Source organism: Solanum dulcamara, chromosome 9 (assembly GCF_947179165.1).
Source record: "Solanum dulcamara chromosome 9, daSolDulc1.2, whole genome shotgun sequence".
NCBI lineage: Eukaryota > Viridiplantae > Streptophyta > Magnoliopsida > Solanales > Solanaceae > Solanum > Solanum dulcamara.
The window spans coordinates 22,069,675-22,141,763 of NC_077245.1; positions in this window are offsets into that span (position 1 = coordinate 22,069,675).

The window sequence follows — 72,089 nt, forward strand, 5'->3', positions numbered from 1 at the left end:
AAATTGGCCTAGACCATTATCTCCTTCAGACATTAGGAGCTTCTTAGGTCTAGCCGGGTACTATAGACGGTTCGTCAAAGGCTTTTCTTCCATCTCATCTCCTATGACAAAATTGACCCAAAAGAAATCTAAATTCATATGGACAGATGAGTGTGAGAAGAGTTTCCAGACCTTAAAAGATCGACTTACCTCTGCTCCTATTTTGACTCTCCCAGAAGGATTAGAAGGGTTTGTAGTTTATTGTGATGCTTCAAAGATTGGTTTAGGTTGTGTCTTAATGCAAAAAGGCAAGGTAATAGCCTATGCTTCTAGGCAATTAAAGATGCATGAGCGCAACTACCCTACCCATGACCTTGAATTGGCGGCTGTTGTTTTTGCTCTGAAGATTTGGAGACATTACCTCTATGGGGTGCATGTGGATGTCTATACTGATCATAAGAGTATTCAATATGTGTTTACCCAAAAAGACCTTAATCTAAGGCAAATGAGGTGGCTAGAACTCCTTAAGGACTATGACATGAGTGTGCACTATCATCCGGGTAAAGCCAATGTGGTTGCTGATGCACTTAGTAGAATATCTATGGGGAGTGTGGCCCATGTGGATGAAAGGAAGAGGGAGTTGGTGAAAGATGTTCACCGATTGGCTAGATTAGGGGTGAAGTTGGGTAGTACTAATGATGGGGGTATGGTTGTTCAAAATAGTTCTGAATCCTCTTTGGTGGTGGATATTAAATCAAAGCAAGATCTTGATCCAAAGTTTATCGAGTTAAAGAAGTTGGTAAAGGAAAAGAAGATAGAAGTCTTTTCCCAAGGGGGAGATGGGGTTCTATACTACCAAGGTTGGATATGTGTTCCAGATGTTGATGGACTAAGGAGTTTGATCTTGATGGAGGCTCATAATTCTAGATACTCCATTCATCCCGGTTCAACAAAAATGTACCGAGACTTAAAGGAGTTGTATTGGTGGGGTGGCATGAAGAAGGACATAGCAAGGTTTGTGTCTGAATGTACAAATTGTCAACAAGTGAAGGCCGAACATCAAAGACCGGGTGGCCTAGCCCAAGACATTGAAATCCCAACTTGGAAATGGGAAAATGTGAATATGGATTTTGTAGTGGGTTTGCCTCATACCCGGAAACGTCATGACTCGATTTGGGTAATTATTGATAGAATGACTAAGTCAGCTCACTTCTTACCCGTTAAAACTTCCTATAGTGCCGAAGACTATGCGAAGTTGTATATTCAGGAGTTGGTGAGGTTGCATGGTGTGCCATTATCCATTATTTCGGATCGTGGTACCCAATTCACTTCTCACTTCTGGAGATCATTTCAAAAAGGCCTCAGTACTAAGGTAAAGTTGAGCACAGCATTCCTTCCTCAAACGGATGGGCAAGCCGAAAGGACGATTCAAACACTAGAGGATATGTTAAGGGCTTGTGTGTTGGAGTTTAAAGGGAATTGGGATGATCATCTACCTCTCATCGAGTTTGCCTATAATAATAGTTACCACTCAAGTATTGAGATGGCACCGTTTGAGGCTTTGTATGGGAGACGATGTAGATCACTGGTAGGTTGGTTCGAAGTAGGTGAGATGATTTTGTTGGGCCCCGATTTGGTACTTGATGCTTTAGAGAAGGTGAAGATCATTAGAGAAAGGTTGAAGACAGCTCAAAGTCGTCAAAAGTCCTATTCTGACACTAGAAGAAGGGATCTTGAGTTTAATATGGATGATTGGGTGTATCTGAAGGTTTCACCCATGAAAGGTATGGTTCGATTTGGTAAGAAAGGGAAATTGAGCCCTAGATATGTAGGGCCTTATAGAATTGTGAGACGTGTTGGTAAGGTTGCATATGAGTTGGAATTACCATTGGAAATGACCATGGTTCATCCGGTGTTTCACGTGTCTATGTTGAAAAAACATGTGGGTGATTCTAGTTCCATTGTACCTATGGCAGTAGTGAATATTGAAGAAAACTTGACCTATGAAGAAGTTCCTGTGGAAATTTTGGACCGGCAAGTTAAGAGATTGAAGAACAAAGAAATTGCATCTGTTAAAGTCCTTTGGAGGAATCAACAAATAGAAAGTGCAACATGGGAAGCGGAAGCGGATATGATTAAGAGATACCCTCATCTTTTCCCCTCTACCCAAACCTAAGGTATTAAGTTGTCCTTGCTCAATTACTTGAAATCCTTACATCTCAACTTTTCTTGTCATATGCTTGCAAAATTATGAAATATTTTTTTTAACGATATTTTAAATTACACTGTTGCATTAATGATAGGTTGTTTGTTAATACTCTAATCTACTCAAGCTAACCCTCACTCCTTGATGGAGCAGATTCGGGCACAGCAATTTGAGGACCCATAGTTGAATGAAATTGGTGATAAAGTACTCAGTAGGGAAGCTAGGAAGGATACCTTAGATACAGAGGGCATCTTGAGGATTGAGGGTTATATCTTTGTAATATCCCCTAAAAACGTTGTATACGATGTTTCAATTTTTGCCTAAAAATGATATAGCCTCTGTATTTTGGTCATAACGTTTCATATAAATATCCAAATTGAGTGATTCAAATTTCTGAGTAACCACAAGATCATTACCTACAACTTTTATGAAGATCATATTTTAAGATTCGGAGGTTAAGTAGGTCAAATAAATTAATCTTCGTAAGGTAGGATGCTGTTATGGAAATGAGTGTTTATAGAAGAAACATCATATCTCACTGTAGGTTTATCCAAATTGGTTGATTCTTGAACGATATGAAACTAGACCTCCATATCTACAATTCTTATGAAGACACCAAATCCTAATAAGGAATTTATCTTATTCAAACGCAGCTCCCAAAAAGAGTATTCTGTCAAAGATAACTCATTTCACCTACCATAGAAAGATCTAGATACATTTGACATCACTCATGACATAAATTTTCCTCCATTTAACATCATCCATGACATCAATATATTCCACTAAATTTTCAGATTTTTATTTATAATTATTTTATTTATTGTTAGGTCATCTTTCCCACCTATAAATACCCACCTTATTTCCTCATTTTATTCATCAAGCTTTCTCAAGCAAATCTTCTCTCTATACACATTCTCAAATATAGTTTTAGTTCTTAGTAGTGAAGAAATACTATTCCGGTGATTCATATATTCCGGGTAGTACACAAAACGTTCCGGCAAGGAGAGAAGCTAGGACTCAAGAGTGTTCATTAAGTCTTCCGGTACCAACTAAAGCTTCGGTTTCCAGGTATGTAAGGTTTCAATGAGAGTATTCCTTCCACTCTCATGTCTAAATTATTTTGATTATATGATAAATTATGTTTATTTTCTTTAAGCTTTACTCTAAGTTATGTGGGTGTTTATCCATGGGTTCTTCAACCCATTTAGTCCAAAAACTCTTTCAATTAAATATCTTGATTTCAAGCAATATTTTCTTATGGTAAATTCTTATTTTTACTTAATAGTATGAATTATGGTTAAACTAATGATTATTGCTCTATTTTGATGCAACATAATTTCATATATATGAATTGATGGTTTACAAGTAATTTCTTTATTTATCTTTTTAAAGGCTCTTGAAATTCATGGTGGGTTGTTTAAAGCATGATTTTTAATTAATGGATTTCAAAGTATTTATGTATATTTATTTACATACATATTTGCAAGTTGAAGTAATTTGAACCCACCTAGTTTTACTATGTTTTTAATAAAGTTTGACTTGAAAGCTTTGACTCCAAATAAATGTTTATGAAAGCAATATCCATGATCAAAAAGGGAGTCTTATGAAATGAAAGAATGATGAAATGATATGAATGATGGATTCTTTATGCAATTAGGACAATTCTTGCATATTTAATTATCAAATGTTTTAATGAGCTATTCTACCGAATATGATGTTTGAATTCTCAAGTTATATGCTATGAATATTTTGAAGTATTAAACTATTCCGTGGGATTGACTTAGCACCGAATGAGGCATTGAGGTGGGATTCGGTAAGGGAATCCTAGTAGCAACCCCTTGTCTCATTAACTATGTGCCAACATAGGAGCTCTTGTAGGCTTAGGCTAATGGATCCATAAATAGCCCTTAAAGTTAAAGTTAAAGAAATGAATAAAGTTGACGGAGTTCTACCTGACAAGTAGTCTCCCCGGCCAACGTAGGGGGTTATGTTGGATTCCATGTAATAGCTCGCATGGTCTTAAATGTCGGTTATGGTTAGCTTCCCACAAAATGAATGTTTTAAAGGATATCCATATGATTTATTATGCATGTATTACATTATGTTCCATATTATATAAATGTTATAATATTTTCTCAATGTTCATGCATCCTTACATACTTAGTACATTCAAAGTACTAACGCATGCTCTTTTGCCTACATGATATCACCATGTAGGGATCGGTGCTCCTCCTCGTTCTCCTCCACATGGCTAGTTGATATTCCATTGAAGACTACTTTTGGTGAGTTCCCATGTTCTGGGAACAATACTCCTTTGTCTTTCTAGCTTATGATATGTTAAGATATTTTATTATGGCATTTCTTCTATTATGATTGAGGGTGAGCTGGAACTTGTCTTAGCCCCATTAAATCTAATAGTTAGAGGTATTGTTGGACATATGTAAGTTGAAGATTTATTATTATGATTTCCGCTTGTCTATTTATCATCATTACCTATGAAAAGTTAAAAGAATGCTAAGGGGCTTGTTTGAGGTACTTTCGGGTTCCTCATTCGCCATGTCACGTCTAGGCCCTAGGCTTGGGTCGTGACAATCTTTATCCCTCAGTTTGGAGATCTAGTTAGGTTTATCCTCGAGAAGGCCCATTATTCCAGATGTTCCATTCATCCCGGTGTGGCAAAGATGTATTTCAACTTATAGAAGCATTAATAGTGGTGTGGGATGAAGCGAGATATTGCATCTTTTGTGTCTAGGTGCTTGAACTGTCAGTAGGGTAAGTTCGAGCATCAGAGGTTAGGTGGTTTGACAACGACTACCCATTCCAGAGTGGAAGTGGGAGTGGATAGATATGTACTTTGTAGTGAGTTTACCACGTACCTCCTGAGGTTTTGATTCTATTTGGGTCATCATAGATCAATTGACCAAGTTGGCTCACTTCTTACCGGTCCAAACTACCTAACTTCACAGAAGTTAGCTCATATTTACATCTGAAAGGTGGTCCGATTGCATGGGGTACCAGTATCTATCATTTCAGACTGTGGTACTTAGTTCACTTTACATTTTTGGGGATATACACCAAAGGAGTTGGGTAACCGAGTCGAGCTCAGCACAGCTTTCCACCTCCAGACCGATGGCTAATCAGAGAGGACTATTCAGGTCTTAGAGGATATGGTACGGGCTTGTGTTATTGATTTTGGAAGTTAGTGGGATCAGTCTTTGGCTTTGTCATAGTTTGCATATAATAATAGCTACCATTCGAGCATTGAGATATAACCTTTTGAGGCATTGTATGGTAGGAGATGTCATTCCCTAGTAAGTTGGTTTAATACTTTTGAGGTTAGGCCTTGGGGCATCGATTTGTTACGTGACTCGATGGATAAGTTCGTATGATCCAAGAGAGCCTCCGTACTACCTAGAGTAGGCAGAAGAGTTATGTTAATCTGAGGGTTTAGCCTTTGGATTTTGTGGTTGAAGACTGACTATTCTTATGAGTATCACCCATGAAGGATGCGATAAGATTCGGGAGGAGGGGTAAGCTTATCCCCAGGTTTATCAGCTTTTTTGAGATTTTGAGATGGGTAGGGGAGGTAACTTATGAGTTAGCCTTTTCCCCAGCACTTTCAGGTGTTCACCCTGTGTTCTATGTTTCTATACTTCAGCGGTACATTCTAGATAAGTCGCATGTGCTTCAGTGGGATTCAGTCCAGTTTGACAAGTCCTTAGCCTTTGAGAAGGAGCCTGTGACTATTTTGGATAGACAGGTTAGGAAGTTGAGGTCTAAGGAGATTCCATTTTTGAAAGTCTAGTGGAGGCATTGTCCGATTGAGGAGGCTACTTGGGAGACCGAGCAGGACATGCGGACTCCTTATCCTCACCTTTTTGAGCCACCAGGTACCTTTCATCCTTGACTTTTGGGGACGAAAGTCCTTTTAGTAGTGGATGTTGTAATGACCTCCAAGGTCATTTTTATACTTTTGTGTGCTTTTACCATTTTACCCCTTTTCGTAGCTTTTTTATAGCTCATATGTGATGTTGGGGTAGCTGACATGTCTTCCAAGGCATTTAGTCGAGTTTTGAGGCGGTTTGGCCATTTTTAAGGCTTAAGGTTTTAAAGAGTTGACTTTAGTCGACATCTAAAGATTCAAGCGTCGTATGAGAATTTTGATGGTTTCATCAACTCTAGAAGGCCCATTTTGGTCTAGAAGGAAGGGTGGTCTGGGTTTTGGAGTCTTCGTTTTAAGTTTAGGTGGTTTTGTCGTTTTAACTTTAAATTTTGGCCAAGGATTGACATCAGTCAATATTTTGAGTAAACGCGCTCCAATGAAAATTTTGTCAGCGCGGTTAGCTTTGAAACGTCAAGTTTGGTGTAGAACGACCTTTGGTTCAGGTCCCAAGATGATCGGAATGAGTTTTTAGCCGTTTGTGCATTTCTAGTGTTTTCTTTGAAATATTTAACTAAGGTTGTTCCGTCGAAAAATCTTGTAAGTTTTGCGTAAATTTCATTCTTTCTTACATTTTTGAACTATTCTAGGGCTTGAATTTGGTGGGATTGTTTGAGCTCTTTCAATACTCGGAATGTGCCTATTTTTAGGGCACAAGTTTCTTGAGTTTTTGGGGCCTTTTGACGGAGTTAGTTTTTTGATTTCGTGGGTGAGTCTCAATATCGAATTTTGACCAAATTTTTGTTCCATTCGTAATTATAGCAATATGGGTATTATTGACCTTGTTTTGATGAGTTCTTCGATAATTTGATAGAGTGACATTCTTTAGAGGCGACCCGGAAAGGAAAGACTCAAGTTTAGCTATCCGGGTGCGGTTTCAGCTCTTGTTAGACTTGTGTTGGTTGGAATTGGTATACGCTAGATGGTAACATGTGATTAGGTTGGTGATTTAGGTGGTGATATCCTATTTAGCAATTTGGAATCAATGATCACAATTGGGACTAGTTTGGGTTTTGCCATGGAGCCTTAGTCTAGTGATATTGTGGCATGCTTGCACCACTTAGAATACTTGGAATTCGCTTCTAGGTGATTTGGACTTAGGCTACTGTGGTTTGACTTGTTTGGTTTTGTTTGTAACTTGTTATGAATTTTGGCTTATGCTTGTATGTTGATTGCCTCTGATATTGATATGTCGGGCCCGAGGACGTGCTTTTGGTACATCAGAGTTTCAAGTTAGTAATTTGATTTCCTTGATGAAATTTGTATTTGGCTCAAAGGGTATATGATTTTGAAATACTATTTGTACTGATTTGTCTCCCCGGTGTTAAAAATCCTTTTTAAAGAAAGAACAAAATAATGAGATTAATATTTTTGATTGATGAATAAGGGTAAGGTTTTTATTAAAGAAATACTGACGATATTTTACTTATGACATTTCATATTGAAAAGCTCGAGGTGTGAATTCCGGGTGGCCCACGAACACATATTTTGGGTTATTATTACTAATACTATTGTTATTGAGAAGCTCGAGACGTGAATTCCGGGTGGCCTATTGATACATATTTGGGTTACTATTATTATTATTATTATTGAGAAGCTCGAGGTGTGAATTTTAGGTGCCCCATGATCCTTTTTGAGGGAGTATTGACCTATATCTATTATTTTATATCGATGCATTTCTATGGTATTTTGTGGGTTGAGATTATTAATATGACTACTTGTTTGGTTGGAAGTTACTAGTTTACCGTATGATTCTCCCTGTACCACTATTTTCAGTAACTGTAGTTTTATGCTTCTCTCTTATTATTAGTGGTATCATCGTGCTGCTTAATATATATTTATTTTTTGTGAGCTCGATGGGCTTATGATTCCTATTGAGTACCCCGTGTTTGGTACTCATACTGCACTTCTACATCTTTTTGATGTAGCTCCCAGTTCAAGCCACCCCAGTGCACGCCTGATTATCCTTAGCGGTGCCAGATTCGGATTGTGGAGAGCTCTCGATGTTAAGAGATTTGCTACTTTCCCTCTTTTGTACTGACTTATATTTGTACTTTTGGATAGTCATATCTGTACTGTATATTTACTCATTGTCAGCTTATGTACTTAGTATCTCCTGTATAGGTGAGACCAAGTCCGCAATTTGGTCTAGTGTAAGTTCATCATTTGTTTTGGTCACTATCGAAGATTTTGTATATTTTGTATCGTATTTACACATCTATATCCTGACCTGACTTTTCTTTTGTTATATTCCTTTTTGCTTCCTCTTTCTTATGTTACTAATTATTTAATTATATTGAGATTTGACTTCTGTTTGACTTGGCTTTGGCTTGTCTACTCGGGGTTTATAATATGCACCATCATGCCTGGATTTGGGTCGTTACAGAGTGGTATTAGAGCTTAAGTTCACGGTCTCACTATTACAGGAGCAAGTATCTAGTAGAGTCCCCCGGATCTGTACGATGACGTCTATATCTAATCTTCGAGAATCTATAGGACATTATTAGGAATTAATTCACTATTCTTGTTTATGATCGTGCGCTAATGATGATGAACACCGCTAAATTCTAATTGCTTCACTTTTTATCAGATGGAGAAGATAAGATCAACTATGGGTAGATGAGGGCCCCCTATGCCTATAGATAAAGCCCCATCTCGAGGTAGAGGTCGAGTCGACATTGAGGCCGGGGCAGAGCTCAAGCCACAACACCAATATTGGAGCCAGATATAGAGGTTGAGCAGTTCGAGCATCAACCGATGGAGGGGGATCCAGCCCAGTCCCCCACCCGAATTCGTGGCCACACCACTATTACAGGATACTCTGGCTCGGATCCTCAGCTTCAGGGAGGAGATGTCTCAAGCAGGGACACTGCCTAGCACTTCAGCTGGACCTCAGGTCCGAGAGGAGGCATAGACTTCAATCCAGGCCGGGACACAGTATGATTAGACCATAGTTATATATCCCACTACTACCTCTCCTTATCTGGTGTTTCACCCTGTTCCTACGGTTGTTCAGCACATGGTAGCTAGGCCATTTATGACCGCAGGGGAGCAGAAGATGTTAGGGAGGTTAATTAGATTGGGCTCTCCTAGGTTCTCAAGTGCCGCAGGCGAGGATGCCCAGGAGTTTTTAGTTAGGTTCGAGGAGAAGTTGCATAACCTCGGATTGGTGGAGTCCCACAGGGTTGATTACACTGCTTTCCAGCTGGATGGACCAGTGAAGCATTGATGGAGGTCCTATAGTAGTTGCAGACCCGTGGGATCGCCACCGATAACATAGACCCAGTTCTCCGAGGCTTTCTTAGACAAGTATATACCCCGCAATTTGAGAGAGAGACTAAGGGATGCGTTCACAGCACTGGTGCAGGGATCGATGACGGTCATAGAGTATGAGTCTCGGTTCTATGACCTCTCTCGAAAGGCTACCATGATCATGCCGACAAAGGAGGAATGGGTACGCTAGTTTGTTAGAGGGTTATCTATTCTTTTGGGGTAGGCTATACAGTAGATGGTTGCATCAGGCTGTTCGTTCTTACATATAGTAGATTATACCCATACTGCCCATACTATTGAGGCTATATGTCGTGAGGACTACGGAGGCAGAGACAAGAGGCCTCGCCACCAAGGCATTTTTAGTGGACGTTAGGCACACGGTAGGGGTTCTTTTGGTAGAGGCCATCCACAGAAGTATCTACCTAGTAGATTGGTTCAGGCAGCCTTACAACTTACCGATGGTGGATCAGCAAGTGCTGGCAGTCAGGGCAGTTAGGCTTCGGGTAAGACTTCTCAGGGTCAAACTTCTGGGTATTCAGGCCATGATGGCCATTCAGGTTCAACTGATTCATCACATGGGGGTTCATGAAAAGGATCATGCTATGAGCGTGGTGTGATAGGTCACTATGCTAGGGAGTTCCCTACTATTAGCCACCGCAAATGCCAGATGCAGCAGAGTCAGCAGGTTCAAGCCTCCAGGGCCCAGTTCAACAGCCCAAAGAAAGTGTGCAAGTGTTAGAGGTGAGTCTTAGGGTATTAGGGGTGGTTTCCAGGAAGGCTGGACAGGTGGTGGAGGTGGACACAGTCACATGTATGCTTTTTTGGGTAGGCTAGAGGAGGAGACATGTCACGACCCAAGCCTAGGGCCTAGACGTGACATGGCGAATGAGAAACTCGAAAGTACCTCAATTAGGCCTCTTAGCATTCTTTTAGCCTTTCATAGGTAATGATGATAAATAAACAAGCGGAAATCATAATAGTAAATCTTCAACTTACATATGTCCAACAATACCTCTAACTATTAGATTTAACGAGGCTAAGACAAGTCCCTAGCTCACCCTCAACCATAATAGAAGAAATGTCATAGTAAAATATCTTAACATATCATAAACTAGAAAGATAAAGGAGTATTGTTCCCGGAATATGGGAACTCACCAAAAGTAGTCTTCAATGGAATATCAACTAGCCATGTGGAGGAGAACGAGGAGGAGCACCGATCCCTACATAGTGATATCATGTAGGCAAAAGAGTATGCGTTAGTACTTTGAATGTACTAAGTATGTAAGGATGCATGAACATTGAGGAAACATTAAAACATTTATGTAATATGGAACATAATTTAATGTATGCATAATGAATCATATATATATCCTTTAAAACATTCATTTTGTGGAAAATTAACCATAACCGACATTTAAGACCATGCAAGCTATTACATGGAATCCAACATAACCCCCTACGTTGGCCGGGGAGACTACTTGCCGAGTAGAACTCCGTCAACTTCATTCATTTCTTTAACTTTAACTTTAAGGGCTATTTATGGATCCATTAGCCTAAGCCTACAAGGGCTCCTATGTTGGCACATAGTTAATGAGACAAGGGGTTGCTACTAGAATTCCCTTGCCGAATCCCACCTCAATGCCTCATTCGGTGCTAAGTCAATCCCACGAAATAGTTTAATACTTCAAAATATTCATAGCATATAACTTGAGAATTCAAACATCATATTCGGTAGAATAGCTCATTAAAACATTTGATAATTCAAATATGCAAGAATTGTCCTTATTGCATAAAGAATCCACCATTCATATCATTTCATCATTCTTTCATTTCATAAGACTCCCTTTTTGATAATAGATATTGCTTTCATATACATTTATTTGGAGTCAAAGCTTTCAAGTCAAACTTTATTAAAAATATAGTAAAACTAGGTGGGTTCAAATCACTTCAACTTGCAAATATGTATGTAAATAAATATACATAAATACTTTGAAATCCATTAATTAAAAATCATGCTTTAAACAACCCACCATGAATTTCAAGAACCTTTAAATAGATAAATAAAAGAATTACTTGTAAACCATCAATTCATACATATGAAATTATGTTGCATCAAAATAGAGCAATAATCATTAGTTTAATCATAATTCATACTATTAAGTAAAATTAAGAATTAACATAAGAAAATATTACTTGAAATCAAGATATTTAATTGAAAGAGTTTTTGGACTACATGGGTTGAAGAACCCATGGATAAACACCCACATAACTTAGAGTAAAGCTTAAAGAAAATAAACATAATTTATCATATAATCAAAATAATTTAGACATGAGAGTGGAAGGAATATTCTCATTGAAACCTTACATACCTGGAAACCGAAGCTTTAGTTGGTACCGGAAGACTTAATGAACACTCTTGAGTCCTAGCTTCTCTCCTTGCCGGAACGTTTTGTGTACTACCCGGAATATATGAATCACCGGAATAGTATTTCTTCACTACTAAGAACTAAAACTATATTTGAGAATGTGTATAGAGAGAAGATTTGCTTGAGAAAGCTTGATGAATAAAATGAGGAAATAAGGTGGGTATTTATAGGTGGGAAAGATGACCTAACAATAAATAAAATAATTATAAATAAAAATCTGAAAATTTAGTGGAATATATTGATGTCATGGATGATGTTAAATGGAGGACAATTTAGGTCATGAGTGATGTCAAATGTATCTAGATCTTTCTATGGTAGGTGAAATGAGTTATCTTTGACAGAATACTCGTTTTGGGAGCTGCGTTTGAATAAGATAAATTCCTTATTAGGATTTAGTGTCTTCATAAGAATTGTAGATATGGAGGTCTAGTTTCATATCGTTCAATAATCAACCAATTTGGATAAACCTACAGTGAGATATGATTTTTCTTCTATAAACACTCATTTCCGTAACAGCATCCTACCTTACGAAGATTAATTTATTTGACCTACTTAACCTCCGAATCTTAAAATATGATCTTCATAAAAGTTGTAGGTAATGATCTTGTGGTTACTCAGAAATTTGAATCACTCAATTTGGATATTGTTATGAAAAGTTATGACCAAAATACAGAGGCTATATCATGTTTAGGTAAAAATTGAAACATCGTATACAACGTTTTTAGGGGATGTTACAAGACATCGGATGCCATCATCATAGGTATGATCTCCATCTCTCATCAGCCTGCCTATTCTTTATTTGATCCCGGGTCCACTTACTCGTATGTATTTGCTCGCTATGCTACTCGATGGGATATTTTATGTGAGCCATTGCCTATGTCTATATGTGTAGCTATCCCCGTAGGTGATTCTGTAGTAGTGGATCGAGTGTATCGATCTTGTGTCGTGACTATCGTGAGGTATGATACTAGATCAGACGTAATTGTGCTAGATATGGTAGACTTTGACTTGATTCTAGGCATGGATTGATTGTCTATCCATCATACGGTTTTGGATTGCTTCTCCAAGACCGTTACTTTGTGTATACCTGGCATTCTTTCAGTCGTGTCGACAGGTGCAATTAGTCATGTACCGTGTGGTTTGATATCCTTCCTCAGGGCTCAGCGGTTAGTGGGGAAGGGGTGTCTACATCAGTACAGGACGCAATACTACTTACCAGCATAATTAATATTTCAAAATCAAAATTAAATAATCTAATTAACAAACTTGAAGAACATATGTTAAATTTAGTTTGACCAAGATATGACGTAAGAAGATTGGATCACGTAGTTTTGATTTTCTAATTATTTTTTTTTCCAAAGTAGCTAAAATCATTACTATATTTTGATCCCACTTTGAAAATAGATCAAGTAAAAACAAATCAAACCGGAACGCATGTAGGAAAATGGAGTGACTTTCAAAATGTGAGATGGGATGATAACTTAATATTTTAAGGAAAAATAAAAGGATGATTACTACATGAGATCAGATATGGCACTTTCAATTCATTAGACCAACTACAATCTTCAATTTAAAATCATAATTCATATGGACGGCATGCTTTCTAAAAAATATTATTAAACTCTAACCATTCAAATAACTAGTCTGACCATAACACACTAACAAGTGGTATATATTTGATAAATAAATCAGTAGAAAGATATCTACATCTAACAACATATAACTATAAATTAAGTCCAATTACTATTCCGTCAGCAAAAAGGTTTTTTTCGGAAATTGGAAGGCTTGTTAAATGTCAGTATCTCTTATTTATTTATTTTGATTTTCCACTCAATGCCCAAAATCTGTAGAGCTTCGATTAAATTCGGATCGCGCATTGTCGGACTCTTTAAGGTTGACGCTTCCAACAAAATTTTCTCCATACTCAGAGCTCGAACCCGAGACTTCTAATAATCAGTGAAATAGTCTCACTATTGCACCACAACCCATGTTGGTAAATGTCAATATCTCATTTTCTCATACTGCCAGTTATATAGAAGGGCAGGGGGATATGTAGTTTGTTTACCTAATCTTTAATAAATGGGGAAAAAAACTTAAAGTATTTTACATGTTAGGAAAGAACAAAGGGCAGTGGGCTAGTGGATGTTCCACTTTTATTAGTGGACCCATTAAATGGCAAATTGTCATTTCTATCTTACCTATCATCTAATCTTTTTGGTTATAAATAACCTTGGAAATCAGAGAATGCATATACACAGATATACGAATTCTTATTATCTCTCTATCTTTCTCTTACAAACACATTATCAGCACAAACATCCATCATTTTGAGCTATTTTAATAAGGTAACAAAAGGGTAAAAAATTTATTTTCTTAAAATGTCGAATATCTCTAAACTTGAATTTGTTGCTCTTGATATATCTAGAAAGGGCTACTCATCATGATCACTAGATGCCGAAATACACCTAGAATTGATGGTCTGGCAGACACCATCAAAGATGACAATATGACATCTAATCAAGACCAGGCCAAAACCATGATATTTTTCCCCCACTATCTTGATGAGGGGTTAAAATTACAGTACCTCACATTAAAAAAATCCCTTAAACTGTGGAATAATCTAAAAGAAAGATATGACCACCTGAAGTTGGTCATCCTTCCACAGGCACGTCATGATTGGCTCAATCTGAGATTAATGAATTTTAAAAATATAACTTAATATAATTCTGCATTGTTTATAATTATAACTCAGTTAAATTTATGTGAAGAAGAAATCACTGAGCAAAACAAACTTGAAAAAATATATTCCACATTTTTACCCGCGAATATGCTCCTGTAGCAATATCGCGAAAAGGGGTTTAAAAATATTTTAAATTACTTTCTCACCTTCTTATTGTTGAACGCTACAATGAACTGTTAATGAAAAATCATAATAATCGGTCTATTGGTTCTTTGCAACTCTCTGAAGTGAATCAGGCAAACTATAACCAACGAAAAAGAGATCATAGCCCCAGTCGTGGTCGTGGTCGTGGTCGAAGAAGAAATTATAATCATGATGTTCAGCTGACATCGAGAAATGACCAGCAGTACATATAGAAGAGTGAAAAACAAGAACCTATACCAAAGAAAAATACAGAAAGTATATGTCATAGATGTGGAGGTATGGGGCACTGGTCACGAATTTGTCGGTCATCAAAACGTATGATTTAACTATATCAGGCATCCTTGAAGAAGATAGAAAATAATTCAGAGACAAACTTTATCTCTGAAGATAATATTGAGCATATTCATCTGCATGTAGCTAATTTCTTTAATTTTTCAGAAGAAAATATGAATATTGATAAGCCTAATAATATTTAAATAATTTTTTTTATTTTTCTGTACTAAATGATATGTTTGTATTTTTTTAATTCATTTAAATAAACAAAATTTGTATAAGAAGCCATGTTTTAATTATAATATTTACTTTATTTTTTTTTGGAGAAAAATATGGATAAGCCTCAAATTTTGTTTGGATCAATGATCAATCACGAGGATATTTGTGTAATTGATAGTAGAACAACTCATGTCATTTTTAAAGATGAGAAATATTTTTTCAACTTGCTTAGAAGAAAAGCAAATGTTAATACAATTTTTGGTAATTCAAAAATTATTGAAGGCTTCAAAAGAGGTAATATATTTTTGCCTAAGGGGACAAAGATTGTTATAGAAAATGCACTATTCTCTTCTAAATCCCAAGACTCTTGTTAAGTTCTAAAGATATCTGTAGAAATGGATATCACGTTGAGACTCTAAATGAAATGAATATTGAGTATCTTGGTATAACCAAGAGTGTCTCAGGCCAGAAATATATTTTGAAAAAATTATCAACTTTGTCGTTTGGCCTATATTATGCAAAAATTAGTGCATTTGAAGCACATTTGATTGTAAAGTAGAAGTTTACTGATCTAAATACATTTGTGCTATGGCATGATGGAATAGGTCATTCTGGATCAATAATGCTAAGACGAATTCTTGAAAATTCAACTAGACATCCGTTAAAGAACCTGAAGATTCTTGCGAATAGTGAATTTTCATGTGATGCTTGTTATCAAGGCAAATTAATTGCCAGACCATCAACCCTGAAGGTTGGCATCGAATCTCCACACATTTTAGAACGTATACATGGAGATATATGTGGACCTATTCATCCACCTAGTAGATTGTTCAGATATTTTATGGTCCTAATATATGTTGGATTTGACTCACCCTCCATAATTTGCTACCTTGAACCGTTTACAAGAGACTTATTTACTGCTCGATTTGTAGATTTTTGATTTAATAAAATAACTTTTTCGCAATTAGGGGGAGAGAAAAAGATCATGAAAGGGAAATTGCGTGGAAAGTTTTATCACTATCTAACTTTGATCCACGTACCTCCAAAAGAGAATGAAGAATTTCTTAGTCCTGAAGTACCATATCTCAGTGCTATTGGTGCATTTATGTATCTTGCTAACGCAACCCGACCTGATATAACATTTTCTGTTAATTTGTTGGCAAGGTATAGTTCATCCCCAACGTAGAGATATTGGAACGGTATCAAACATATGTTGCGATACCTAAAATGTGCCATTGATATGAGTTTGTTTTATACTAACAAAGATTGTGCAGACCTTATTGATTATGCAGATGCAGGTTATTTATCTGTCCCACATAAAGCTCGATCTCAAACAGGCTATCTATTTACACACGGAGGAATTTCTATATCATGGCGATCTACAAAGCAGTCTATTGTTACTACTTCTTCAAATAATGCTGAAATAATAGCAATTCATGAAGCATGTAGAGAATGTATGTGGTTGAGATCGATGATAAAGTTCATCAAAGAAAGATGCGGCCTAAAACATTATGTCAAAATATCCACAGTTATATTCAAAGACAATGTCGCGTGTATAGCTCAATTGAAAGGTAGCTTCATAAAAGGAGACAGGGTGAAGCATATTTCACCAAAATTATTCTTCACACATGATCTATAGAAGAAAGTTAATATTGATGTACAACAAATTCATTCGAGTGATAATCTTGCAGATTTATTCACAAAGGCATTACCAACATCAACTTTTGAGAAGCTAAGATATAAGATTGGAATGCATCGTCTCCAAAATATCAAATGAAGTTTTCATCAAGGGGGATAAAATACACATTGTACTATTTTTCTCTTAACCAAGGTTTTGTTCCACTAGATTTTTCTGGTAAGGTTTTTAATGAGGCAACACTCAAGGTGTATTACCAGATGTGTGTACTCTTTTTCCTTCACTAGACTTTTTTCCACTGGGTTTTTCCTAGTAAGGTTTTAATGAGGCATAACATCTATAGGTGTTCAGGATATATATGTATATTATTTCTTGTAAAAATTTTAACGAGGCATATTATACATGGACATCCAGGGGGGGGTTAGGAAAGAACAAAGGCTAGTGGGCTATCTGCCTCTAGTTTTCACTAAGATACCAGACCCTTGGGAAAAACGTTAATAGATACTTTATTATGATCCAAGCCTAAGTCCTAGACGTGACACGATGAATGAGACACTCGGAGGTACCTCACCCAAGCCTCTTTACATTCATTAAGCATTTCATTGGTAATGATAATCAAATCAAACGAAAAACAAAAGGGACTAAGGGACTTCACATTTAATAAGAGTCAAATACAACATAACATCTTTTTCTATGTCCAATCATATCTTCTACATTAAAGACTTGGTGGGGTTTAAGACAGGTCCCTAGCTCACCCTCAAAATAAGTGTCAAGAAATGCCTTAATAAAAGGCTTAATGTTCTACATAACATAAGCTTAGAATAAAAAGGATATTGTTCCCGAACCATGGGAACTCACCACAAACAATCTTCAAACTAATTAGAACTAGCCACGTGAAGGAGGTCGAGGAGCGACGTCAGTTCCTATATGGTGATATCATGTAGGCAAAAGTGTGCGTTAGTACTTTGAATGTACTAAATATGTGAGTATGCTATGAAATGAAGAAAATAAGAGAGACATGAGTAAGCAATATGCATAAGTGAATGCATGAATTAGACATTATCATATGAAACCTTAAAATATTCATTTTGTGGAAAGTGACCATAACCGATATTTAAGATCATGCGAGCTATTACATGAAATCCAACATAAGCCCCTACGTTGGCACGGGGAGACTACTTGACAGGTGGAACTCCATTCAGGTTACATTCAATTATTTATTATTTGGTGGCTACAAAGGCCTAGCCGACAAGGGCTCCTATGGTGGCACATAGTTAATGAAACATGAGACTTTACTTAAGGACCCCTTAGATTGAGTCCCCATCTACATGCTACATTCGGTGCTAGGTCAAATCCCACAGAATAACGTTTGAACATCAATATAGCAACTTTAACATTTAAAACATCAATCGGTAGAATAGCTCATTAAAACTTTTGATTTATAATATCATCATGGATGTCATGCCCTATTTACCGTTCTACTAATGAACCTTGATTTATAAGAAAATTAGGCCTATAATTAGTGATGGTATTTCGGGTACCATGCTAATCGGACCTTTATTTTTGAAAAAATATTCAAAAGCATTGACGGCTAATAGGGATGTCATACATGTCATATCATAGCCTTAAACATTTCATTTGATTCAATGTGAGAATTGTCCTTTTACATTGAAACCTTACTTTGGCTAAGAAGCCCTTTCATCAATCAATCATTTCATAAAGACTCTCCTTCATAAATATTTACTTCATAACATTCATTGGAGTCAAACTTTATTTCAACTTTACTTTACCACAGGAAACTAGGTGGGTTCAAATCAATCAACTTTCAAGTCATTTAAATCAATGCTACCATGCATGAAAGTGAAAGAATTTGTCATTTAAACATCTTAAAACAACCCACCAATATAATTTAAAACTACTTTCAAGCCTTCATAGAAGGACCTTGATAATTCATCCATTTCATGAAAATAAGAATCAACATAAGTCAATATAGGTAAATAAACTTTAAATATTCAAGAATCTATGCATTTGGAATCGTAGTATGAAAATCCATAAAACTCTTCACTTGAAATTGAGAGTCAATATCTATATATCAATATGAGTAAATAAACTTCAAATATACCATAAGCTATTCATTTGGAACCATCATGTAAAAGCCCATAAGATTTCATCATTTTGAATTAAAATGCTAGGTTGAGAAACATTTGGACTCCATGGGTGGAAGAACCCATGGATGAAAACCCACATAACTTAGAGTGAAACTTTAAGAAAACTTGATTTTTGGTCTTCAATGAGGATCCTTGAATCCTTTGAGTTTGATAGAAAAATTGGAGGGGATGATTTGAGAGAGCGGAGGATGAAGTTTAGGGTTTTGGGGAGGCGAAACATTGAAAATAAATGAACCAAAACGCGTCCAAGTTCGTATATATGTTATTAGGTAATTTTTCCAAGATGTCCCTACCAAAATCTGGAAACTGGCCAAGTCCGCGTCAGATTCGCGATGCGGACTTGTCACGCACCTTTCTGGACAAAAACAATCTGGCAATCTGGCCAAGTCCGCATCAGGTCCGCGTCGCGGACTTGTCGTGGATCTCTCTGTTCAACTGGGCATACCTTTTTACTCTGAAGTCCAAAAAATGAAATCTTGGTGGCGTTGAAAAGAAGACTCAAAGACCGTTAATTTGATAGGTCATGGACCACCTAATTCATTATATTTTAGGATATATGGTTATTTGAAATTGACCCTACTACGATCTCATATGAAAACTTAGTTGATAGAAATTCTTTGGGCTTGACTTGGTTTTAGAGATCCCTTATGACCCTAAACCACATCTAATACTCTTCAAATACTTAGGAATTGATTCTAACTTATATATACAATTAAAAGTCGATGAGTTCGATCCCATACGCCTAAAAGAATGGTTCGAGTCTTGGCATATAAATTTTTGACATGTTACAAACATTTTCTCGATCCGTTATCTATATAAGCAGCAAAATATTCTGTTTTATAATCTTTGTATGTTATTCCAATTGGTATATATATACTATATTGACTTGTCATTTTGATATGAATATTATTTTATTATTATATGTAATTTTGATACCTTGATCGAGTATATCATATGGCTTTACACTATCTAGGAACGTAGTTCCTAATAGGATTTCTAAAGTATCATTATTTCCTTCTGGTTCAACTAATAATCTTATAGGTATGGTGTTATCTTCGAATCTTAAAATGATTTCTATCATGTTTGTTATTTCATGTCTCCTTCCGTTGAAATTGGTATAAAGATGTTTATCTTTTAATCTATATTGTTGGAGATGGTTACACAACCTAAGGCTAATACCACTAGCACCTGTATCTAATAAAATATTGATGGGAATGAACTTTATACCATTAAAATATTCTCTCTTTATCTTATAATTTTTTATTTCATCATTTTTTGCTTCTTAGATAGGTCATATAAATCTTTCTGTTTTTCTTATTAACACAGATGGGTTTATAAATCGAGTTACATCAAAAGATAATCGAGATGTTGAATCGTGTTGATTATACAAGGGTTTAGGTTATAAATCTAAGTATAATGGCTTATCTTCTATTTCTTGTATCTTGGTTATGCTAGGCATTTGTATTTGACTAACTTCTTCAAATAAATAGGGATAATTTATTGTATCTTTTATAGAAAAGTAATCTAAGTGATGAGTATTTGAAATTGCATATGAAATAACATAAGTTATCGAATATGGCCTATTGTTTTTGTGAAAGAATTCTTTTCTTTTAAAATCTTGTATTAAGCTTAGTGTTTTATCAAAGTCTTTATCTAAAAGATGGTACGAAATTCTTGGATATATATTGAACTTAATATTTCCATATTGTATATTTCCTCGTAAGATTCCTAATCAGGTCTCTTCCCTGTTTATTATCCTGTTATCTATAATAGCTAAATCTATTGGGGTATCTAACCCTTCTCTAAATGTAGATTTTATTATTATCTGGATAGATCCTATATGTATCCATCCAAGAGTATTTTGAATTTCTATATTTATTTTTCGTAATTTATCTTGAATATCATTTTTAGATAGTAACGGTATCATTACTTTATTAGAAGTAACCGAAACTTCTAAAGTTCTTTCTTGGATATTTAATCCGTAAAATAAATGATGTTTTCTTTTTCTTAATCCTAATCTTTCAAGCGTATTTACTTTAAATCCTGAGTAATCAAAAAACAAAAACAAAAAAAAAACAAAGTTTGATTATATGTTGAACTGATTTTTTGTAAAAATAAACTAGAGATGACTTAAGTTTGAAAAAGTGATTTTGACAAGTTTTTAAGTGTTTTTTTTTCATTCACAAAAACTATATTTTTAATCATGTATACAACTTTAACTTTCAAATATTTTTATTCATCTTTTTTTTTTCAGAAACTTTCTTTAAAAGTATTATACTTTTTATATCCAAACGCCTCCTAAATAAAATAATTAATCAAAGAGCAGAGGAATAATAAAATAGTCAATCATCTATATAGAAATATAAATATGAAAGTCTTACGCCATTGGTAAGTTTGAAAGTACCAATACAATTTTAATGAAGAAGGTTTGGAATTGTATATAAGATTTTTCAAAGAATAATTAAGAAAAAAAGTTGTTTGGGAAGTCAAGTCAAAAGTTACATACTTCGTATTATTATTTTATGAAAGATTCTCTAAATTTATATTATCGATTTATATCTTGGACAAAATAGTGATTGTCAACCTATAATTAAACAGTCTCTTATGCTTTGGTATATTCTCCACAACTGATGTAATATTTTTGTCTGCACACAAGCTGTAGGAATCTTGGGACTATGGTCTTTTAGGCCACGGAAGTTTGAGGGAATAACAGGTCTGTGATGTCTTTAGATGTCGTACGCATGCTATATTGATGTATTTAATGAATTTATAGTCTTGATCGATAAGTTAGGATAATTTTTAAAATTTCATTCTGATGGAGATAAATTATATTGCAATTGTTGGTTTTCAATGGGGAATTTCTAGTAAGCGCGAGTCATTATGTTGAATACGTCTCTACTCTTTGTATACATCGCCCAAAAAAATTAAAAATTAAAAAAAAAAAAAACTGTAGGAATCTTTTAAGCTAAAAAAAAAAAAGAAGGTGGTATGCATATATTTTTATTATAAGTACTATTGGTGGTACATTATAGTACATTTTGTTTCCTATGCCTTGATTAAAAAAAGGACAACTCGGTGCACTAAAGCTCCCGCTATGCTAAGGATTCGGGGAATGGCCCGACCACAAGGGTTCATTGTACGCAGTCTTACCTTGCATTTCTGCCAGAGGCTGTTTCCAAGGCTTGAACCTGTGACCTCCTGGTCACATGACAACAACTTTACCAGTTACTTCAAGGCTCCCCTTCCCTATGCCTTGATTACTCTCAAATAATTGGTACAAAGAGTGTTTGCTAAAATTCTAAAGGTTTGTTTGGTTGAAATACAAGTTATGATGAGATTAGTTAGGATGGGATAAGTTATGATGTTATTAGTTATGATGGGATAAGTTATGCTGTAATTATTTTTTATTGATTGTTTGGTTTGTTGTATTCAAAATAATATACATTGCATAAATTTTAAGAACAAGTTGTTTGTTTACAAAAATACCCTTCACTTTATTTAGTTTTTTATATTTTCTTAGCAAGCTAGCTTTAGTTATTCATTCTTAAAAATAAAATTTGCATCTTATTTAGCTTAAATATTTTTGTGTGTGCATTCCTATGATGGTATAATATGTATTTAAAAATAAAACTTTCATCTTATTTAGCTTAAAAATAGAACTTTCATCTTAAATTTATTAAAGTAAAAAATGATTTATTATTTATATCACTTCATTTAAGCACATATCACTTTTAAATTGTAAAATACTAAAATTTTCATTTTAGTTAATATATAAAATACAAGCTTTCAAGTGACTAAAAAAATATATAATTAAAAATATGTAATTTAGTAGTAGAAAAATCAAAACCTAAATAAACATAAGAATTAGTCAAATAAATTAATAAATAAAAATTATATTTGTATAGTCTAATTTAATTAATTAAAAATATAAAGAATTATCATAAAAATAAGGAGTAGTGAAGATTGTAAATGTTATTATACATGGTATTAAAAATAATGTGAATATACATGAATGTGAAAAGTGATGTATAAAAACGGTTTAAAGGAATATTTTTGTCATTTTCTCTATACTTATCCCGGGATTACTGTACCACCCAAAATGAGGGATAACTTATCTCAGTACTAATTATTAAACCCGGAATAAGTTACCCCGGACTCGCCAACCAAACAAAAAATTAAGTGGCATTATAATTTAATCCTGAGACTATTTGATTTTATCCTTCGTACCAAACGATCCCTACTACAACAAAATTACGATAAATAGTTGGAAAGTACTCAAAAACTATGGACTATGCTCAGAGACTACATCAACTGAGTTTTTCAATTTGGACATTTTTATATAGATGGATCAGCCAACATCAAGATTCAGATGCGGTATTGTTTTGTAACAGGACTTTGATACGATCGATCCATCAATCTGTATATTCTTTGACCGGTTATTAATATTTGATCATCCTTGAAATGTAATTGAGAAATATCCATTTTTATAATGGACAATAACAATAATATTTGAATAAAAACATTCCTAGCTAAAACATAAAATTACGTTATCGCACGATGTTGGAATCTAAAGCTTTGAAAAATGAAATTCTAGCATAATGTGATGGAGTTTGAAAAATTCTTGGCATAGTTCAAACTTCAAGAATTTTTCATGAATTTTGTACCAGTATACTTTTCATGGAGTTCAATGTGGAGACTCCAAGTCAAGCTGAAAACTCTGAGTAGAAAGCTTTCACAATGGTCCAGAGAAGACATTGGAGACATCCATAAGCATGTGAAACAATGGGAAGATAAGAAACAACGGTTGGAAGATCTTGATATTGAGCACAACAGTTCCCAAAATAGCAGCCTCAAGAATCAATAGAATGAGAACCAGTACATGGTCCATGGATAAGGAATTTCCCTTCACCTATCTAGGATGTCCCGTCTATATTAGTAGGAAGAAGAATGAGTACTTTGATAACATGGTCAGTAAGATCGTCAACAGACTAAGTGGATGGCGAGGCAAAATGCTCTCATACGGAGGGAAGATTGTACTCATCAAACATGATTTCCAAGCTCTTCCCACCTACACCCTCACAACTCTCACTCTTCCCAAAGCGATTCTCAAACTTTTAGAGAAACACTTTGCTAACTTTTTTTTGGGTTCAGAACATGGTCAAAAGAAATATCACTGGAGTTCTTGGACGAACTTATGCTATCCAGAGAACGAAGGGAGTATAGGTATTAGGAGTATGGAGGAACAAAGTATGGCCCTGACTACTAAAAGGTGGTGGAGATTTCGATCGATTCCATCGCTTTGGGATACCTTTTTGAAACATAAATATTGTATTAAAGCTCATTGTACTACTAAAAAGTGGGCTTCTGGTAATTCGCACTTGTGGAAGATGATGACTCAAGTAAGGAGTAGTGCGGAGAATCACATGATTTGGAAAATTAATTCAGGTTTGAGTAGCTTCTGGTGGGATAATTGGAGTGGAAAAGGTCCCTTAGCAAGTTAATATCTTGATGAAAGAAAAAGTGTTAACGCTTTGGTTAAGAACTTCATATCTAATGGTGCTTGGAATGTTAATAAGCTAAGGAACATGTTGTCTAGTGAAATGGTGCAATACATACTGACCATTACCATTGGCAACCAAAACAAGCAAGATCAAGTTTTTTGGGATCTTACCTATGATGGAAAATACACCAACAAATCAGTATGGAATCTTATCAGGCACAAGAAACCTCAGAATCAATTTTTGAGAAATGTTAGGAGTTCTAACATTCCTTTTAAAATTTCTTTTCTAACTTGGAGATTGTGGCAAGGTAAACTACCTTTTGTTGAATTTCTTGCCAGGATCAGAAGAGGCGGGAGTCCAAATTTCAAATGTTGCTCCACACCAACTCTAGAGACTATGCATCACGTCTTCATCTTAGGAGAAGCTGCACAAAAAGCATGGAACCACTTCGGAAGACCACTTGGGATCAACCACCACCAAGACACAATCAGGCACTTGATCAGTCAATGGTGGACTAAAAATACCACTAATGTTGTCCAAAAAAAGTGGTTCAAATCACTCTATTATGTTTATGCTGGGAGATTTGGAAGCAATATTGTGAGTGCAAATATGGAAACAAAAGAAAGTTTAGTGTGTTCGCCATGATACAACAAGCTGCTAGGAATATTCTAGGAGCAATATCACATGTTTTACCTAATGTTAGATTGACATTACCATGGATCTACCATTGTGACATCATCACAAGGCTCAAACCATTCCCCAAGAGAACTATTGTTTGTTGGAACTTATCAAATTTGGGTCTACTGAAGCTTAACACTGATGGGAGTTTCACCTCTCCTACTGTTAAAGATGGTATAAGAGGGGTGTTGAGATATGAAAAAGGTGAATTGGTGATGGCCTTCTCTTCTCTCGTACAATGTGACAGTAATCTGGAAGCAGAGGCCTTGGCAGCTATGTATGGTTTGAGCATATGGATACTTTTGGATTATAGAGACTTTACTCTTGAAGTAGATTCGCTATCTCTTGTCGAAGTAATCAATGAAAACAAATGCTATAATTATAGACTAAACATGATCATTGAAGAGGTTCAACATCTGAAGAAACTTGTTAATGTCAAAGTAGAACACTGCTTCAGTTAGGTCAATATGGTTGCAGACCATCTTGCTAAATCAGCTCAGAGTAGTCACAATGAGGCCTATTATTATACCTATCAACAACATCCTATGTGGGTTAAGGGTCCATTCCAACTGAACAAGAGTCAAATGCCTTCTATAAGGCTCAAATATGACAAGGCAAGTTATTTTGTTAGTTAGCTAGTTAGTTTGTTTTTTGCGAGGGTTGGCATGTCTAAGTTAGCTTCTCCTGCCCTTTTTTTGCAAAGGATAAATTTTTATCCTTGTGTTATATTCGGAGGTAAGGCCAAACCCCCATCTGGTACGTAAATTTTGATATATAACACCACAGACATGGGAAATATTTTCTTAAAAAATTAGGTACCATAAGTAAAATAATGTTAAATGATTATTTCACTTATGATACCTTCTGTTAAGTTTTAAAATAATATAGGCACAAGGTATGTATGTGTCACGACTCAAAAATCGAGGTCATGATGACACACATCTCAAAACCCAATCTGATGTGTAACCCTAAAAATAAAACTCATACCAGACTCCCAAAAGAAAAAGTGATGCCACAATTTAAATAAAAAGAAAAACAATCAAGATAAAATTATCCCAAAACCTGGTGTCATAAGTATAAAGAGCATCTAATACAAGATTCGAATCTGAAGATACAACATAAGTCTCTGAATGATACAAAAGACTGAAAAATAAGGATAGACTAGTGACGATCCAAATTCTGAGACCTCACCACTAATCTGAGAATACATAATCCGCTAGAATATCAACTGCCACGTGAAGTACCCCGACTAGTATCTCCGTCAAAAAGTGATACAGAAGTAGGGGTGAGTACAATTTACATGTACTCAGTAGGTTTTAGCTGACTAAGTATAAGGAATTAATCAAACATATAAAATAAACTAAGGAACGCTTCCACCTGCATACAGAAAAGTCCCACTTCGGTATCGGTGCCGCCAGTTTATATATATAGTAGCGCGAGTAAAGTAGACTCATAATAACAGCTCATAATCACAATTAATCAGATAATTCAAGCAGCACAGCTATCAATGCAATCTAATGCAATATGATGATGCAATGATGTGGTGGTACGATGGAATCAAGATATTGCACAGCCTGTCGTATACACCTGTCAAGCTGTGCTACCAAGCAGGACCCATGGGGGTCTCGCAGACCATATACCTCAATCACAATATCTCATTATCCTTGCCACCTCTTCGTGGTCAAGGGATCACAATGCATCCACTATCCTGCCGTAATACTGCCTCGAACAGGGACTCAAGATACAAAGGTTTAAAGGTATTTCATTTTCTTTCTCAAAAACAATTTCTATATTTCTCAACTTCTATGATGAATGAGAATGAATGCATCAAAACACATATAACATGGAAGTAATATTCAACTCACATGTGGTAGAAGGTTCAAAGTTCTCCAAACTTAACCTACACATGATATTCACCCTCAATAAATAGTAATAGGAATATTCATCCCTTTCTCAATAATATTTCAATACTCAAGCATTCTCAAAACTTCCAACTCAACCTCTCAAGCGAGCATCACAAGTTAAATAATATACTCAAGCCTCTCTCTTAGGCAAATCACGAATCACATGTTCTCAAAGCAAATAAGATAACAAATAAGGCCTCCACATGGGCTATGTAATACAAATAAACTCCCACATGGCAATACATTAATAAATAAGCCCCCACACGGGCATCACAATATATATAACATTTTCAACTCATACTACGACCTCATTCCAAAGTCTATTACATATGAATGACTAATTACCCCATCTCAATCTCAAAGAAGGATAGCCAAACCTATCTCAATTGCCAAAACCGCACTCGAACACCTCCACCGAACAAGCAACTCTCGAATTCAATGCCTAGACTGACAACCCACTATCAACAATAAAACATACACATCATAAGGAGTCCAATGACACCTATATTGATAGGTTTCGGAACTGGAGGTAAAATAGTCCAAAAAATAATTATTTCTGAAAAAGGTCAAATCTAGAAATTTATTGGAAAATCACATTCTACTTGTAATAAGGAATTCATGGTTGAAAAACCCATAAAAATAGAGCTCAAAACGAGTTAGAAATCACCATTTTCCTTAATTTCTAATTAGGGAAGAAACAAAGATTTTTGGGGTTTGAAACTAAATTTTAGAGGTTAAAATCATCAAAAACTTAATGAAAAGGAAACGTTTTAGGTCAAAAATCACTTACCCAACAGTTTGCCTTAAAAATCTCTTCTCAAATCACCTCAAGGAGTTCAAGAACTCAAACAAATGATGAAAATATTGAAATGGGAAGAAAGGGGCATTTTCTGCCCACAAAGTTACTGTTCACACGTGTTACTGTTCACGCATGTTACTGTTCACACGTGTTTTGTACAAATTTTTGAAAATCACCCTCAAGGTCATTACATTATCCACCACTAAAAAGGATGTTCGTCCTCAAACATAAGATAAAATAAAGTACCTGGGGTCTCAAAAAGCTTAGGGTACCGAGCCTGCATATCAAACTCTAACTCCCAAGTCGCCTCCTCAGTAGGCCGATGCTACCACCGCACCTTAACTGAAGCGACCTCCTTGGTCTTGAGTCTACGAAGCCTCCTATCTAGAATAACTCTCGACTCCTCCTCATAAGTCAAATCCGAACTCAACTCTATCGCATCATAAGAAATCACATGAGACTCATCCGGTATGTACTTACGAAGCATGGAAACATGAAACACCGGATGGACAGCTGACAATTTAGGGGGTAAGGCCAACTCATATGCCACTCCACCTACTCTCCTTAGGATTTCAAATGGGCCAACAAACCTTGGGCTAAACTTTCTCTTCTTTCCGAACCTCATCACCCTTCATGGGTGATATTTTAAGCCACACACAATCACCCACTATGAACTCTAAGGGACGAACCCTCTTGTCAGCATAACTCTTTTGATGACTCTGAGCTGTCAATAGTCGACCCTGAATTAAACGTACCCGCTCCACAGCATCCCTAAGTAAGTCAATATCCAATACATCAATCGCAACAGAATCAAACCATCCAATGGGTGATCGACACCTACGACCATACAATGCCTCAAATGGTGCCATCTGAATGCTGGAGTGATAACTGTTATTATAGGCAAACTCTGCTAAGGGAAAGTGTTGGTCCCATCGGGCACCAAAATTAATCACATAGGCCCTAAGCATATCCTCCAACACCTGAATAGTCCGCTCGGACTGACCATCGGTTTGGAGATGAAATGCTGAACTCATCTCTAGCCGCGTACCCAAAGCATGCTATAATGCCTTCCAAAAATGAGAGATGAACACTGAACCCCGATCCAACACAATAGAGATAGGCACCCCATGTAGCCTAACAATCTCACGAAGATAAATCCTAGCTAACTAATCCGCATTGTAGCTAGTCTTCACCGGAAGGAAATGGGCTGATTTGGTCAATCGATCCACAATCACCCAGACAGAGTCATACTTACCCAATGCCATGGGTAATCCAGATACGAAGTCCATAGTGATACGCTCCCATTTCTACTCAGGAATGGGCATCCTTTGCATAGGACCACCCGGTTTCTGATGCTCATACTTCACTTGTTGGCAATTTAGACACTTAGCCAAAAAAATCAATAATGTCTCTCTTCATGACACACCACCAATAGTGTTGTTTCAAGACATGAAACATCTTTTTCACTCCCGGGTGAATTGAATATTTGGAACAATGAGCCTCTCCAATATCATACGTACCCATTCACTCACCTTGGGCACACAAATACGACCATTAATCCTCAAAACTCCTTCTGGATCAAGAGGGGCTGATTTTACTTCACCACTCAACACTTTGTATCGAATATCCCTCAACTTGTCATCTTTAAACTGGTGTGTACGAATCTGGTACATCAAAGTAGACCTAGCCTCCACAAAGGCCAAAATACCATGATGTGTAGAAATATCAAGTCGAATGAACTGTCTAGACAATGACTGAACCTCCAACACCAAAGGCCTCTCAACAACCTTAAGGAAGGCCAAACTACCCATGCTAACTTCTTTGCGACTCAGGGCATCCGCTACCACATTAGCTTTGCCTGGATGATAAAGTATAGTGATATCATAGTCTTTCAATAACTCTAACCACCTACGCTGCCGCATGTTCAGATTCGGCTGAGAAAAGATATACTTAAGGCTATGGTGGTCAGTATAGACCTCATAATGCACTCCATAGAGATGATGCCTCCACAACTTCATAACAAACACCACCGCTATGAATTCTACATCATGGGTAGGATAGTTCTTCTCATGTACCTTCAACTGTCGAGAAGCATAAGCTATAACTCTACATTTTTGCATCAATACACCACCCAAGCCGACTCCCGAAGCATCACAAAACACAATAAATGCCACGTCCTCCTCGGGTAAGGCTAGAATAGGTGCTGAAGTCAATAATTTCTTGAGCTTTTGAAAGCTCGCCTCACACTCATCAGTCCACTGAAATGCCACGGTCTTTTGAGTTAGCCTAGTCAATGGGGCTGCAATAGAAGAAAATCCTTGAACAAACCAACGATAGTAGCCTGCCAACCCAATAAAACTCCGAATCTTGGTAATCGAAGTAGGCCTAACCCAATCACGAACTGCTGCAACTTTGGCTGGATCAACCATAATACTATTCTTGGTCACTATATGACCTAAGAATGTCACGGACTCAAGCTAAAACTCACACTTAGAGAATTTTGCATACAACTTCTCCTGTCTCAATCTCTGAAGGACTGTCGTCAGGTGCCTAACATGATTCGCCTTATTCTTAGAATAAACCAAGATGTCATCAATAAATACGATCACAAATGAGTCCAAATAAGGTCGAAATACCCAGTTCATCAACTCCATAAAAAGCAGCCGGGGCATTAGTCAATCCGAAGGACATAACCACAAACTTATAATGCCTATAATGAGTCCTGAATGTAGTCTTCGGGATATCAGATTCCCAAACTCTCAACTGATGGTAACCCGACCTTAAATCAATCTTTGAGAACACCGATGCACCTTGAAGTTGGTCAAATAAATCATCAATGCAAGGGAGAGGATACTTGTTCTTTATAATGACTTTGTTCAATTGTCGATAGTCAATACACATCCTCATAGTACCATCTTTCTTCTTCACAAATAAAACTGGTGCACCCCATGGTGATACACTAGGTCTAATAAACCCTTTCTTCAATAAATCTTTGAATTTTTCTTTCAACTCTTTCAATTCTACCGTAGCCATATGATAAGGAGAAATAGAGATGGGTTTAGTGTCAGGCTCCAAATCAATCACAAAATTGATATCACGGTCAGGAGGAACTCCCGGCAAATTTGTAGGAAATACATCCATAAACTCTCTCACCACCCTCATAGTCTCTATAGGAGATAACTCTGTAGTGAGATCATGTACATGAGCCAAAAAAGACAAATAACCCTTATCCATCAAGCGACGAGCACGAATATAAGATATCACTCCCTTAGGATACGAACTCGAATTACCCTTCCATACCACGCTAGGTAAATCGGGATAAGCTAAGGTCACGGTCTTTGCATAACAATCTAATATAGTATGATAAGGATATAACAAGTCTATACCCAGTATCACATCAAAATCAAGCATGTTTAATACAATCAAGTCTGCATGGGTCTCTCTACCCGAAAATATCACCAAATATCCCTTGTATACTCGATCCACCACTAAAGATTCACCTACTGGGGTAGAAATAATAATAGGCACAATAAGAGACTCACTCACATAATCAATACCCACATTGAAATAAGTCGATATATAAGAATAGGTAGACCCTGAGTCAAATAATACTGAAGCAGAACGATGGCAAACTGGAACAATACCTGTAATAACTGCATCAGAGGCTTCTGCCTCATATCTACCCGGTATAGCATAGCATAATTGACGGTCACCTTTAGCCTGCGAACCACCATGAGCACCACCTCGTGCTCCACCTTTAGCACCACGGGTGCCACCTCTAGTATTCTGCAAAGAACCCCGAATAGCTAGAGCATTTATAGAACGAACAACTAGTGTCACAGGCTGCCTAGTAGAAGGAGCACGTTTGGGGTAATCTTGGGCCTTATGCCCAAACTCATCACACATATAACAACCTCGAGGACCTGAACCCCGTGGGGGATAACCAGAAGTGTTAAAACGGCCTTCAGAGCCTAAAGAACCCTGAATAGCTGCCTGGACCAGTCTGCCCTGATAACCATGGGTTCCTAAACCCGAATATTCTCTGCCCTTAGAGGAATGACCGCTGAACTGACCCTGCTGACAGAACCTCTTGGCCCCGACCTGTTTAGCATATCAGATACTCTCTATCATCCTGGCATGATTAATAATATTCTAAAACGTACCTCCAGATAGTATAAGAGAGGTTGTAGCCTCCTAGAGATAACCGGCGAATCCCTTCACTAGCTTGTGAATCCGCCTGAACTCAGTAGGAATACTCGACATAACATAAGGAGATAACTCATGAAAGTGAGTCTCGTACTCAGATATAGATAGGGATCCCCGCTCTAGTCTGTCAAACTCATCCCTGTGATGATCACGGAGGCTATAAGGCACAAATCTCTCAAGGAACATCTCAGTAAACTGTTCCCAACTCATTATAAGAGAACCAATAGGTCGACGGGCAAGAACTTGTCTCTACCACTTCTTGGCTACTCCCACAAATTGATATGAAGTGTAAGCTACTCCATGTGCCTCTAAGATGCCTAGGTTGAACAACCTATCTTAGTACTCAATCAAAAAGTCTTAGGCTTTCTCTCCGGTTGTACCATCAAACCTTGGAGGCGCCAATCGAACAAACCTCTCAAAGCTCTTCTGCTCAGCTATCGACATGGCAGCACTAGCAGAAACTAGCGGAGCTGCAAATCTCAGAGGTGAAATAGAAGGCACTAAAGAAGAACCATGAGTATGAAATCCTACACTAGACCCCTGAACTGGCGGTGTAGCACCAACTATGATAGGAGAACCTACGCTACTTGGAAGAATACCAGAGGTAGGAGCACCATCCAGTCTAGCCAATAATTGAACCAGTAGCTCCTGAAGTATCGGTGAGGAGTAGCCAAGAAGTGATCCTCATGATCGTACATGGGCTCAGGTGATGGCTCTCTAGCTCGTCCACGAGCAGGTGCCGCTCCTCTCGCTCGGCCTCGTCCCTTAACTCCACCACGTCCTCTACCTCGCTCGCGTACTGGGCCTCGGGCAGCAGGTGCAGCCTCACCCTTAGTAATTATAGCTCTAGTCCTCACCATCTGCACAGAAGGAATAGATTAGAGGTATACAACACTTGATATGAATAAGTGCTCTGATACTAATTTGTCACGGCCCAAAAATTGAGGTCATGATGGCACACATCTCAAAACCCAATTTGATGTATAACCCTAAAAATAAAACTCGTACTAGACTCCCAAAAGAAAAAGTGATGCCACAATTTAAATAAAAAGAAAAACAATCAAGATAAAATTATCCCAAAACCTGGTGTCATAAGTATAAAGAGCATCTAATACAAGGTTCGAATTTGAAGATACAACATAAGTTTCTGAATGATACAAAAGACTGAAAAATAAGGATAGACTAGTGACGATCCAAATTTTGAGACCTCACCACTAATCTGAGAATACATAATCCGCTAGAATATCAACTGCCACGTGAAGTACCCCGACTAGTATCTCCATCAAAAAGGGATACAGAAGTAGGGGTGAGTACAATTTACATGTACTCAGTAGGTTTTAGCTGACTGAGTATAAGGAATTAATCAAACCTATGAAATAAACTAAGGAACGTTTCCACATGCATACAGAAAAGTCCCACTTCGGCATCAGTGCCGCCAGTTTATATATATAGTGGCGCGAGTAAAGTAGACCCATAATAATAGCTCATAATCATAATTAATTAGATAATTCAAGCAGCACAGATATCAATGCAATGAAATGTAATATGATGATGCAATAATGTGGTGGTACGGTGGAATCAAGACTGTCGCACAGCCTGTCGTATACACCTACCGAGCTGTGCTACCAAGCAGGACCCATGGGGGTCAAGCAGACCATATACCTCAATCATAATATCTTATTATACTTGCTACATCCTCATGGTCAAGGGATCATAATGCATTCACTACCCTGCCATAATACTGCCTCGGATAGAGACTCAAGATACAAAGGTTTAAAGGTATTTCATTTTTTATCTCAAAAAGAATTTTCATATTTCTCAGCTTCTATGATAAATGAGGATAAATGCATCAAAACACATATGATATGGAAGTAATATTCAACTCACATGTGGTAGAAGGTTTAAAGTTCTCAAAACTTAACCTACACATGATATTCACCCTCAATAAATAGTAATAGGAATATACTCAAGCCTCTCTCTTAGGCAAATCATGAATCACATGCTCTCAAAGCAAATAAGATAACAAATAAGGCCTCCACATGGGCTATGTAATACAAATAAACTCCCACATGGCAATACATTAATAAATAAGCCCCCACACGGGCATCACAATATATATAACATTTTCAACTCATACTACGACCTCATTTCAAAGTCTATTACATATGAATGACTAATTACCCCATCTCAATCTCAAATAAGGATAGCCAAACCTATCTCAATTGCCAAAACCGCACTCGAACACCTCCACCGAACAAGCAACTCTCGAATTCAATGCCTAGACTGACAACCCACTATCAACAATAAAACATACACATCATAAGGAGTCCAATGACACCTATATTGATAGGTTTCGGAACTGGAGGTAAAATAGTCCAAAAAATAATTATTTCTGAAAAAGGTCAAATCTAGAAATTTATTGGAAAATCACATTCTACTTGTAATAAGGAACTCATTGTTGAAAACCCCATAAAAATAGAGCTCAAAACGAATTAGAAATCACCATTTTCCTTAATTTCAAATTAGGAAAGAAACAAAGATTTTTGGGGTTTGAAACTAAATTTTAGGGGTTAAAATCATCAAAAACTTAATGAAAAGGAAACGTTTTAGGTCAAAAATCACTTACCCAACAGTTTGCCTTAAAAATCTCTTCTCAAATCACCTCAAGGAGTTCAAGAACTCAAACAAATGATGAAAATATTGAAATGGGAAGAAAGAGGCATTTTCTGCCCACAAATTTACTGTTCACGCGTGTTACTGTTCACGCGTGTTTTGTACAAATTTTTGAAAATCATCCTCTAGTTTATTATAGTCTGCCTATTATGTTGCTAATTTATCTGTTTTAAATAGAATACATCCTACGTTACAAAGGAGCGTAAATCTTTGAGCTTAATTATTATTTGAGAAAGGACCCAAATTCCTATTAAAATAATGTTAGTACACTGGACTAGTGGAAGAATAACAAAAAAGAATATATAGTACTATCAACCATGGCTAGGGATGTGCTAAATGTTCCAATGTCAACTGCTGCATCAGAGAGCGCATTTAATCAAGGAAGGCAGCATATTGAAGATAATCCACACTCATTGAATAACAATGCCATAAATATATTAGTTTGTCTCAAAAATTGGATTATATTAGATTAGAGAAAAAATATAAAGAAAGTCCATAAGATACAAAAGAAGAAGGAGGAGGAGGAGGAGGAGGAGGAGAAGAAGAAGAAGGAGAGGAAGTTGGAGAAGAAAGGGGAGGAGAAGGAGGAGAAAGAGGAGAAGGAGGAGGAGGAGAAGAAGAATGAAGAGGAGGAGGAGAAGGAGAAGAAGAAGGAGGAGGAGGAGGAGGAGAAGAAAAAGAAGTAGTAGTAATGTCAATTGGAGATCCTTCGGTACAAACAAGTCCAAATTACAGATTAGCTGATTTTGAAAATTATGAGTCAATTCTTATTGATGTAAATACAGATGAATTGAAAAAATAATTCGAAATATGTAGAATTTACAATTTATTAGAGACAACCAATTGTAACTTTGTAAAATTTTGTATGTTTTGAATTTTATCAATATATTAATAAAGTCAAAGACTCATTGAGTCTTTGCATTTCTTAATTTATTTTTCATAAATTTTATATATAACCAATTAAATAATTTTAATTATTTGTATATTCATATATTGAAAATTAAATTTGTAGTCACTATAATAATTCAATACTTGAAAAAAATAATATTAACAAATATTATTTAAACAAGTATTGACATAAAATTCAAAATAGTTTTATTTCAATATATGATTATGTAAAGTATATTATGAGTACATTCGATATATATTATATGTATTTATACACACACATAAATATACACTATATAGAGGTGGCCCATGCAAACACAGGACCTACGTTGGGAGATTTTTGCGAGTTGGATGTACACATACAGATATATATATGAGCGGGCATATATGGGGTTGGCAATTGTTTTGTTTGTAGTTTGGTTGTATTATCTACATTAGATATTTACATCATACAGTATTTACATAATGTTGCATTTTGGCTGCGTTTAGCTATGGGGAGGAGTATAAAGGAAAGAAGCGGCTCAAAATGTGGAGAGTTTTGTTCATTATCTGACATTTTAATCCTATACAAATTTTGGAGAAAATATGGAATCATATTATCACTGATCCAATCTATTGAGATAGTTCTCAAACTGTATCAACATCTTTTGAACTTTTTAGTAAAATAGACTATTCAAAATTGATGCGTAATCAGATGTGTATATAAAATTTTCAAATTGTCGCTAGTTGTGAGCTAGAGTAAAGAGAAAGGATAGCATTCAAGATCTAAGTGTAGAATAAACATTTTGGGTTGTACCTGATGTTGTAGCGGGTATGAGCTGACAATTTTTAAGTAGAAAGCAAAAGCCTATGCCATCAACTTGAGTAGGCAAAAGGGTTGTGGCAATCATATTCCAAAAAGGTAGTACATATTTCACTGGTAACAAAAGGAGAAGATGGTAGGTGGGCATCAATTATTAGGGTAATAAAGTGTTGACAAATGAATGTAGTTTAGCCAATTAATTAGTTCGAGTTGTAAAAGCAATCAATAATATTTACATCAGAATAAACCATTTACATTATACCCTAAAGTCGTGCACGGATATTCACAGTTTTATACTGGATGCTAGTCATTCTAAGTTGCAATTTTATAAGATAGGTAGTCTTATTCACATAACTATAGAGAAATATTAGCAATATATAATAGAGTTATAGCCAGCCCTTGCTTGCACTATATTTTGGATATCTTATCAAAGCACATGAAATTTAGTTCAAAACTGATATGCTATGAGAACAACAACTATGTGACAGTATCTATGTTCAAGTTCCTACACAAGTTGGAATTCTGTGGTGCATCAAAAAACCATAAAAGGATTGGAGGGAATTCCTTAGTCTGGAAAAGTTTCATTGTGCTCTCTCAGAAGCTTTTCCATTTCATTGAGGCCTTATTGTTCATCAATAAAATGTATTTGTATCTTATCATACCATGAAAAATATACTCAAACGCATAGTTTGTAGGATCATTGAATTTATTTCACTAGTCTAACAATGTAATCACATTCAAAGATGAATTATATCGTATAAAAGTCACAGTCTATAATCACATACTTGTTACAGAAGTCTGTTCCTTTTCGGAGAAGAAATCTTCACAAAAATCCTCAATAGAACTTCTAGGAACTGAAAAAGGAGGAAGGAAGGAAGAAGGAAAAAAAAGTTTTCCTCTTTTTTCTTAAGGCTGCCCTTTTATAATTATAAAAGAATACAATTTTTCAGAAACATTCTAAATAATTCTGTCTTTTCCCTTTTATTTATTAAATATAAAATAAATATATAACAAATATAAATATATTAACTATTATTTAAATGGATCCGGATTGATCCATATGGGTGCCCTAAATCTAATTCCTTCATTTTCTACTCACACGTAGTTGGTTAATTCTCATTCATATTCTGTAACTTCTTTCATACTTGACGACAAGACTGTGTGACCAGTGCATACGTCGAGAGCTTCGTTGTTATACATCTGCTATATATATATATGTAACACCCCTAAAGTTTCTAACCTAAACTAACTCTAAAAAATGTAGAGAATTACACCAGATAGAGACCATGAGACCTTTCACGGGCCATACTTAGCTTCACGGCCTGTGGAAAAGGACCACGAAAGTGGTAAGAGTTAAGGGAGGTATTCATGAGAGGGACCATGGCTCGTAGTGAGCACCACAGATCCTAGTCCCTTCCGTGGAGTTGACCCCCCAAGACTTCTTAAGTTGGGAGACGACCACGATAGTTTTCACGGCTTGTAGTGACCTTCACGGACCGTGGTGGCCTCTGTGGAAGTCAAGCCCTCCTATCCCAGTTCAACCGTAGGATCACGGCCATCACCACAGACCGTTATGAGCTTTATAGGTCGTGGTGCCCATATGTAAAAAAGGGTCCATCCAGATTTTTATGAGGGTTAGTTTGGTATTTTTCCACCTTTTTTCAACTGAATCATGCATGTTTAAGGACTAAAAATCAATATCTTATCATACCCAAAAGGGTTTTCCCTCTCATTAACACTTAGAACATTTGAGAGAAGAGATTAGAGAGAAGAAGGAGAGCTAGGATTCCAAGTATGTACGATTAATCACAACGCTGAACTAAGTTCGTCCTCGTGCCCTACATCTTCATTCAGTCAAAATTAAGTTTGTGTTTGAATATATATATATATATATATATATATTGTGATGATTTCCATGATTTGAGTCCTTGAATTCGTTATTCATGATTTCATTCATATGTACCCTAGTTAAGTTGATGGTCATTATATTGACATGCATTTATTTTGAGTTGATGAGAATGGTTTTCATGCATTAAACAATTATGATTTTAAATTGAGTCTATGTATATTTGATTGAGTTTTAAATGAGCATGAGCCCTGAATGAAAATGAGTTGAGTCTGAGAATCTTCAAAAATTATTATTATTTGAACAAGAGAATTTTGAGTATAAATAAATGCTTTAAGATAGAATTTTGAGGATATATGAATGAGTTTGAAAGTATGTTTTTAATGAAAGAGATGATGATTGAGACGAGACTGAGTTTGGTGAGAGTCCAATGAAACTAGATGAGATGATTTGATTATAATAATTTGAATAAGCATATGAGCATATTGAGTCTTTTAAGAGTTGAGCACCGATTTGGGTAAGAGTAAATTACAACTCAAATCCCATAAACTGCATAGCTAGCGTAGGATAGAGGTTATACCTCTTTAGTCCCAAAAGAGTACTTTGATAGATTATGGATCCAATAAGATTGATCGACCCTTATCATGGCAAGGTGTTGGACGGCTATGACAATGATGATGTAAAGTGTTGTATCAACACTACCTCATACATGATGGTTGTTGGTTAGAGAAACTCCCTGATGATAAGTATCGTGATTTTTACTGAGTTGCATATTACTGAGTCTATTTTCAAAGCATTGTTATTTATAAAATTGCATACCATCTTGAGTTGATGTGAATTACCTTTAGAGTTGAGTCCCTTGAGTTGAGTTATTTGACATTAAGTTGTTGATCGTGTTTCCTTTCAGGTATTTTACGTACTCGTACATTCTATGTACTGACGCTTTTTGGCCTACATCATTTGATAATGCTGATACAGGTGCTAGTAGTTACTTTGAGGTAGCCGTGGGATTGTCTGCCGATATTTAATAGAAGCTTCATAGACGTAGACTAAGTAAATTGGAGTTAATGTCCTCTTTTGAGTCTATTTTGTAGAAACTACTATCTATGAGGTTTGAGTTGACTTTTGAAATTGGTTATTTAAACTATTATTTCATTGAGTATCGATTGTTAGCCTACTTGAATGTCTTCTTTGAAATATATACATCTTCTGCTAAGTGATTTAATGAGTGATCAGATCAAGTGGTTCTCTTGGAACCAGTGATAGTTTTTCGAGTGCTGGTCACGCCTAGAGTATCCTATCGGGGAATGACAAACTTGGTATCAGAGCACAAAGGTCAAGAATTATAGGTTGTGTATGAATCCATGTCGAGTAGAGTCTTGCTTATGGGTGTATCATGTACCATACTTATAATCAGGAGGCTACATGACATTAGGAAGTGTCTTACTTCTTCTATATTCTGAGTTTGTGCAATAGAGTTTAACTATATAGAAGTTTTTTCCTAATTTGTGCGTTTACCTGTTTGCAGATAATGCCTCCAAAGCGTACTGTTATCCAGAGGAATGCTACAAGTACTAAGGTCCTACAGTCCGATCTTCCCTCAAAGGAAGGGGTGAGAACTAGAGGTCGTATGCACGATTTACTAAGGTGCCCCAAGTGCCTACTACTCAACCTCTTACTTCAGAGGAGCTTTTGCCATGCTCACTCAGTTGATAGCTGCCCAGAATGGTAGCTGTAGTTCACCAGATCCTAGCTCTAGCTCTCAAGAGCCACCATCCTCTGTGAGGATTAGACATTTCTTGAAGATAAAACCGTCGGTCTTCACTGGATCTAAGGTTGAGGAGGACCCCCAGAACTTCATTGATGAGATGTGGAAGATTCTAAAGGCGATGCATACTACTAAGATTGAGGGAGTTGAGTTGGTTTCTTATCAGCTCAATGATGTGGCGAATGTGTGGTATAGCCAATGGTAGAAGAGTCTTGGGGAGGATGATGAGCCTGCTGTTTGGGATGAGTTTGATGGTATATTCCTCGATAACTTTTTTCCTAGAGAATTGAGGGAAGCTAAAGTTGAAGAATTCATGAATCTAAAACAAGAGGGATGTCACAACCCAAAACTGAAGTCATAATGGCACACATCCCCAAACTTAACCTGATGTGTAAGACTAAAAAGTAAAACTCATACGAGACTCCCAAAGGGGGAGTCAAGCTACGATTTAATTAAAAAAGAAAGACAATGACAAAAATATCCCAAAACCTGGTGTTATAAGTATAAAGATCATCTAATATAAAGCCTGAATCTGAATATATAACATAAGTCTTCGAATAGTATTAAAGACTGGGAAATAAAAGATAGAAACATTGGTGATCCATATCTTAGGATCTCACCACTAATCTGAAGCTATGAAGTCTACTAAAGGATCAACTACCACGCTGAACACCCTGACTAGAATTTGCATCAAATAGGGAAATAGAAGTAGGGATGAGTACAATTCACATGTACTCAGTAGGTTTGATAGACTAAGTATAGGGAATTAATAAAAACTATGGAATACACAAATAAACGCTTTCACCTGCATACATAAAAGTCTCATTTCGGCATTGGTGCCGCTAATTTATAATAAATCAGTGCAACTAAAGTAAACACATAAGAACAGTTTATTATCATATTTACCCAGATAAGTCAAGTAGCACAGATAATAATCCAATGCAATACAATACAACATGATGATGCAATGATGTAGTGGTACGCTGGAATCAAGGCTCTTGCACAACCTATCGTGTACACCTGTCGAACTAAGGCTTTTAGACAAAGGCCCATGGGGGACTCATAGTCTATATATCAAATCACAATCTCTATATCTCATCAACTTGCCACCTAGCTTGTGGTCAAGGATATAAAAAGGTGCCACATTTTCTTTCTTAAAATGAATTTCACAGTTCTCAACTTTCCAAGATCAATGATATGATAAATAAGGATGAATGCATCACAACACATAAGGAATGGAGGTAATGTTCTACTCAACATGTAATACAAGGCTCAAAGTTCTCAAAACTCAACCTAAACATGATATTCACCCTCAACAGATAGTAATGGGAAGGAATTATATTAAAATAAGTATTCACCCTATTTCAAAATATTTCAGTGCTCAAGTATGCTCAAAACCCCCAATGCACACACTCAAGCGGGCATTACAAATCAAATAGTATCGTCACACCTCTCTCACAGGCAAATCACAAATCATATATTCTCAAAGCAGCTAAGATGGCAAATAGGGCCCCCATACGAGCTACACAGCACAGCTAAGCCCCTAAATAGGCATCATAATTTATTTAATAGTCCCAATCTACACTACAACCCCATTCCAAAGTCTATAACATAAGATTGACTAATTACCCCATTCTAGTCTCAAAAAGGATAGCCAAACCTACCTTAATTGTCGAAACTGCACTTGAACACTTCTACCGGATTAACAAACCATGAATTCAATGCCTGAAATAACAACCTACTATCAAGAATAAAACATACACATCAGAAGAAGTCCAATGACACCCATATTGTAAGGATTTGAAATTAGGGATAAAATTGTTTAAAAATTAATTAATTTTGAAAAAGTATAAAACTAAAAAATAATTTATAATCGGGTTCTATATGAAAAATGGAACTCATGGCTGAAAAACCCACAAAATTTGAGTAAGAATCGAGTTCAAACCCATATTTTGAGTTCATGAAAAATCAAGGGATTTGGGGTTCAAAATCGAGAAATTGGAAGTTAAAATCATGACATATAAAATGGAAATGAAGGATTTTAGATAAAAAATCACTTACCCAATATTTTTCACAAAAACTCTCATTCCAATCACCTTTTCCGAGCTCTCACAAATCAAAAATGGAATAAATGACCCAAAAATCTCGATTTTGTCTCTCCGATTCACGATCGCAAACCCCAGGTCGCTATTGCGACGATCGCAAAAATGACACTAGGTCATAAAAGCGACCCCCACATTGTTCCTCCCCTTTGGAAAAACAAAGGTTTCGAAAGTAATGTCCATTCGCGATCGCGAGTGCACCAGAACACAACAGACAATATTTTTTCACCAAGTCTCAAAGTCTCTGAAATGCTCCTGGGGATTCGTTCGGAGTCCCGTACACACAAATCATATATGTACTCCTACTAAATTTGATATTCCAGACTCAATGAAACTATTAAAAATTAAATTTGAGGTCATCTTAACTCGAAACTTGATAAGTCAAAACTAAACTAACTTCGAACCTCAAAAAGACCAAAATGAGCTCTGGACCTCCAAAAAGATATAATTAAGCCTCTCTTAGGCCTAAAATCACCCACTAAAACTAACGAAATCATCAGAAATTCAATTCAAGTCTCTAAACTCAAATTATTGACCAAATTCAAACTTAACTCATTTAAAACTAAACTTTCCAACTTAAGACCTAAAATTAATGAAACAACTCTGAATTCTAAAGTGATAGACTAATTTCCACATTTTGGAGCTGATGGAACTGACGAAATTCCATTCTGCAGCCATAGCTCTGGTTGGTACCGAAATCTACTTTTGAGCAACTTAAACCTTCAAAACTCCAAAACATGCACAATTCAAAACCAATTAAGAATTTATCAAAACCAACTACTTAAACTAGTCAAATATGTCACGACCCAAACTACGACCAAGCCGCGATACGACAATCAGGATTACGAGAAATTCCAACCAAGCCATCTTAGCATACATCGCATATATAAGGTAAAGAATTATGATAAAAATAAGTGAAGGTAAAAGGTCAAGAGGATGGGTATAAGGGATAGAAATACTCAAATCAATATCCGAATGGACTACATCAAAACATCATCTAAATATGCCTCTATTCTAGTCTTTAAAAGGGGCTTAGGACAAGCTCCTAGCTCACCTGAGTCATAAGAAGAAAGTCAATGAAACAATGTGAAAATAAAGTCATGTCCTCGATGGTATAAGGATTCACCAACTTTTTGGAGAAAACTAAGCACTCTAGCCACAAATCGAATGATCGACATCTGCTCCTATATTATGAGATAATGTAGGCAAAATATGTGTTAGTACATAAAAGGTACTAAGTATGTGAGATATGCATGAACAAGTAATAGTACATGAATAATATGACTTAAGATGTATGACTAACATAATGAACATGAGCAAAGCTTTAAAGCAATTGAAAACTTATTATCAATGCATATCATAAAACTTCATCGTAGAACTCATAGCTTAACCTTCAAGTTATGTGGGATAAGAACTTTAACTGACATCTTAAGACCATGTGAGCTATAACATAAAATCTGATGTAACCCTCATTGAGAAGGGGGAGGCTACATTCCCAGGGTATAATCTGCCATGGTACTCAACTCAACTCAATTGTGCTATAGGTGGATCCACTAGCTAGGTCATGAAGGCAATCCTATGTGGATAATGTAGTTTGGGACTTTAGGTTGCTACTAGGATTTCCTTGGGTAACTAACTACGTTACCGAACCGAACCCCACCTATAAGTCCTCTTGGTGCTTAGTCAATATCCCAACAAAAACTCATAAAAGATGAACATAACATTATAGGTAAAGATAGTAACTACCCATGAATCCATCTTTATAAAACATAATAGGAGGAGTATCTCATTAATTTTATGATTCATAGGAATCCATAACTTCAGTGAGAATTGTCCTTATCACCATCTTAAATATGATTGTATAAGAATTATACCTATCACACCATAATAACTTTCTTAGATAATAATTGATCATAATCATAACTTTGAACCAAATCCTGAAAAAAGACACAATTTCCCTTCATTAAAAACTAGAGTTTGGACCTATGAATCCAAACATACGATTCGTCCTTAAGTCTACGATTCATAGACTTGAGTCATCGTGCGGGTCTCTGAGAAGACCTAAAAATCAAGAGTCTAAACTTTAACTATGAGTCATTATTATTAATCATAATCACGTCTACAGGTCATAGACCCAACTCGTCTTAAAGGGTTAAATTATAAAATTTTCCATTCTCTAAAGTCTTGTTGACAGGTTATTTCTATGACTTGTCATCTTGGTTACGAGTCGTCAATTGAACTCATCCTGCAGGTCTAAAAACCTACAAACTTTGGAGTCTCTAAACCTTTTTAGAATGAATCGTTCTTACCACTTGTCAACAGGACGATGACTCATCCTATTGGGTTGTAGAACCTTTCTTGAGGGTAGCTTTGGGTATACTCTTGGGACTCACTCTACGAATCACTCTTACAAGTCATAGAGTGACTTGTAAACATGAGGTTAGTCCCAAAAATTGAAATTTCTTGTTATTTCTAACTTTTTGACTTTTGGGGTCTTACAAAATAACACCTGGGAGACTAATGAGAGGGGTAAAATGGAATTTCTCAAGAATTTCCAAAAATGATCCTTAAGGTTATTACAACATCCACCACTAAATATGATGTTTGTCCTCAAACATAAGATAAAGGAAAGTACATGGAATCTCAAAAAGATGAGGGTATCGGGCCAGCATGTCAAACTCTAACTCCTAAGTCGCCTCTGCAATAGGTCGATGTCGCTAGGGTTGTTCATAGTTTTGGTTAAAACCAAAACCAAACCAAAAATTTAACCAAACCGAATAAAAACCGACATTTGGTTTGGTTTGGTTTGGTTTGATTTTAAATTTGAATAACCGATAATATTTGGTTTGGTTATGGTTATAGGAAAAAATAACCGAATAAATAACCGAACCAAACCGATAATTATATACATAAAATTTATAATTATTTATATATATAATATTTGTTTTTCATAAATAATTAAAGATATTTTATACCTTTTAATTATTAATTTAATATTAATCTACTTATTTTTAAGGCCCAACAATCCAAGCCCAACTCTCAAGTCCAATTATAAATTCTGATAAACACTAAACAGTAGTCCAAGTCCAACAATTCAAGCCCATTAGCCCAACTCTCAAGCCCAATTCTAAATCCTAAATTCCTAATAAGCACTAAGCACTTAAGCAGCAGGCAGCAACATAAGGTAAAAGTTAAAACTTTAAAACCCTAATATCTATTTTTCGTTTACATTTTTGTTCCTCTCATGTTGGTTTCTCACAAAATCACAGACTCACAGTCATAGACTAACTATGAAGGCTCAAAAGCAACCTCAACTCCTCAACCCCAAGTACAAGATTGTCAAATTTGAGAAGGTTTATAAGAAATTTTTCAAATTTTAAATTGATTTTAAGTTGTTTTCTTTTTTGTTTTGAATGTTTAAGTTGTTTCCTTTTCTGTTTCGAACCTCTGTGGGCCGTGAGGAAAAAAGATCTTCATAAGAATTTGAAGAATGTAAAAAGAGAATATTTGAATTGTCTCAGCTAGTCATAAACCGAATAACCGAACCAAACCGAACCAAACCAACAATAACCAAACCCGTGGTTATTATTTTACTTGGTTTGGTTATGGTTTTAGACATTTAATAACCGATTAACTTGGTTTGGTTATGGTTTTAATCAATAACCGACCCAAACTGAACCATGAACACCCTAAGATGTCGCCATTGCACCTTAACTGAAGCGATCTCCTTGGTTGTGAGCCTATGAAGCTTCCTATCTAGAATAGCTACTAGCTCCTCCTCATAAGTCAAATTCAGACCCAACTCTACAACATCATAGGAAATCATATGAGATTCATCCAGTATATACTTGTGAAGCATGGAGACATAAAACATCGGATGGACAGCTGACAATCTAAGGGGAAAGGACAACTCATAATCCACCCCACCAACTCTCCTTGGAATATCAAATGGGCTAACAAACCTTAGGCTAAGCTTGCCTTTCCTCCCGAATCTCATCACACCCTTCATGGGCGATATCTTTATCCATACACAGTCACCTACCATGAACTCTAAGGGACAGACTCTCTTGTCAGCATAACTCTTCTAACAACTCTGGTCTATCAATATTCTACTCTAAATCAAGTGCACCCACTCTATAACATCTCTAAGTAAATCAGTATCCAATGGATCCATAATAACTAAATCAAACCACCCAATAGGCGATCAGCACCTACGACTATACAATGCATCAACTGGTGCCATCTAAATGCTAGAGTGATAACTATAATTATAGGAAAACTCCACTAAGGGAAAGTGTTTGTCCCATCGGGCACCAAAATCAATCACACAGGCCCAAAGAATATTTTCTAACACTTGAATAGTCCGCTTGAACTGGCCATCAGTTTAGAGATAAAATGCTAAAATCATGTCTAACCAAGTACCTAAACCACGCTGTAATGCCTCCCAAAAGTGAGAGGTAAACATCGAACCCTAATTTGACAAAATAAAGATAGTCACCCCATGCAACCTAACAATCTCACGAATGTAGATCCTAGCTAACTGCTCTGCATTGTAGCTAGTCTTTACCAAAAGAAAATGGGTTGATTTGGTCAATCGATCTACAATCACCCAAACCAAGTCATACTTACCCAATGCCATGGGTAATCAAGTCATAAAATCCATAGAAATATGCTCATACTTCCATTCGAGAATAGACATCCTTTGCATAGGACCACCTGATTTCTAATGCTCATACTTCACTTGTTGGTTGTTTAGACACTTAGCCATGAAATAAACAATGTCTCTCTTTATGCAACACCGCCAATAGTGTTTTTTCGAGTCATAAAACATCTTTGCCATTCCCGAGTGAATAGATTACTTGGAAAAATGAGCCTTCTTCAATATCATACATACCCAATCACCAACTTTAGGTACACAAATGCGACTATTAATCCTTAAAACTCCCTCCGAATCAAGAGAGGCAAATTTCGCTTCACCATAAAGGCTAAAATGTTATGATGTGTACAAAAATCGAATGGTCCCCAACTTGTCATCATCAAATTGGTGTGCATAAATATGATCCATCAAAGTAGACCTAGCCACCACAAAGGCCAAAATATTATGATGTATAGAAATATCAAGTCGGTCTTGCTGCCTAGACAATGACTGAACCTCCAAAGCCAAAGGTATCTCATCCGCCTTAAGTAAGGCCAAACTACCCATGCTAGGTGCTTTGCGACTCAAGGTATCTGCTACAACATTAGCTTTGCTCGGATGATAAAGAATGAGAATTTCATAGTCTTTCAATACCTCCAACCACCGGATGTCAAGTTTTAATTTCCAAAAAAACTATTTGTATGACCTCAAAAGTTGAAAAGTTGAGACAAAAGAAAATTCAAGAAAACTTTTGACTACCTAAAGTTGTACGACTCATAGAAATGGGTCGTAGGGGAAGTGTAGGAGGTTGGAATTTGGCTAAGTCATAAAGAGGGTTGATGAGTCATATGATGACTCGTAGGAATGATTCGCTATTGCAGGTCTGAACTCCTATAACTATCTAATCTAACAACCCAATTAATGACTCAACAAGATGAGTCATAGATAGGATGACGACTCATAAAGATAAGTCGTAGGAAAACTTTATAAGCCCTAAAATCTCAGGGTTTAAAGGACATGTAGGATGAGTCATTTCTATGACTCATCAAACAGTGTGCGACTTGTAATATGTAATTCATAGGTCATCCGGTCAGGATTGATGAGGGGTAATTTGGTCTTTTTCAAATATTTTATTAATGTTTGTGGACATTTTTAGGACTAGATTCCTAATGTTAACTATCCTAAATAATTGTAAATCTATTATTTTCCCTTTTTAGCTCCCAAACATTATAATACTTCTCTCCCAAGGTTCCTTGAAGAGAATTTCTTTTTCATCAAGGTTTTGGTTAGGATTCTTCAAGATCAAGTCGCATTCTCTCAATTCCAAGGTCAAATTCACCAAGGTCTATAGGAATTCATCCATGGGTTCTTTCACCCATGGACTCCTAAGGTTCCCTTAAAATTTTCTTTATGGAATATTATTCAAAAGTTCTAATTTCATGATTTATGCATTGGGTCTTCATATTCATGGTATATCATATGATTATTGATTAAATTGTCCATCTAATTGGTATTATTTTCATAAATTATACATGGGTTGATATAAGTAGTATTATCATGTATGTTTTCTATCCAATTTCATGGTTTTCAATCAAATTATTTATGTATTCAAGTTTCTACCCTAATTTAAAGTATAAGCTATGATTATGAATTTTAGTTATAATCAAGATATGAATTTCATGCAAGTTTTGAAAGAGGTGATTTAAGATCCTTAATTGGTGACCTATGAACCTAATGACATGTATTATGCAAGTATGATTTTTGATGTTGAAAGAGTTTAACTCACATTGAAATTATAATATGAAAATGAACTATTCTATGAATTATGAAACCTATGAATAAGTTTATGAATATATGTCAAGAATGATTATTATGCTACGTATTCTGTGGGATTTGACTTAGCATCGAATGAGACTTGAGGTGAAGGATCAACCTATGAAGTCCTTATATAGAGTCTCTTGTCTCATAACTACGTGCCACTATAGGATTTGCCTTTATGGACTAGCTAGAAGATCCATATATAGTACATGTTCATGACCCGCCTAGCGGGGTAAAGTCTATCTTAGCGAGTAGATTCTTCTTTATTCCTTTGTATGGAGAGACATCGAGGTTCCATGTTATAGCTTGCATAGTCTTATTGTTGGTTATGGTTCTATCCCACATATTCATACTTTCTTTTTGTACCCTTCATGATCTCAACAATGTATCTAAAAAGCTTTGATCAAACTATGGTTTTCTGATGACTCTACTTATCTCTTTTTATATCATACAAATTATTTGATCATTTCATCTTATGTCCTATATTACATAGCATGTCTGCATACTTAGTACATTCAAATATACTAACGTATACTTTATTTCCTACATTGTACCATAATGTAAGAGTTGAAGATCACATCTATCCTCTATGTGGCTAGTTAAATTCCTATACATTGAATATTGGTGAGTCCTCATCTATTCTTGGGTGAGTTATGAGTTTACTTCTATTAAAAAAACTGGTTATTTTATATTAAGAATGAGCTAGGTACATGTCTTAGCTCGCATTCATATTGATTAGTAGACGCTTGTTGGTCGCACTATGTAAAGTCTATGTTGTCAAATTTTATACTCTTATAATTCATGTTCTTAAGATCTTCTTATGATTGTTTCTGCTTTAATTATACCTTATGCAATTTTATGATACGTCAAGAGGCCTAGTTGGAACCCTTCGGGGTTTTGATCGTCTGTCATGTTTAGGGCCTAGTCCTGTTTGTGACAAATATGGTATTAGAGCACAAGGTTTAAGATGTCTTAGAGAGTCCAACATGTCGTGTCAAGTAGAGTCTAATTTATGGGTGTGAAGCATGAAATATCTATGAATATGAGGCTATAAGGCATTTTAGGAAACCCTCACTTCTTTTATGATCTATGTCATGCGATAGAATATACTCTAAGACTTCCTCTCCCTAACGATTGTTCTTTGCGATTTTCAAAAAATGCCTCCAATAATAGAACCTAGGGTTCAATGCTAATGGAGACCAATCTCCTCTAGTCCCTCAAGAAAATGGTCCTTTGCCTAACCAAGTGACTAATACGGAGTTTCGAGCTGCTATTACTATGCTATCTCAAGTTGTGGATAACCAAGGAGTTGTTGCTCCTCCTAATGTTCCTACTCCGGCTTCTAGGTTGAGGTATTTTTTAAGGATGAATCCTCCTAAATTTCATGGTTCAAAAGTTGATGAAAATCCTTAAGAGTTCATTGATGAGGTGTTTAAGATAATGTACATCATGGAGGTGACTTCAAAAAAGAAAGAATAATTGGCAACCTACCAACTCAAGAGTGTTGCTCAAGTTTGGTACACTCAATAGAAGTCTGAAAGAGTTGATGAGGGCCCTATTGGTTGGGAAGACTTCAAGATTTCCTTTCTTGATAGTTTCTTTCCTCTTGAGCTAAAGGAGACAAAAGTATTTAAATTTATAAATCTTAGGCAAGGCGGCATGGGATGAGGGATTATTCCCTCAAGTTTCACAAAAGTATTGAAATTCATAAATCTTAGCCAATTCATATAGGAGGTGTCTGACTTAATTGCAAAGGAATGTCGAACCGCTATGTTTGTTAAGAAAATAAACATATCTTGGCTCATCACATTTATCAAAAAAATCAAAGGAGAAAAACTTAAGGAGATGAGGATGAGAGACTCCAAGAGAGGCCGGTATGAAGATGGGTTTCTGAATGCTAAGACCGATAGGGGTAATGGTTATTTTTAACAAAGCCAAAGATCCCAAGGCTTAAGGTTTGGGAAAGAGGTTTGATAAGGGTAGGGTTTCATACCCTAAAGTTCAAGGTGGAGGTGTGAATGCTAGTAGTCCTACATTTACCAAGTATGCTAAGTATGGGAAAAATCATGGAGGAAAGTGTTTAATGGGGATGGGTTCTTGCTATGGATGTGGCAAGATGAGCCACAAACAATCCAAGTTCCCAAACTCAACAAAAGGTTGGTTAACACAACAATCGATTCTATTCTCTTTATGCTAGGCAAGATATAGATAAGACTCCCGATATTGTTATGGGTATGTTGTGGGTCTTTAACTTTGATACTTATCCATTGTTTGATCCGAGTGTCAACTTGTGTTTTGTTACTCCTTACCTTTCTATGAGATTTGTTGTGTGCCCTAAAGTTTTGCTAGAGTTTTTTTCAATTTATACTCCCATTGGTGATTCGATGTTAGATAAAAGAGTTTATAAAAATTGTCTCATATCGGTTTTACATAAAGTTATTTCTTGTGATCTTGTTGAACTTGATATGATCGATTTTGACATTATTCTTGGTATGGATTGGTTACATGCCTCTTATGCATCCATTGATTGTAGAACTCGTAGGGTGAAGTTTCAATTTCCTAATGAGCTGTAATGACCCGTTTGGTCATTTTGAGAATGAGTCATCTTTCTTCCATAAAATACTCGCTCCGTAAATAAAAAAATAGACTTTTTGATAATTACAATTAATTAATTAATGGGTAATTTTAAATAATTAAGTTAATTAATGGGCCAAAGTGTTAACTTATTTAATTTCCTATACCACTTGGTCCATAAGTTAAATTAAGTTAAAAAGGAATTAGTGTTATTAATATTTTCTAAACCCTACGAAAAGAAAGAAGGAGAACTAACTTGTTATTGCGTCGAACACATGCTTGCATACATGCAATTATGCACTGCTTTGTGCCGCTTTGAGCAGATAAACACCAAGTAAGGCATATTTACAATTACATGGTTGTTGTTTAACATTTTGGGCAAAACAAAATAACAAATTAGAAAGGTAATAATGAAATAATAAGTAGGCTGTTGGTTGGTGGTTCTTTTCACATTGTTTTTCTTTAGTAGTAAAATGAAAGCACTATATTCATAAAGTAAAAGCTAGGGATGTGCAGGCAGTTATGCTCCTTGCACGTTCTATAAGTATTTCCTATTATGTAAACTTAATTTGTTGCTATGGTAAGTGTATGAATTTTAGATATTAGTGCCTTCGGTGATGAAAGTGAAGGCATTGTGTTGAATTTAAAATGGATAAACTTGGTTGTAAATAATAATAATAATAATTTTATTTTGTTATCACATTATAAATTAAGGTTTTTTTTCATATATATATTGAGATAGATAATTAATTATTAGGTGTGTTGTATTATATGAACATCAATAGATTTATGATATTTGGAGAAGTCGGCTTGTAACTTAGAAAATACGAGGAATGACATATTAATTGGCATCAAGATTTGGAAATTCGATTGTAGATTTGTGTGAGTTTTGGGTCTAGGCTGGACATGGGTGTTGTTAGTTTCAAAAATCTTACTGTGGTTATTTATTTGACTAGATTACATTAATTTGGAGACCTAACGAAAAGGGAAGGCTCGAGTACCGGTGTAATTGCTTGATTAATTAAGGCAAGTGAATTTCTAAACCTCAGTTTAAGCTTGTAGATGCTTGTATTTCTATGTTATGTGTATTGGAGAGTAATGAGAATTGGACTGGGTTATTAACTGTAAGATTGGCCTTAAAATGGAGATAAGGGGTATAAAATGGTGATCTAATGGCATGTGTTGATGGAATTGATATGGTGTGATTATGGGTTTATTTTGGACATGTGAAATGACTATGTTGATGTGAGATAGGAAAAATTATTATTGTGGTCATGTTATTATCGTGAATTATATGAACATGAATTAATTGCATTGGTTTTGACATATTATGTGAGACTAAATGACATGAAATAAAAGGGGTCGGACCACACGCTCCGTGGCAGGTATTATAAAACAAAGGGGTCGGGCCACATGCTCCGTGACAGGTATTATGAAAAAAGGGGTCGCCCACACGCTCTGTGGCAGGTTACATGGACAAAAATATCCCCCATGGGTTCCGGACTGTGATTCAGCAGATGTGTACCGATAGGACAGACATGCATCATTTCATTGCATTGTATTGCACCTTTCTGATATTTGTGAATTTGTGTTTACCCCTATATTGCTCTGTGTGTGCTAATCTTGATTTGGTATGATTAATTGACGAGACTATTGATGAGTATTTATGGATTGTATTACTGTTGTTAGTGTACAAATGTAGAGTTGGGCTGATTTTATACAGATTGTAGTTAAGGAGGTTCGGTTGGGAGGACATGATTACTTGTATCTATTAAGCTTTGCTTAGTTTTAGTTATCCACTTGCTGAGTACCGTGTTGTTTGGTACTCACCCCTTGCTTCCACACTTGTGTAGGTTGTGAGCCCGGACCTGCTTGATCTTCTAGTATTTTCTACTACGTCCGAGGCTATCATTCCAAGTGTCGAGGTAGCTGTTACATCTATCTAGCGGACACCTCTTGCTATTTTCTTATGTTTTAGTCCTATTCTAGAGACAAAGACATTGTGACTGTATATTTTGTCATACTTCAATAATAAATTAGTGGCTTGTACACGTGACAATCAATCTTGGGGGATGTTGAGTTTCTTTTACGTGTTTTTCACTTAAGTTAAATTTTAATTCTTTTCTTTTTCTTCCGCATCTACTTTTCATTGGGTATTAGGCTGATTTATCTCGGTGGATTGAGATGAGTGCCATCACACCCGGATTCGAGTCGTGACAAAGATGGTATCAGAGACCCAGGTTCATAGGTCTCACGTGTATACAAGCCGAGTCTAAGTAGAGTCTTGAGGATCGGTACGGAGACGTCTGTACTTATCTTTAAGAGACTATGAGGACTTTTAGGAAATTTTCCCTTTGTTCATTCCCTTTGTATCGTGCGTGTTGTGTTGGTACTAAATTTTTGTGTGTCCTTTCTGACAGATGGCCTAGACCAGAATTACGGCTAGAGGTAAAGGAAGGGAGGCATTTCCCGAGATTGATGTTGGGACCCCAACTAGGGGTAGGGATAGAGGCCGAACTAGAGGTCGTGGTCGGGGTGTGGTGGCAGGCAGAGGTCGTGCCCGAGGAGCGGTGCCAGCTAAAGGTCGTGCTAGAGAGGCTTCTCTTGAGCTACAGATTGATGGTAGAGAGGAACGGGTCCCTCAAGAGTCTGCTACTGCACCATTGCTTCAGGCCACTTTGATACGAGTATTGGATGCGCTCGAAGGATTTAATCAGAGTGTGAAGGTGAATGGTACACCTGAGGGATCTCAGACTAGAGCAGGAGCTCAGACCCCACGGCAGCATCAGATTCCAATTGTTTAGGGTCTGGTGGACTAGCCACTTGCGGGCCCTAGAGCGGATGATGATAGAGTATAGGTAGGAGGAGCCCAGGTTGCACCTGTGCTCATGTTGACTGATGACGAGCAACACCGATATGAGAGGTTCCGAAAAATAGACCCCCCACAGTTTCAGGGTGGGAAGACTGAGGATGCACATGAGTTTTTGACCATGTGCCAAGAGTTGTTGGAGGCAGTAGGGTTAGATGAGACTCATTGAGTTCATTATACTACACTACAGTTATGTGGACCAGCCAGAGAGTGGTGGAGAGTGTATACGAGTTCTAGGCCAGTTGGGTCACCCCAGATGACTTGGGATGACTTTGCTAGTGCCTTTTATGACCGTTTCGTCCCCTGGAGTGTGAAGGAAGAAAGTCGATTATGGTTCGAGAATTTGAGACAGGAGGGACTTACAGTTGCTGAGTATGAGACTCGTTTCTACTAGTTGTCCAGACATGCCATGGCTATCCTTCCTGATGAGACAGACCAGATTTGCAGATTTGTGCGAGGATTGAACTATACCATTCGTACAGTAGTTTTTCGACCTGCCCATAAGGGCGCTTCCTTCTATTCCATTGTGGGTGCTGCCAAAGAGGCGGAGTTAATGGAGAGAGAGGAGTTTGGGGACCCCAAGAGGGCCCATGCTTTTGGTCAGTTTTTGGGTACCTCATCTGGAGGTAGAGGGTCCTATAGAGGAGGTGGTTTCTTCCAGCATAGAGGACCAGTTCATGCATCTATGCCAGCTTCTAAGGATGGTTTGACACCTCATGGGTCCTACAGTACAGGTTAGAGTTACTAGGGGTCACAACAGAGGTCGATTAGCTAGGGTGGTTATACAAATTCTTCAGGTTCATCGCAGAGGTTTTTGCACGGGAGAGCATGTTATACTTGTGGTGATCTGGATCATCTTTCATGGCAGTGTATATCCTAGGGTTGAGGAGGAACCCATCCTAGTTCTTCAGTTTCAGTTAGATGACCAGCGCCGCCGATCAGAGGTCGAGGTAGAGCCCAGACTAATAGAGGTGGTCGCACTCCTGGTAGGGGTGCGGGTGGTGCTATAATACCTCAAGGAGGAGGTAAAGGTGTTGGGCAGGCCGGAGGTGGTAGAGGAGCTCAGTGTTATGCTTTTCCAGGGAGACCCGAGGCTGAGGCTTCCAACGTAGTTATCACAGGTATTGTCCTAGTCTATCATCGACCTGCATCTGTATTATTTGATCCAGGATCTATATTTTCCTATGTGTCTGCCTATTTTGCATCTGACTTTGATTTGACATGTGATCATATGTCCGTGCCCATTCATGTTTCTACACCCGTGGGTGAACCCTTAGTGGTGGATCGAGTATATCGATCCTATCTTATTTCCTTGGCTGGGTATGATACTTGGGTAGATATGATTATTCTAGGGATGGTAGATTTTGATGTGAAATTGGGTATGGATTGGCTTTCTCCCCATCGTGCTATTCTCGATTGTTATGCTAAATTTGTTACCCTAGCGATACCTGGTGCCTCGCGGATTGAGTGATAGGGTACTAGTGGCTCCTATCCCAGTAAGGTTATCTCATATATTCGTGCTCAGAGGTTGATTGATAGAGGGTGTATGTCTTATTTGGCCTTTATTCGGGATACCAGTATGGAGTCACCTCCTATAGAGACTGTTCCAGTGGTTAAGGAGTTTTCTGATATATTTCCTACTGATCTTCCTGGTGTTCCTCTGGATAAGGACATTGATTTTGCTATTGACTTAGAGTCTGGCACTAAACCCATTTCTATTCCTTCATATCGCATGGCTCTAGTTGAATTGAAGGAGTTGAAGGATCAGTTGCAAGACTTGTTGAGTAAGGGATTTATTCGCCCTAGTATATCTCCTTGGGGTGCACCAATTCTATTTGTAAAGAAAAAAGATGGGACTATGAGGATGTGTATCGATTACAGGCATTTGAATAAGGTAACTGTTAAAAAATAAGTATCTTCTTCCCCGTATTGATGATTTATTTGATCAGCTATAAGGAGCAGCATTGTTTTCCAAAATAGACTTGAGATCCGGTTATCATCAGTTGAAGATTAGGGCGTCAGATATCCCTAAGACAGCTTTTCAAACTCGTCATGGTCACTACGAGTTTTTGGTGATGTCATTTGGGTTGACCAATACCCCCGCAGCATTCATGGAGTTGATGAATGGAGTGTTTCGCTCTTACTTAGATTCTTTTGTGATAGTATTCATTGATGATATCTTGGTGTATTCCAAGACCGAGGCAGATCATGTCCGCCATTTGAGGTTGGTACTTCAAAAGTTGCGGGAAGAAAAATTGTATGCAAAGTTCTCCAAGTGTGAATTTTGGCTTGGTTCTGTGACATTCTTATGACACGGGGTGTCTAAAGAGGGGATTAGAGTGGATCCAGCTAAGATTAAGGCAGTTAAAGAGTGGACAAGGCCTACTTCTCCTACTGAGATTCGTAGTTTTATGGGGTTAGCCGGTTATTACAGACGGTTTGTACAGGGCTTCTCTACTATTGCAGCTCCACTGACTAGATTGACTCAGAAGGCCATGGATTTTCATTGGTCCGACGAATGTGAGGCGAGCTTCCAAAAGATCAAGACTTTATTGACTTCGGCTTCTATTTTGACGCTACCCGAGGAAGGTATGGGATTTACTGTATACTGCGATGCTTCTGGCATTGGGTTAGGCGGTGTGTTGATGTAGAAGGGGAAACTGGTTGCTTATGCCTCGAGACAGTTGAAGGCCCATGAGAAAAACTATCCTACTCATGATTTGGAGTTAGCGGCTGTGGTTTTCGTGCTTAAGTTATGGCGTTATTACCTATACGGTGTGCATTGCGGGGTCTTCACCAATCATAAGAGTCTTCAGTATATATTCAGTCAGAGGGATCTGAACTTGAGGCAACATAGATGGCATGAGTTGCTGAAAGACTACGACATGACTATTTTGTATCACCCAGAAAAAGCCAATGTAGTGGCGGATGCCTTGAGTAGGAAATCCTCTAGTATGGGGAGTCTTGCCGCGATCTGCGTTGAGGAGCGACCATTGGCTAGAGATGTTCAGAGGCTGGCTAATAGCCTTGTCCGGTTGCAGATTTGAGAGAATGGTGGTGTTCTTGCCTTTGTGGAGGCACATTCTTCCTTGGTTGAGCAGATTCGGGAGAGACAGTTTGAGAATAAGAAGTTATGTATCATTCGAGACAAGGTATTAAGAGGTAGAGCTAAGGAGGCGGTACTTGATTCAGAAGGCATATTGAGGATTGACGACAGAATTTGTGTACCTAAGGTAGGTGACCTGACTAGACTTATTTTGGAAGAGGCTCATTATTCAAGGTATTCCATCCATCCAGGAGCGGCCAAGATGTATCATGATCTGTGCCAGCACTATTGGTGGTGTGGGATGAAGAAAGACATAGCAGAGTTCGTGTCCAAGTGTTTGACTTGCCAGCAGGTAAAGTATGAGAATCAGCGACCTAGGGGTGTGAGTCAGAAGATGCCTATTCCCACTTGGAAGTGGGAAATGATCACCATGGACTTCATTATGGGTTTACCTCCCATCGTGGGTGGTTATGATTCTATATGGGTGGTTGTTCACAGACTGACAAAGTCTGCCCATTTTATTCCAGTTAAGGTGAGGTACACAGCGGATAAGCTAGCCCATTTGTATATTATCCATATCGTTCGGCTTTATGGTGTCCCGGTATCCATCATTTTAGATCGAGGTTCAGTATTCACTTCACACTTTTGGCAGGCATTACAACATGGTTTGGGCACTAGACTTGATATGAGTACTGCTTTTCACCCATAGACCGATGGTCAGTATGAGCGGACGATCCAAGTATTGGAGGACATGCTCCGAGCTTGTGTTATTGATTTTGGTACTAGATGGGATCAGCACTTGCCCCTAGCAGAGTTTGCCTACAACAATAGTTATCACTCTAGTATCTAGATGGCTCCATTTGAGGCTTTGTATGGTAGATGGTGTCGATCCCCTATTGGATGGTTTGACTTAGCTGAGATGGACTCCTTAGACACAGACTTGCTTAGAGATGCTATGGAGCAGGTTCGTAGGATTTAGGGTAGACTCTTGATAGCCCAGAGTAGACAGAAGAGTTATGCAGATCAGAGAGTTTGACCATTAGAGTTCATAGTGGGTGATCACGTTTGGATTTGAGTGTCGCCCATAAAGGGTGTGATGCGATTCAGGAGGAACGGCAAGCTCAGCCCTCGGTTCATTGGCCCATTTGAGATTTTGGTGCGAGTTGGAGAGGTGGCTTATTGATTGGCCTTACCACCTAGCTTATCGGCTGTGCATAACGTGTTCCATGTTTCCATGCTCCGGAAATATGTTCTGGATGAGTCCCATGTGTTATCACTCAATTTAGTGGAGTTGGGTCCAGACCTGACATTTGAGGAGGAGCCGATAGCTATTCTAGATAGGCAAGTTCGTAATCTTAGAACCAAGGATATAGCTTCAGTGAAGGTACAATGGAAGCACCGTTCAGTCGGAGAGGCGACTTGGGAGACAGAGGCTGACATGCGTGCCAGATATCTCCATCTTTTTGAATCTTCAGGTAAATTTCTTTACTTTATGTTCGAGGACGAATATGATTTTTAGTAGTGGATAATGTAATGACCCATTTGGTCATTTTGAGAATGAGTCATCTCTCTTCCATAAAATACTCTCTCCGTAAATAAAAAAAATGGACTTTTTGATAATTACAATTAATTAATTGATGGGTAATTTTAAATAATTAAGTTAATTAATGGGCCAAAGTATTAACTTATTTAATTTTCTATACCACTTGGTCCATAAGTTAAATTAAGTTAAAAAGGAATTAGTGTTATTAATATTTTCTAAACCCTACGAAAAGAAAGAAGGAGAACTAACTTGTTGCTGCGTCGAACACAAGCCTGTATACATGCAATTATGTACTGCTTTGTGCCACTTTGAGCAGATAAACACCAAGTAAGGCATATTTACAATTACATGGCTGTTGTTTAACATTTTGGGCAAAACAAAATAACAAATTAGAAAGGTAATAATGAAATAATAAGTAGGTTGTGGGTTGGTGGTTCTTTCCACATTGTTTTTCTTTAGTAGTAAAATGAAAGCATTATATTCATAAAGTAAAAGCTAGGGATGTGCAGGCAGTTATGCTCCTTGCACGTTCTTTAAGTATTTCCTATTATGTAAACTTAATTTGTTGTTGTGGTAAGTGTATGAATTTTAGATATTAGTGCCTTCGGTGGTGAAAGTGAAGGCATTGTGTTGAATTTAAAATGGATAAACTTGGCTGAAAATAATAATAAAAATAATTTTATTTTGTTATCACATTATAAATTAAGTTTTTTTTTCCATATATATATTGAGATAGATAATTAATTATTAGGTGTGTTGTATTATATGAACATCAATAGATTTATGATATTTGGAGAAGTCGGCTTGTAACTTAGAAAATACGAGGGATGACATATTAATTGGCATCAAGATTTGGAAATTCGATTGTAGATTTGTGTGAGTTTTGGTTCTAGGTTGGACATGGGTGTTGTTAGTTTCAAAAATCTTACTGTGGTTATTTATTTGACTAGATTACATTAATTTGGAGGCCTAACGAAAAGGGAAGGCTCAAGTACCGGTGTAATTGTTTGATTAATTAAGGCAAGTGAATTTCTAAACCTCAGTTTAAGCTTGTAGATGCTTGTATTTCTGTGTTATGTGTATTGGGGAATAATGAGTATTGGACTGGGTTATTGATTGTATGATTGGCCTTAAAATGGAGATAAGGGGTATAAAATGGTGATCTAATGGCATGTGTTGGTGGAATTGATATGTTGTGATTATGGGTTTATTTTGGACATGTGAAATGACTATGTTGATGTGAGATAGGAAAAATTATTATTGTGGTCATGTTATTATCGTGAATTATATGAACATGAATTAATTGCATTGGTTTTGACATATTATGTGAGACTGAAAATGATACTAAACAAAAGGGGTCGGGCCACACGCTTTGTGGTAGGTATTATGAAACAAAGGGATCGGGCCACACGCTTCGTGACAGGTATTATGAAAGAAAGGGGTCGGGCCACACGCTCCGTGGCAGGATATATATATTGAGGGGACGGGCCACACGCTCCGTGGCAGGTTACATAGACAGAAATATCCCCCATGGGTTCCGGACTGTGATTCAACGGATGTGTACCGATAGGACAGATATGCATCATTTCATTGCATTGTATTGCACCTTTCTGATATTTGTGAATTTGTGTTTACCCCTATATTGCTCTGTGTGTGCTGAACTTGATTTGGTATGATTCATTGATGAGACTATTGATGAGTATTTATGGACTGTATTACTGTTGTTAGTGTACAAATGTAGAGTTAGGCTGATTTTATGCAGGTTGTAGTTAAGGAGGTTCGGTTGGGAGGACATGAGTACTTGTATCTATTAAGCTTTGCTTAGTTTTAGTTATCCACTTGCTGAGTACCGTGTTGTTTGGTATTCACTCCTTGCTTCTACACTTATGTAGGTTGTGAGCCCAGACCTGCTTGATCTTCTAGTATTTTCTACTACGTTCGAGGCTATCATTCCAAGTGTCGAGGTAGCTGTTACATCTATCTAGCGGACACCTCTTGCTCTTTTCTTATATTTTAGTCCTATTCTAGAGACAAAGACATTGTGACTGTATATTTTGTCATACTTCGATAATAAATTAGTGGCTTGTACACGTGACAATCAATCTTGGGGGATGTTGAGTTTCTTTTACATGTTTTTCGCTTAAGTTAAATTTTAATTCTTTTCTTTTTCTTCCGCATCTACTTTTCGTTGGGTATTAGGCTGACTTATCTCGGTGGATTGAGATGAGTGACATCACACCCGAATTCGGGTCGTGACATGAGCCTATTCTTAAATGGAGGGGAAATGATTTGGTGGTTAAGGTTCGATTCATCTCATGCCTTAAGGCCCAGAAATGATTTCCAAAGAGATCATATAGTCCGAGTTAGGGATGTTGATTTCGAAACCCCTACTCTTGAATTAGTCCATATCGTTAATTTTTTTGATGTGTTTCCCAATGATTTGCTCGGTGTTCCTCTCAAAAAGGAAATTTACTTTGGCATAGATCTTCTTTTCAATACTCAACCTATATATATTCCTCCTTATCGTATGGCTCCAATGGAACTTAAGAAGTTGAAAGAACAATTAAAGGACTTGTTGGATAAGGGCTTTATAAGGCTAAGTATTTCACTATGGGGTGATCCCGTATTATTTGTTAGGAAGAAGGATGGTTCACTTCGCATGTGTATAGACTACCGACAATTGAATAAGGTCACCATAAAGAATAAGTATCCAAATTCGAGGATAAATAATTTGCTTGATCAATTACATAGGGCATATTACTTCTCAAAGATTGATCTTTGTTCTGGTTATCATCAACTAAGGTTAAGGGATTATGGTATTCCCAAAATGGTATTTCGAATAAGGTATGGTCCTTTTGAATTCCTAGTCATATCATTTGGGTTGACTAATGCTCCCGCTATCTTCATGGATTAAGCCATACTTAAATATGTTTGTGGTGGTGTTCATTGATGATATTTTGAATTACTCTTGAAATGAGGATGATCATATGGGTCACTTAAAGATTGTGTTGAAAATGTTAAGGGACAAGCAACTATTTGCCAAGTTTAGTAAATGCGTGTTTTGGCTAAGAGAAATTGCATTTTCTTGGCCATGTGGTGCTCGGTGATAGGATTAAGGCTGATCCAAAGAAAATGGAAGTGATAAAAGATTGTCCTAGAACATTGTCTCCTTCCTATATTAGAAGTTTTTTAGGCTTTGCCAGATACTATAGAAGGTTTGTTGAAGGATTTTCATTTATTTCTTCGCCTTTGACTAAGTTGACTCAAAAGAAAGTGAAGTTTCAATGGTTGGATAAATGTAGAAAAGTTTCCAAATATTCAAAGATCATCTTACGTTGGCTCCTATTTTGACTTTGCCTAAAGGTTCAAATGGTTTTGTTGTCTATTGTGATGCCTCACATATTGGTTTGGGTTGTGTCTTGGCAAAGTTATAGAATATGTCTCTAGAAAAATCAAGGTGCATGAACGAAACTATCTAACCAACGATCTTGAACTTGTGGAGGTTGTGTTTTTATTGAAAATTTGAAGTCATTATCTTTATGGGGAGCATGCTGATGTGTTCACTAACCATAAAAGTTGCAATATGGGTTTGCTTTAAATATACCTTATGCATGCTTACGATACATTGAGAGGGTTGGTTGGAGCCCTTTAGGGTTTTAATCATTGTGTCACATCTAGAGCTTAGTCGGGGTCGTGACACTGTCATTGAGTGGAAGGGTAGTCCAACGGTGCCTAAGGGTTAGTTTATTTCATACCTTAGGTCCATAAAGTTAATCTCCAAGGCGTGTATCTACCACATAGTTAGAGTTAGAGATGATAGTGTGGAGGCTCCATCCCTTGAGTCTGTTCCGATCGTCAATAAGCTTCCCGAAGTCTACCTTGATGATCTGCCTGAATTCCCTCCTGATAGGGAGATCGACTTTGGGATTGATATTCTTTCTGATGCGCAATTCATCTTTATTCACATATAGAATGGTTCCCACTAAGTTAAAAGAGTTGAAAGAGCAGTTGAAAGAGCAGTTGAAAGATCTCTTAGATAAGGAATTCATTATGCCGAGTGTCTCACCTTGAGGTACTCATGTCTTTTTTCTGTGAAAGAAAGATGGTTCCCTCATAATGTGTATTGACTATCGACAATTGAACAAGGTCACCATTAAGAATAAGTATCTCCTTCCCAGAATAGATGATTTTTTTGACCAACTTTGGTGTGCCACTTATTTCTAAAAGATACACCTCAGATCATGCTATCATCAGTTGAAAGTAAGAGAATTTGATATCCCAAAAATGACATTTCAAACTCGATATGGTCACTTCGAGTTTCTTGTTATATTCTTTGGCTTGACTAACACTCTTGTAGCATTTATGGATTTGATGAATCAAGTATTTAAACAATATTTAGATATGTTTATGATTGTATTTATCGATGATATATTGGTCTACTCTAAAATGAGGAGGAGAATGTCAACTATCTTAAAATTGTTCTTCAGACTCTCAAAGATAGGGAGTTGTATGCTAAATTTTCAAAGTGCAAATTTTGTCTTGATTTTGTGGAATTCTAAGGCCATGTCATAACTGGTGAAGGTATTTGAGTTGATTCGCAGAAGATTAAAGCAGTGAAGAACTGGCCTAGACCCACATCCACGACTGACATAAGAAGTTTCTTGGGCTTGGCTGGTTACTACAGAAGGTTCGTAGAAGAATTCTCATTTATATCGTCACTATTGACTAAGCTAACTCAAAAAAATGCTAAGTTTCAATAGTTTGATGCTTGTGAGAAAAATTTTCAGGACTGAAAACAAGGTTGACTACTGCTCCAGTATTGTCCCTACCCGAGGGAACTAATAATTTTGTTATTTGTTGTAAAGCTTCCAAAGTAGGATTGGGTTGTGTATTGATGCATAAAGGTAAGGTTATTACATATGCTTCCAGACAGCTTGAGATTTATGGGAGGAACTATCCGACTCACGACCTTGAGTTGGCAGTTGTAGTGTTCGCTCTCAAAATTTGGCGTCAATATATCTATGGTGTGTATGTTGACGTGTTTACTGACCACAAGAGCTTGCAGTATGTGTTTAGTCAAACGAGTTGAACTTAGGAAGAGGAGATGGCTAGAGTTGCTCAAGGACTATGATATGAGCATTCTCTACCACCCAGATAAAGCTAATATTGTTGTTGATACTCTTATCAGGTTATCCATGGGAAGCACCGCTCATGTTGTTCAAAATAGGTCCTAGTCTTCTCTAGTTATGGAGGTGAAGGAAAAACAAGATCAAGATTCCATTCTATTTCAGTTGAAGTATGATGTCCATAAGCAAAAAATAATTGCTTTTGCCAAAGGAGGAGATGAAGTGATGAGATATAAAAGAAGATTGTGTGTTCCAAGTGTTGATAGCATTTAAGAAAGGATCATGGCAGAGGAACATAGCTCCAGGTATTCGATTCATCCAGGATCTATTGGTGGAATGATATGAAGAGAGAGATTGCAGACTTTTTTTCAAAGTGCCTAATTTGCCAACAAGTTAAAGTTGAGCATCAAAAACCTTGTGTAGTATCTCAGAATATAGAGTTTCCAGAATGGAAATGGTATATGATTAATATGGATTTTATTAAAGGATTACTGCGATCTCGCAGATAGCATGACTCGATATGGGTGATTGTGGATAGAATGACTAAATCAGCCCACTTTCTGCCTGTCAAGACTGCAGATTCAGCAGGGGATTATGCATGGTTGTATATTTGAGAGATATTCAGATTGCATAGAGTTCCCTTATCTATCATCTCATACAGAGGTACTCAATTCACTGCACAGTTTTTGAAGTCCTTTCACAAAAGTTTAAGTTCAAAGGTGAATTTAAGTACTGCTTTCTACCCCCAGATAGATGGTCAGGTAGAGCGTACTATTCAGACCCTTGAAGATATGTTAACAACTTGTGTTATCGATTTCAAAGGTACTTAGGATAACCACTTTCCGCTCATTGAGTTTGCTTATAATAACAGATTTCATTCGAGCATTCAAATGGCTCCATATGAGACTTTATGGGAGGAGATGCAGATCATCGCATGGTTGGTTTGAGGTTGGTGAATCTAAGTTGATAGGGACAGACTTGGTTCCTCAAGCGATGGAGAAGGTGAAGTTCATTCAACAAATCCTGATGACTGTGCAAAGTCGACAGAAATCCTATACTTATGTTAAGAGAAGAGATTTGGAATTTGAGGTAACTGATTGGGTGTATTTGAAAGTTTCACCATGAAAGGACTTATGAGGTTTGGGAAGAAAGGGAACTTGAGTCCGCACTACATTTGTCCTTACTAAATTATAAAAGAGATTGGTACTGTTGTCTATGAGTTAGAGCTTCCACCGAAGTTAGATACTATTCATCCTATGTTTTATATTTCTATGCTTAAGAAATGTTAGAGAGATCCTTCACTTGTTGTTCCTACCGAGAGTAGTGGGGTAAAATAGAGTTTGACTAATGAGGAGATTTTGGTTCAGATTATTGATCATCAGGTTCGCAAGTTGAAGACCAAAGAGGTTGCTTAAGTTAAAGTTCTATAGCGAAATCAGTTTATTGAGGAGGCTACATGGGAAACCGGGAAGGATATGAAAACCAAGTACCCAAAACTACTCATGCATTCTAACTGAGATATTTATGGTAATATTCCTTTTCCTATATTTTAGTTGATATTAATTCCGAGTTTGAGTATAGGATGTGTATTTTCGAGTCTGAGTAAATGATTGTTTGAATATTTGAGTGTTAGAGTATCTGAGTTCTTGATTTGCCATCGTACCTTGAGTGAGCTCATAGCTTGATCATCATTCAGGGATGAATGATCCCAAATGGGAGATATTGTAACACCTCTGAAGTTCCTATGCTAAACTAACTCTAAAAGGATCAGAGAATTGCACCAGATAGGGACCACAAGACCCTTCATGGATCGTACTCAGCTTCACAGCCCGTGGAAAGTGACTGTGAAAGTTATAGGAGTTAGGGGAGGAATTCACGGACCACGTAGTCCTTTTCATGGAGTTTACCCCTCCCCCCCAAGACTCCTTAAGTTCAGAGATGACCACGATAGGCTTCACAGCTTGTGGTGACCTTCATAGACTGTGGTGACCTCCATGGAAGTCAACCCTTCCTAGAACAGTTCAACCTTAGGACCACAGCCATCACCACGGATCGTGGTGAGCTTCACTGGCCGTGGTGTCCGTCGGTAAAAGGGGCCCATCCATATTTTTATGGGGGTCGGTTTAGTCTTTTCTCATTTTTTCCCAACTAAGCCCCTACACATTTAAGGACTAAAAATCAATCTCTTATCATACCCAAAAGGATTTCCCCTCTTATTAACACTTAGAACTTTTGAGATAATAGATTAGAGAAAAGAAGGAGAGCTAGGGTTCAAGTTTTTCCAGCGGGGTTTTTGATTTTCGACAAAGACTAAAGCGGGGTCTTTGATTTTCAAGCTAAGTTCTTCCTCGTTCCTTACATCTTCATTCAATCAAGATTGAGTTTGAGTTTGAGATTCAATCCTGTCAATTGAGTTCTTGTGTTATTTATGTAATCCCTAATTGAGTTCTTTAAATATAGAGAGAGATAAGTGTCAAAAACACACCTAAACTATCTCATTTTTTTGAGTTTTATACCTGAACTATTCAAAGTGTGAGTTTTATACCCAAAATATCACTTATTTGTTCAAGAAACACACATCAGTGTTATGTGTAATACACTCTCTACTCTCTCTAATATTTGAAAAAACTTTGTCACATAACATTCCTCATTGATAAAATATTTCACCTTGACAAAAATTAAATAAATTATTAATATTAGTAAAGTCAAAGACTAAAGTATTTCTATCACCAAAACGGAAATTATTTTTTAAAAAAAGAAATTAGTTTTCAAAAAATAAAATTTATAATATTTTTCTCATCCACTCCACTACCTCCCACCCCCCCACCCCCCGACAATCCCCCCGTCCTTTTATTTTTTTATATTTTTTTAAAAAATATTTTTAAAAAATCCATACTTCACCTTCTCCCCACTCCTTCCTAAAAAATGTTATTACTTTTTAAAAATGTTATTATTTTTACTTTTTTAAAAAAAAATTATACCTACCCCATCTAACCTTCCGCTCTTAATTTTTAAAAAAATATTTTTCTTATTATGTGTTAGATATGTACATATATTTTTAGGAAAATATTTTTTCTACTTGCGTATCGAACATAACAGCAATAAAAGTCTTGCGGCAAGTCAAAAATATTTTTCTAAAATTATATATATATATCTAACAAAAATGAGAAGAAGTAGAGGATTAGGTGGGGCGGGATAAAATTTTAGAAAAAAAATTAAAATAATATCTAAATTATTATTTGAAGGGGGAGGGGGGATAAAATAAGAATTTTTAAAAAAATTATAAAAGAAATTTAAAAAATAAAAATAAAACTAAAAAGTTTGGAGGGGAGGAGGTTTGGTGAGAGAAAGTGATGGAGTGGGAGAAGAAAAATATTTTATATTTTGTTTTATAGTTTATTATTTTTTTGGAAGGGGGAAAGATGGGGGATAGTAATACTTTAATCTTTAATTTTAACTAATTCTAATAATTTATTTAATTTTTATTTTTGTCCATGTGGAGTATGATGTCATAAGTTTTTTTTTACATGAAAGAGAGAATGTAGTATACACACCATGATGAGAGTGGAATAAAAGAGATAGTTGTGTTTCTCAAACTAATAAGTGATAGTTTAGGTATAAAATTCAAAAAAGGAGGATAGTTTAGGTACTTTTGACACTTATCTCATATATATAAGTATATTGTGATAATTTCCATGATTTGAGTCCTTGAATTCGTTATTCATGATTTCCACATGAACCCTAGTTGAGTTGATGGTCATTATATTAACATGCATTTATTTTGAGTTGATGAAAATGGTTTTCATGCATGAAACCAATTATGATTTTAAATTGAGTCTATGTATATGTGATTGAGTTTTGAACGAGTATGAGTATTTAATGAAAATGAGTTGAATCTAAGAAGTCTTTAAAAATTATTATTATTTGAACATGAGCATTTTGAGTATAAATGAATGCTTTGAGATAGAATTTTGAGGAGATATGACTAAGTTTGAAAGCATATTTTAAAATGAAAGAGTTGATGATTGAGATGAGACTGAACTTGATGAGAGTCCAATCAGACTAGATAAGATGATTTGATTATAATTATTTGATTGAGCATATTGAGTCTTTTGGGAGTAGTATTGAGCACAGATTTTGGTAAGAGTAAATTACAACTCACACTCCATAAACTACATAGCCAGTATAGGATAGAGGTTATGCCTTTTTAGTCCCAAAAGAGGATTTTGATTGATTGTGGATCCAATGAGGTGGATCATCCCTTACCCTAACAAGACGTTAGACGGTTGCGGTAATGGTAATGCAAAAATGTTGTATCATCACTATTCATAAGTAATGGTTGTTAGTTAGAGAAACTTCCTGACAGTAAGTGTCATAATTTTTACTGAGTTGCATATTACTGAGTCTATTTTCAAAGCATTGTTATTTATAAACTTGCATACCATTTTGAGTTATTTGAGTTGCCTTTAGAATTGAGTTATTTGACATTGAGTTGTTGATCGTGTTTCCTTTCAGTTATTTTACATACTAGTACATTCTATATATTGACCCCTTTTGGTCTGCATCGTTTTATGATACAGATACATGTGCTAGAGATCATCAACAGGCACTCTGTTAAAAATCATTTTTCCTCCCTGATAGTTGTGAGACCTTCTTTGTTTCGGAGGAATCATATGTATTTCATTTGTTGCTTATGAGTAGTTCTTTTGAGGTAGAAGTGAGCTTATCTCGACACCTTCCTGATATTTGATAGAGGCTTCATAGACATACAATGAGTAGATTGGAGTTGATGTCTCCTTTTGAATCTTTTTTGCAGAAACTACTATCTATGCAATTTGAATTGACTTTTGAAATTGGTTATTCAAAACAATTACTTCATTGAGTATCGATTGTTAGCCCACTTGAATGTCTTCTTTGAAATATAGAAGTCTTTCGCTGAGTGATTAAATGAGTGATCAGACCAAGTGGTTCGCTTGAAGCCAACGATGGTTTTTGAGTGCCGGTCACGCCTAGAGTACCCTCTCGGGGTGTGACAATATAATATCTCAATCAATAAAACTTAAGTAGATTATAGTATGCAACACCATCTATCATTTATTATATTTAGATTTCTCATCATCTTTTTTTCTTAAATTTGAGTTCATCATTATGTTCTTATCTCACAGACGAAGATAAAGGACCGGTCAATGATTACAAGTAATATGATAATACTTAATTATCTTCGTCATCACATGAATCTCTTTATCTCAACATGATATGCATTTTTAGAAATGTCCCGCCAGACCTGTCACGACCCCGACCCACCATGACTAGCACCTATACTAACCCTCCAGTGGGAGAACCATTAATACAGCCCAACTATAACATTCACAAGATGCAAGAAGTGTAAAAATATGTAAGCAGCTTAATTTAATAGCAATAAGGCCTAGTTTCCATAAACTCACTAAAGTCTAGTCAACAACCCCAAAACATGCAGAAATACCTAGGAACTGAAAATCAATCGTACAAAAACTTTAAATAAGTCATCAAGTCTAGGAAAAGGGAATGCAATCCCAAAAAAATTCATTTAAAAATAAACCAGAATTAAACGTCTAAGTCTTGGAAGAAGGACTAGAAATAAGAGAGTCCATGGTAGACTAAAAAAAATAGCTCACCCTTGAACTCGAACAAGTGTCACTCCTCTAAGTGAGGTTTCTCCGCAACCGGTTGAATATACCCTATACTTAACAAAGACAAAAAAAGTGTAGTATCAATATATAAAATCAACAGTGTACTAGTAGGATCACGCGGCTAGCCAATAAGTGAGTCATGGACCAATAAACCCAACATAATAAGCATATGTATACAGAATAACTTATCATTTTCATCTCAACACAGAACTCAACCAGATCATAGTTCCTCAATCCTAATATGATATAATTTCATATAAGGGTCCTCTCATGGGACTTAGACACTTAATTTGTGTCAGAACGTGACACTCGATCTAAGACTTTTGTCAAAACATGACACCCAATTCAAATATGTGTTGGAACGTGACACCCGATCCAATTATGTGTCAAAATATGACACTCGATCCAAAAATACAAAGCATCCACAATTACATTCAGTATTCAACATTATGTCACTAAAAGTAGGTTCATCACAAATCAGGCCAGTAAGTGATCATTTCGCATAATTCTAGCATGCTTCCCTATTCATAAACACATATGCATACCATGATAATTTAGAAAGTACATGAAACCCATACAAAAAAAAACATCACCTACCTCGAATTCGAGCTTGAACCATTTTAAGATGCAAGAGCTTTCCCTTTCCAGGTTCGTTCTGCTTGTTCTTGGTTTAAAAATAGTAAATACATACAAAGAATCAATATAATAGTCTACCTTAGTCAAATTATAGCATAATTCTCCTCTTAGACCAACCCATGATCATAAACCCCACCTAGAGCTAATTTCCACTATTACCCATAGGCCAAAACCCTTCCACAAGGACCACTCATCCTAGTTTATGGGTTTTAGGAATCAAATGATGAGTTTAGGAGTAGAAATCTTACCTTAAGCATGGAAATCCTAAAAAATGATGAAAATCGCCCTGGGTCACCTCCTAACGTCTAAAAACAATTTTGCAGAATAATACCATTTTTAGGGGTTTTCCCGTCTTTAACTTTGTGACTGTACAACCATAGTGGGACTATCCCGCTCTGGCTAGTTGAACGAAAATAGAGAGCTCGAAACTTGAGCTCCAAACTCCCATTTCACAACACCCCCATCTCATGGCATCTTAAATCGTACCCTTCATACAGAATCCAATTCTGGGAGTTTTACTCACCCAAATGAAATTCCATGAAATTGTAATAGCTTTGTATCATCTTGGCTATCAGCTAGCCTAACAAATTAAAGATTCAATCCCCACCTATAATAAGGTCACCCTAGACCTCACCTGACTCAAAATTTGTCCAAATCTGGCCTAGGCTAAAACAAATTGAAGTTACTACCCGAAGTTGTTTAGCCCAAATTCCTTTTTCCTTGGCCTATTCATAACGACAAAGATAGGTTATTACAATAGATACCAATTAACCCATCACTCATCTCCAAGTGAACAACTAGGAAAATAAGGTTAAAGTAGAGATAGGATAGTGCCTGCTTCGACGAACAACTGAGGATACTTATCTCGCATGTCATTCTCAGTTTCTTAAGTATCTTCCTCCATCAAACGATGCTTCCATTGCACTTTAACCATGTTAATCTCTTTAGTCCTCAACTTTCGTACATCGCGATCAAGGATTGCAACTGGGTCTTTCTTATACTGAAGATCCTTATTTGATAACATCGAGTCCCATTTAATGTAGTCCCTATCCCCATGGTTTTTTTTAGCTTTTGACACATGGAACACCGGATGTACCCCTGACAAGCTAGGTGGTAATGCTAATATATACGTTAGTGGCCCTACACAGGCAAGAATTTCAAAAGGGCAAATATAACGAGGACTAAGCTTACCCTTCTTTCCAAGCCTCATTACCCCCTTAACGGGTAACACTTTCAGGAGTACTTACTCACCTGCATAGAATGTCATATCCCTCACCTTACGGTCAGCATACTCTTTTTGATGACTCTGCGCCACTAGAAGCTTATCTTAAATGATTCTTACTTTATCTTGAGCATCCCTCACTAAGTCTATTCCCAAAGGTTCCACCTCTGCAGCTTCAAACCATCCTATGGGAGACTGGCATCCCCTCCCATAAGGAGCTTCGAAGGGTGTCATCTCAATACTGGCCTTTCCAGTACACCTAGAACAATACAAAGATGATTTGCATGTTCCTGTTCACTCCTTAAATACACCAAAATATTATCTATAAATACAATAATGAACGAATTCAGAAATGGATTGAATACCCTATTAATCAATCTCATGAAGGATGTAGGTGCATTGGTCAGCCCAAAAGACATCACCAAAAATTCATAGTGCCCATACCTAGTTCTAAAACTTTTTTGGACAGATCCTTAAGACTAATCATCAATTGATGGTACCAATACCTGAGATAAATCTATGAAAAGACTGAGGCACCTTGCAGCTGATCAAAAAGGTCATCAATACGCGGCAAGGGATATTTATTCTAGATGGTAACCTTATTCAGTTATCGATAGTTAATGCACATTCTCATGCTACCATCCTTATTCTTAACAAACAACACTAGAGCACCCTACGGAGAAGCACTGGGGTGGATGAATTCGTTATCAAGGAGTTCTTAGATTTGAGCCTTAAGCTCACTCAGCTCTGCCGGATCCATACGGTAAGGAGGAATAGAA